We start from the raw sequence: 72,089 nt of genomic DNA on the forward strand, positions 1-72,089 counted from the left end.
ACAAGCCTACCACCTTTCTCATTGGAGACCTTTGAATGCTCTTTATTTGGACTTTACCTTGTACTAAATCTTCCCTTTATCCTGTATCTATACGCTGTGGATAGCTTGACTGTAATCGTATAGTCTTTCCGCTCATTGGATAGCATGCAACAAAAATCGTTTCACTGTGATAAACTCAATTAAACTAAACTCGTTCACGCTGTGGCAACCCAGAACATCCCAGGCTGGAGTACTGGCCTCAGGGAGGTCTCTGATCGCTGCCAGACCCCGGTTTGCCTTCTCCTGTTAGGGGGATGGAGCGGAAAGGCATGAGTTAGGACTGCAGCTGGTGACCCATCCAGTTCAGTGAACTCTGCTGAAATATGCAAGTGCGTTGAAAGTTGAATGATCAAACTAGATCTCTCCCCTCCACCTCCAACCTCACTCGCCATCAGCCCTGGAAGAGCTGCCTGCCTGAAATTATTCCCAAGGGAACACAGAACACGGCACGGTGGCGCAGCGGTAGAGTTGCTGCCTCACAGCGCCAGAGACCCGGGTTCGATCCTGACTGCGGGTGTTGTCTGTATGGAGCTTGTACTGTCTCCCTGTGACTGCATACCTTTTTAGATTTAGATTTAGATTTAGAGATACAGCGCGGAAACAGGCCCACCGGGTCCGTGCCGCCCAGCGATCCCCGCACATTAACACCATCCTACACACACTAGGGACAATTTTTACATTTACCCAGTCAATTAACCTACATACCTGTACGTCTTTGGAAACCGAAGATCTCGGAGAAAACCCACGCAGGTCACGGGGAGAACGTACAAACTCCGTACAGACGGCGCCCGTAGTCAGGATCGAACCTGAGTCTCCGGCGCTGCATTCGCTGTAAGGCAGCAACTCTACCGTTGCGCCACCGTGCCGCCATGGTGTTTTTCTCCGGGTTCTCTGGTTTCCTCCCACGCTCTATAAGGGTACAGGTTTGTAGGTTAATTGGCTTGGTAAAAATTGTCAATTGTCCCTAGTGTGTGTAGGATAGTGTTGGTCTGTGGGGATCGCTGGTCGGCGCGGACTTGGTGGGCCACAGGGCCTGTTTCAGCGCTGTAACTCTGTCTCTAAACCAAAGAACAGTACAGCACAAGAACGGACCCTTTGGCCCACCATGACTGCACCGAACATGATACCATCCATTTTATTCCCCGAACTTGGCAAAATATTGGAGTGTCACGGGCAGCCGTGGGATGCATTTCAGCAGAGTCAATAGACAATAGACAATAGGTGCAGGAGGAGGCCATTCGGCCCCTCGAGCCAGCACCACCATTCAATGTGATCATGGCTGATCATTCTCAATCAGTACCCCGTTCCTGCCTTCTCCCCATACCCCCTGACTCCGCTATCCTTAAGAGCTCTATCTAGCTCTCTCTTGAATGCATTCAGAGACTTGGCCTCCACTGCCTTCTGAGGCAGAGAATTCCACAGATTCACAACTCTCTGACTGAAAAAGGTTTTCCTCATCTCCGTTCTAAATGGCCTACCCCTTATTCTTAAACTGTGGCCCCTGGTTCTGGACTCCCCCAACATTGGGAACAAGTTTCCTGCCTCTAACGTGCTCAACCCCTTAATAATCTTATACTTCTCGATAAGATCCCCTCTCATCCTTCTAAATTCCAGTGTATCCAGTCAGAACTTCGGAATGAATCAGACACAGTCATTTACTACTCATCTGCAAAACACGTTCTTCTGCCATAAAATAACACATTTGATGACTAAGTGTAAATAGAACTTTTTGCTCTTTCCACTCTCTCCTTTCTACAAGACATTGATGTGTAGAGTTGAGCACCGGAACCCGGGCAGTTACATAGAAACATAGAAAATAGGTGCAGGAGGAAGCCATTCGGCCCTTCAAGCCAGCACCGCCATTCATTGTGATCATGGCTGATCATCCACAATCAGTAACCCGTGCCTGCCTTCTCCCCATATCCCTTGATTCCGCCAGCCCCTTGAGCTCTGTCCAACTCAGCTACTGATTACTTTGAGCATGAGCGCCTTGTTTAGAAGGTGGCTCCGTGGTGCAATGGATAGTGCATTGGACTTCTAGCGGGCTGAAGGCATTCTAAGGTTCCGGGTTCGAGTCTCGGGGGAATCGTTAGATTTTGTGGAGGCCAAGTCAGTGGATATTTTTAAGGCAGAGATAGATAGATTCTTGATTAGTACGGGTGTCAGGGGTTATGGGGAGGAGGCAGGAGAATGGGGTTAAGAGGGAAAGATAGATCAGCCATGATTGAATAGAAACATAGAAACATAGAAAATAGGTGCAGGAATAGGCCATTCGGCCCTTCGAGCCTGCACCGCCATTCAATATGATCATGGCTGATCATCCAACTCAGTATCCCGTACCTGCCTTCTCTCCATACCCCCTGATCCCTTTAGCCACAAGGGCCACATCTAACATATAACAAGAGGAGTTGAGTGTAGGAGCAAAGAGGTCCTTCTACAGTTGTACCGGGCCCTGGTGAGACCGCACCTGGAGTACTGTGTGCAGTTTTGGTCTCCAAATTTGAGGAAGGATATTCTTGCTATTGAGGGCGTGCAGCGTAGGTTCACTAGGTTAATTCCCGGAATGGCGGGACTGTCGTATGTTGAAAGGCTGGAGCAATTAGGCTTGTATACACTGGAATTTAGAAGGATGAGGGGGGATCTTATTGAAACATATAAGATAATTAGGGGATTGGACACATTAGAGGCAGGAAACATGTTCCCAATGTTGTGGGAGTCCAGAACAAGGGGCCACAGTTTAAGAATAAGGGGTAGGCCATTTAGAACGGAGATGAGGAAGAACCTTTTCAGTCAGAGAGTGGTGAAGGTGTGGAATTCTCTGCCTCAGAAGGCAGTGGAGGCCAGTTCGTTGGATGCTTTCAAGAGAGAGCTGGATAGAGCTCTTAAGGATAGCGGAGTGAGGGGGTATGGGGAGAAGGCAGGAACGGGGTACTGATTGAGAGTGATCAGCCATGATCGCATTGAATGACGGTGCTGGCTCGAAGGGCTGAATAGCCTACTCCTGCACCTATTGTCTATTGTCTATTGTCTATTGTCTAACTCCCTCTTAAATATAGCCAATGAATTGGCCTCAACTACCTTCTGTGGCAGAGAATTCCACAGATTCACCACTCTCTGTGTGAAAAAAAACTTTCTCATCTCGGTCCTAAAAGACTTCCCCCTTATCCTTAAACTGTGACCCCTTGTTCTGGACTTCCCCAAAATGGTGGAGTAGACTTGTTGGGACGAATGGCCTAATTCTGCTCCTGTCACTGATGAACTTATGAACCTATGACAATGCCTCGTTCACTTTCCGCAAGGCCCGGAAACCGCGGTCAGAAGCCTTCTCCAAACAGTATTAGGTTCGGTGAAATAAGCTCAACTAATACGCCCGTTGAATTACTTGACAGCCTCCTCAGAGCTCGAGGGAGGATCAGATTTAAAAGCTCATTGTTGTGCTTTCGGACGTAGATCACAGCTTACAGTGTAAAGTATTCTTGGTGCCTGAGAATGAACCAGTCCAAAGTAGTGTGAAAATCCATCATTCTACTGTCTATTTGCCGCAGGTGAAGAATGGGGTCCCAGGACACCATCTAGCACTCAAAGGGATTCTATGCACGATAAATGCGGGACTCCAAATAAAATACCACTTCATTTCTTTAAAAATAAAAAAAATCTTATAAAAACTCAGGGAACTGTATCATGCAAATCCCCTTTTATTTCACAAAATGCTGGAGTACCTCAGCAGGTCAGGCAGCATCGAGATCCTTCTTCAGACTGAGGTCTGACAAATGGGTGACATTTCGGGTCGAGACCCTTCTTCAGACCTCAATCTGAAGAAGGGTCTCGACCCGAAACGTCACCCATTCCTTCTCTCCTGAGATGCTGCCTGACCTGCTGAGTTACTCCAGCATTTTGTGAAATAAATACCTTCGATTTGCACCAGCATCTGCAGTTATTTTCTTATACAAATCCCCTTTTAGTCAGCATAAATATTGGTCACCCCAATGATGTCTAGTTTAGTTTAGTTTAAAGATATAGCACGGAAACAGGCCCTTTGGCCCACCGAGTCCGTGCTGACCAGCAATCCCCGCACATTAACACTATCCTACACACACTAAGGACAATTTTTACAGGTACCAAGCCAATTTACATACATACCTGTACTTCTTTGGAGATTGGGAGGAAACCGAAGATCTGGGAGAAAACCCACGCAGGTCGCGGGGAGAACGTACAAACTCCGTACAGACGGCACCCGTAGTCGGGATTGAACCTAGGTCTCCAGCGCTGCAAGTGCTTTAAGGCAGCAACTCTGTTGCTGCGCCACCGTGCCACCCTGTAGTTAAAATGTCGTCTGCAGTTGTGCAACTGTTATACATAATATATGCAACAACTAATTGTTATATTTTTATTGTCCGTAGTGTGTGTAGGATAGTGTTTATGTGCGGGGATCGCTGGTGCGTGCGGACTCGGTGGGCTGAAGGGCCCGTTTCCGCATTGTGTCTCTAAACTAAACTAAACTAAAAGAAGATAGACACAAAAAGCTGGAGTAACTCAGGAGAGAAGGAATGGGTGACGTTTCGGGTCGAGACCTTTCTTCGGACCCTTCTTCAAACTAAAGGAGTTGCCTGGGACAGATCATTGATGTTGGTTTGCTTATCCTGCCAATGGATTTGGAGATAGCTTTGCAGAACGTTGAGGTGCCTGCCATGAGTAGTCCACGTTTATGTGCATGAGGTTGAGGAATCACTGCCTAACTGTTGTGCTGTGGCCGAACTAATGTCACGTAAAGTTGTAGCAGAACCCCCATTCATTTACATTTGACACACCAGCTATTGCAGAAGCCACATACATTACATCACAAACATGGTAGGTTGTCATAAGGTCATAAGGAATAGGAGTAGATTTAGGCCATTCGGCCCATCAAGTCCACTCCGCCATTCAATCATGGCTGATCTATCTCTCTCTCTCCTAACTCCATTCTCCAGCCTTCTCCCCATAACCTCTGACACCTGTACTAATCAAGAATCTATCTTGATTAGAATCTATCTATCTCTGCCTTAAATATATCCACTGACTTGGCCTCCACAGAATTCCACTGATTCACCACCCTCTGACGAAATAAATTTCTCCTCATCTCCTTCCTAAACGAATGTCCTTTAATTCTGATTAAATCCTTTAATTCGGCTTGTCACAGCAGGGAGGCAATTTCTCCATGGCAACTGGACCTTCTCATTGTCATTTTGTTCTGGTTCTTGGAAGAGTGAAGTGTCTGAATCTGTAGAATGTAACGAGGTCCAGTTACATAGCTGGGCCCTTCCAGCAAAAGTCAACTCAAGAGTAAAAAATCAGGAGTGTTTAATTGTTGTTCGTACCGACAATGGAACAATTGAATTCTTACTTGCAGGACCATAACAGGCCTGTTACACAATACCACATAGACAATATGTAATAAACTAAAGATGGACGCAAAATGCTGGAGTAACTCAGCGGGACAGACAGCATCTCTGGAGAGAAGGAATGGGTGACGTTTCGGGTCGAGACCCTTCTTCAGATTCCTATATCTTCTTCCCAATGGGGGTAGCAAGTTGAGAGTGTGGTGGTGCCTGGGTTGTGTGGGTCTTTGATGATACTGTCTGCCTTTTTGAGGCAGCGCCTCCTATAGGTCCCTTTGATATGGGGGAGGTCAGTACTTATGGTGGACCGAACAATGTTTACCACCCTCTATGATCTCTTCATCAGGTCATGTTATTACGTGACTACTACACATCAGTAAGCATTTTACAGGTCAATAAGAGTATACTTCCTCCTACTCCTTTATCGAACAAGTAAGATTTAAATTGTGTTGTTTATAAGAATGTATTCATTGAGTTGTGTATAGGTTTATCGTTCATTTCATTTTATTGTTATTTGTTTATGTTTTTATCTTTTTTTTTGTTTTACATGTTTGAAATAAAATATAAACAAACAAACAATAATCTTGCATGAGGCAGCTGCTTTGAGCTGTCCTGCACAATTTAATTTGAACAAATTCAGAGGGGCAGGTAATTCACATATTTTGCAGCCACTGTACGGGGAAAGAGCTTCTCTGCACAGATGTGAAGAGGGTAAAAAGAAATCCCGTCTGTCTGTCCTAAGGGTGGTGAGGAAAGTAAGGTCAAAAAAGGACAGGACTTGCAAAGCAGGTCAATGCCATTCGGTCATCCAGGCGCAGCACTGGCCCCTGGTGGAGGAGTGTGCAACTGCAATAGCGATAACCAGCCATCACAGTGTGTAAGAAAATAACTGCAGATGCTGGTCCAAATCGAAGGTATTTATTCACAAAATGCTGGAGTAACTCAGCAGGTCAGGCAGCATCTCAGCAGAGAAGGAATGGGTGACGTTTCGGGTCGAGACCCTTCTTCAGACAGTTCTGAAGAAGGGTCTCGACCCGAAACGTCACCCATTCCTTCTCTGCTGAGATGCTGCCTGACCTGCTGAGTTACTCCAGCATTTTGTGAATAAATACCAGCCATCAGAGGGCACTTGACGTTACCGGAGCTGCACCAGCAAACAGTCAGCATTTTGCAGGAGGTCATTTGTAGCTGGGTGTGATCTTTTCTCGCCTCCAGCTCTTCAACCACCCACCCCCCCTCTCCTGCCCCAAACCCCCTACTTTGAGTCTAAGGACCCAAAATGTCACCTATCCTTTTTCTCCGGAGATGCTGCCTGACCTGCTGAGTTACTCCAACACTTTAAGGAATTGGAGATAGACACAAAAAGGTGGTGTAACTCAGCGGGGTCAGGCAGCATCTCTGGAGAGAAGGAATGGGTGACGTTTTGGGTCGAGACCCTTCTTCAGACTCATACTCATGAAGAATAGTAGTAGAATTAGGCCATTCGGCCCATCAAGTCTACTCCGCCATTCAATCTTGGCTGATCTATCTCTCTCTCCTAACCTCATTCTGCTGCCTTCTCCCCATAACATTTGACACCTGTACTAATCAAGAATCTAACTATCTCTGCCTTAAAAATATCAATTGACGGCCTCCACAGCCCCATAGAATCACCACCCTCTCACTAAAGAAATTTCTCCTCATCTCCTTCTTAAAAGAACGTCCTTTAATTCTGAGGCTATGACCTCTAGTCCTAGACTCTCCCACTAGTGGAAACATCCTCTCCACATCCACTCTATCCAAGCCTTTCACATTTCATACTAAAACTGAAAAGCTGGAGTAACTCAGCGGGTCAGGCAGCATCTCCGGAGAAAAGGAATAGGTGATGTTTCGGGTTGAGACCCTTCTTCAGACTGAGTTAGAAGAGAGGGAAATGGGAGATATGCAAAGGTACATAGAACACATGAATGAAATGTATTCAAAAGAACAAATCAAAGCCAGAAACGTTGACCAAGGAAAGGTGGAGCCCACAATGGTCCATTGTTGGCTGTGGAGAGGGTGATAACAAGTGATTGAGCTGGAGACGAGGAGGAATCACAGAGGTAGAGTAGCGAGAAAGGGCATTGCAAAACTCTTGTCGGAAATAGGAGGAGAACTTCTTCAAATAAGCATACCATGAGGAGATTTTGCAGTGGAGCAGATAAAATGTGTAGGTTAGGTTAGTTCCTCCAGTTGGCAACTGGGAAATTAATCAAAGCCCTCGCATGCCATTGTTGAAACACAATTTAGAGTCTGTTGGCAATCTCGGGCCAACTGCAGCTCACTCCCTCTGCTGCAGGGATGGTCACTAAAAGGGATGGTCTTGAATGTCACTAAAACTAAGGAGCTGATTGTGGACTTTAGAAGGGCTAAACATCCAAGGACGTACACGCCACTGGAGATAAATGGGTCTACTGTGGATAGGGTGAGCAGTTTTAAATACTTGGGAGTCCACATCACAGAGGATCTGACATGGGCAACGCACATTGCCGCACTGGTGGGTAAGGCAAAGCAGCGCCTTTACCACCTTAGACAGCTGAGGAAATTCAGTGTCTCTGAGGATCCTTCATTGCTTCTACTCTGGGGCTGTAGAGCATCCTGTCCGGCAACATTACAGTCTGGTTTGGGAACAGCTCTGCCCAGGACAGGATGGCCCTGCAGAGAGTAGTGCGTCAGAACGCACCATGGGAACTACACTCGTCCCCCTGCAGGACCCCCATCAGGAGGTGCAGCTCCAGAGCAAGCAAGATCATGAGGGACCCCTGCCACCCCAGTAACGGACTGTTCCAGATGCTACGGTCAGGCAAACGCCTCCGCTGTCACGCTGTGAAAACGGAGAGGATGAGACGGAGTTTCTTCCCACAGGCCATCAGGACTGTCAACTTTTATAACTCCAGGGACTAAATTTTGTCTTCTCTATATTAACTTTATTTATATGCTGTAACTGTAATTCTTTTTTGTGCACAATCCGCAGGCATTGCCGCTTTCATTTCACCGCACATCGTGTATGTGTATGTGACAAATAAACTTGACTTGACTTGGTGGAGGACATTTTAAGTGAAACGCTGTCTCCTCGAACTCAATATCCCACAATGCTAGAAGTTCGTCCCAAAATGCTGCAGTAAGAAATAAGTGGAAACTTATTTGTAGACTATTGAAACAAAGCATGCAGCGTAGGTTGTTTGCAGAGATCCAGATTCTCCCTAAAATAATAGCACATGGATACAGTGAATTGGTTACATTTTACAGCAATGTAACCAATGATACAGTCATGTATCAGTGAACTGTGCGCCAGCGATGTCGAGCCATGTGGAGCTTGGGGCTAAATTCAACAGGTGGCTCCGTGGCGCAATGGATAGCGCATTGGACTTCTAGTGGGCTGATTGAAGGCATTCAAAGGTTCCGGGTTCGAGTCCCGGCGGAGTCGTTAGTTTTTTTTTACTTTACGGGATATAAAATATTTGTTTCTCTTTGCATTTCTTAAAACATTGCTCAAGCGAAACATTGCACACAACACAGCGAAACCCAAACCCCGTTGGGTGGGGGGGGGGGGGAGAGAAGAAAAGGGAAATAGGAGGAGAGGCTGAGCAGTTAGTTACCCGCTGGCTGCAACCGAGAGCAGTGTGTGAGTGAGTGAATGATTTATTGTGGAGCCGGCGAGGCTGAGCAGAAGGAAGGAAGGAAGGACTGACATTGCAAAACTCTCGTCGGAAATAGGAGGAGAACTTCTTCAAATAAGCATACAATGAGGAGATTTTGCAGTGTTGCAGATAAAATGTGTATATTCACAAAATTCGCAGATAAAATGTGTATATTCACAAAATTCACAGAATTCACAGATAAAATGTGTATATTCACAATAACTCAGCAGGTCAGGTCAGGCAGCATCTCAAGAGAGAAGGAATGGGTAGGTCTGAAGAAGAGTCTCGACCCCGAAACATAAGAAATAGGTGCAGTAGTAGGCCATTCGGCCCTTCGAGCCTGCACCGCCATTCAATATGATCATGGCTGATCATCCAACTCAGTATACTGTACCTGCCTTCTCTCCATACCCCCTGATCCCTTTAGCCACAAGGGCCACATCTAACTCCCTCTTAAATATAGCCAGTGAACTGGCCTCAACTACCTTCTGTGGCAGAGAATTCCACGGATTCACCACTCTCTGTGTGAAAAAAACTTTCTCATCTCGGTCCTAAAAGACTTCCCCCTTATCCTTAAACTGTGACCCTTTGTTCTGGACTTCCCCAACATCGGGAACAATCTTCCTGCATCTAGCCTGTCCAACCCCTTAAGAATTTTGTAAGTTTCTATAAGATCCCCCCTCAATCTTCTAAATTCCAGCAAGTACAAGCCGAGTCTATCCAGTCTTTCTTCATATGAAAGTCCTGCCATCCCAGGAATCAATCTGGTGAACCTTCTCTGTACTCCCTCTATGGCAAGAATGTCTTTCCTCAGATTAGGAGACCAAAACTGTACGCAATACTCCTGGTGTGGTCTCACCAATGCCCTGTACAACTGCAGCAGAACCTCCCTGCTCCTATACTCAAATCCCCTCGCTATGAATGCCAACATACCATTCGCTTTCTTCACTGCCTGCTGAACCTGCATGCCTACTTTCAATGACTGGTGTACCACGACACCCAGGTCACGTTGCATCTCCCCTTCTCCTAATCGGCCACCATTCAGGTAATAGTCTGCTTTCCTGTTCTTGCCACCAAAGTGGGTAACCTCACATTTATTCACATTATACTGCATCTGCCATGCATTTGCCCACTCGCCTAATCTATCCATTCTCTCCTGTGATGCTGCCTGACCTGCTGAGTTACTCCAGCATCTTGTGAGTAAATGGGTAGGTTAGGTTAGTCCCTCCAGTTGGCAACTGGGAAATTAATCAAAGCCCTCGCATGCCACTGTTGAAACACAATCTAGAGTCTGTTGGCAATCTCGGGCCAACTGCAGCTCACTCCCTCGGCTGCAGGGATGGTGAGGACACTTTAAGTGAAACGCTGACAGAGGCTCAGAGTGGAGGATGTGGGAGTGGGAGGCAGGACGGGGGCTGGGGGGAGAGACCGAGGGGACAGGACGGGGCTGGACTGGGGGGAGGAGAGACAGTCAGTGAGACGGGAGACCCGATATGGAAACCGGGGCTGCCTGAGATAGAGGGACGAGGATCAGACCAGGGCAGAGGAGCATTGGACAGGAGGACGGGACTGGGCGAGGGAGGGATGGTGAGGCCGGGGGCACCAGACCAAGGGGGTGGTGGGCGTGGGACGGGAGAGAGTGGGATGGGACAGGGAAGCTCATTGACTGAGGGACTATAGACTGGTTCAGCTAGCGATCGTGTATTTCTTATTCCATGTGCTTTACATTTTCCCCTGAAGATGTGATTTTTTTTTGTCTCTTCAATTTTTTGGAGCCGGGTCCACAAATGATAACGAAAAAAAGTACAGATTCTGGAAATATGAAATAAAAGCAGAAAACGCTGGACGAAATAAATTGTTCCGAGAATGGATTCCTGACCTTGTTAAATCACTTTGCATTATTTATTGCTGAGAAAAATAACGCTTAAAACAGAACATAAAACAGCGAATACTGTCAACAATGTTGTGTTTCATGATATATAGCGTGCCCCCTCGTTACCGAGGAGTTACGTTGCTAAACAAAAGTCCATATTGCAATTTTCCACATGGCGAACCCTCCCCAGTGAATCCCATGTTCTAAGTGAAAATATGCAAACTTGATGCTGCTGAAAAACGTGAACTAACGGTGCCAGAATCAATCCATGTCACACTACATGTGACCAGAGTTTAAATCCTAATTTAATTAATTTTCTGATTTAACCTTTTTGTGCCACTTTCGGGCATTTTTGTGATGGGCTTACCCAGATAAAACTCTACAACAGTCCAATGATCTGTGACAAAAGAATGATAATGATTGAAAATAAAATTACTTGATCTCACAAATATTGTAGGAAAATAACTGCAGATGCTGGTACAAATCGAAGGTATTTATTCACAAAATGCTGGAGTAACTCAGCGGGTCAGGCAGCATCTCAGGAGAGAAGGAATGGGCGACGTTTCGGGTCGAGACCCTTCTTCAGACTGATCTCACAAGTAAGATGTTTAAGCCACAATAATAAATTTATCCTGACTTGACTAATGTGCATGACCAAAGAAAATAACGATTTCTGTATTGCCTAGATATTGGATTATGTTGAAAATGTCATTAAATTAGTTTGCACAGTAAATATAAACATCTTTATTACCCAATATGTTTATTTGGCCTTAAAAAGTTCATCTTGATAAAACAAATTAGATTTTTTTACTCAAAAGTTCAAACCATCCAATATATTTGTGGTATGCAATTGGAATTGGAATTGGACCAGTACAAGAGACTACTGATAACTACCTCATATTTAGAACAGGGCAAATTTGAATGAGAGTCGACTAAAGGCCACATATACTGCTTGATTTCTCAAATAAAACAACCACTTCAAATGAAGGGTTCCGCCAAAAATTTGAGAATATAATGGCTGGCAAAACAATATAACTATCAGCCTGTGAGCAGAACCAAATAGACATATTTATTAATAATTCAAAAAAGCACCCATTCATGACCAGATACATTAAGCCAAAAACCATAGCTATAGTACTTAACAACATTTCCTGTCAAAATGGCTTGCTTCAGTCACTTAAACCATTGATCTTTCACTTGTCATACTGCTGGGAGCTTGGTATCGCCGAACCTTTGCATTGGCAACTGGCTTCTATTCAGCTTTCTAGCCTTTATTTTCCCTTCCCATTCATCTTCACTCAAAAACTTCATTGGATCTTTTACCATTAACTCCACATTACACATTACTCCCTTCACCCCAGTGCAAAATAGATATATTTTTGCAAAGCACCATGTCAGTTTAAGGATAGTAATATTCAGGCTACTGAACACTACAAACATGATTAATTGGAAGCATCTTCTTGGGTTATTGAAAAATAAATACTAACAAATTCTCACTCAGCGAGTTAGCCAGCATCTGCGGAAGGAGAACATAGAACAATATAGTGTAGGAAGGAATTGCAGATGTCAGTTTACGCAGAAGATATACACAAAATACGGAGTAGCTCAGCAGGTCAAGCAGCATCTCTGGAGAAATGGAATAGGTGACGTTTCGGGTCGAGGCACTTCAGACCGAGAGTCAGGGGAGAGGGAAACCAGAGATATGAAAATGTACAAAAAACAAATGAATGAAAGGTATGAAAAGAACAAATCAAAGCCAGCCAGATGATAAAGGAAAGATGGAGGCCACAATGGTCTATAGTTGGCTGTGGAGAAGGTGATAACGAGTGGATATAAACTGAAACTAAGCAGGTCAGTGAAACTAGTAGGACAACTAGCGCGGGGAAGGGAGAGAGGGAATGCAAGGGTTACTTAGTTACAGAAATCAATATTCGTGCTGCTGGGTTGTAAGCTGCCCAAGCGAAATATGAAGTGCTGCTCCTCCAATTTGCACTGGCCTCACTCTGAAGCACAGAAACAGGCCCTTCTCAGTTAAATGGTCAGATGAGCCAGTAACCAAATACCATTTCGATGGCAAACCCACAGCTGGCCACACTTACTGCTAATGCCCATGTATTTTCATGCACTATTTTTGAGTTTTCAACCAGGACTGAGTGCACCTGAGTGAGGCTGATTTTGTCCTGAGAAAATGTTGCTCACCACATTCCGCAACTGAGCCTTCCTTGGTCTTTGTGACAGATCCAAACTGTGAGGAACGTGAAATAATATTATTTGGGGGAGTGGGGAGGGGTGGATGTAATGCTCCTTTAAAACTGATTGAAGGCCAGTCCTATCATCAAGGAGCCTGGCATTATATGGGAGTAAAAAAATATATATTTTTAAAAAGGACAGCATCTCTGGAGAACAAGGATAGGTGATGTTGTGGGTGGGGACTCTTCTTCAGACCGAAATATTGCCTATCCATATTCTCCAGAGATGCTGCCTGACCCATTGTGTTACTCCAGCACTTTGTGTAAACTGCATCTGCAGTTCCATGTTTCTCCTCGGGTAGAATGGTACACTACATTGGGCGTTCATTGAGGATTTGAAAAATGAAACTCTCCGAGGCCAGAAATTCAAGGTACAAAGCTGGCAAATGTGGGGCCAGTCAATCTGGCTCATTATTCCTCCACAGAGATTTTCTTCATTTTAGCTGTACTGGAAAAGATTTTGCATACGAAATAGAAAGCACTTTTCACTCTATCAAGAACAGATTTCATTTTTATGGACGTCAGTAGATGAATATAGTGTTATAAATCATTTCCTAGTCAGGGCAATTACAAAAGGTCATCTTTGGTTCATAAAATTTAATTGCCTGTCACACAGACAAAATGATCAGGACTTTGATCTATAAATGCTGCAAAGCATCCTGTTCTTGACAAAGTGCACTCAACATCTAAGGTATCACAAAATGCTGGAGTAACTCAGCAGGACAGGCAGCATCTAGGAGGGAATGGGTGACGTTTCGGGTCGAGACCCTTCTTCAGTCTGAAGGTCTCGACCCGAAACGTCACCCATTCCCTCTCCTAGATGCTGCTTGACCTGCTGAGTTACTCCAGCATTTTGTGATACCTTCGATTTGTACCAGCATTCGCAGTTATTTTCCTACACTACTTGCACTCAACATCTGTTCAACGAGTTGCATCTACAAGAAACAATATAATGAAATTAAAAATCTACACAAATCCTTGAAATTTCATTATTTATTTTTATGTAACGTCTTCATATCGTGGGGCTGGAAAATCATTTATGAAGCGTATCTTAGCCATCGTTGAACTGTTTTTATTTCCAAAACTGCATGTAGCCAATAACTTGCTTTGTTAATGGAGAGTTGGTAGTTCTGTCACTTATAATTTTTTAAAAATGTACACTGGTATGAAAATACATCAAGAATATGGCGTGTTTTACTTTGGGTTTTATTTTTTAAATTTCTTCTTCTTGCGATTCTTTTTGCCCGCAGAAAGCACTGCTTTTTCTGTCATGATCTGTTGGTATTTTCTCTTGTTGTATCTGGAAAGAAAATGCACGAAGAACAGTGAACAGTTTAGTTTCTTGTCAGTTTAGTTTCTTGTCACATGTAACGAGGTACAGTGAAAAGCTTTCGTTGCGTGCTATCCAGCCAGTGAAAAGATAATACATGATGACAATCGAGCCATTTACAGTACATAGATACATGATAAGGGAATAAAGTCTAGTGCAAGGTAAAGCCAGCAAAGTCCGGCCATGGATAGTCCAAGGGTCACCACTGAGGTAGATAGCAGTTCAGGACTGCTCTCTGGTTGTGGTCAGATGTTTCCATTTCCCCTCCCCGTCATTCTTGATGACAGAGTTGTGAATCTGTGGAATTCTCTGCCACAAAAGGCAGTGGAGGCCAATTCACTGGATGTTTTCAAGAGAGAATTAGATATAGGTCTTAGGGCTAACGGAATCAAGGGATATGGGGAGAAAGCAGGAACGGGGTACTGATTTTGGATGATCAGCCATGATCATATTGGATGGTGGTGCTGGCTCGAAGGGCCGAATGACTTACTCCTGTACCTATTGTCTATGTATCTATTCTGCACTGTACATTATCCACCCCCCCCTCCCTCCCAGAGTTTATTCAAGTATTGCTCATGATTGTCTTGAAACCCAAATTAGCAAGTTAATTCAATGTGTTACTTTAAAAAACACAGGTCAAAGCTAATCTCACATGTGACAAAAGTAAATATAAGTACAGTAAAACAAAAAATCATGCAGGTTCTCACACACGGTGCCTGAAAAGCACAAAGGACCAAGGACCCTAAGGACCCTGGCTCACCGGATATCATGGAGGGAGCAGTGACCGGGAAGTAGAAAGAGATGTGGGCGGCTCCTGTAGGCTCATCATTGACTACTTTGCCATCTCTCACTTTCAAAAGGCGGTACAAACAAAATGGCAGATAGACACAAAGTGCTGGAGTAGCATCTCTGGAGAAAAAGGATGGGCGATGTTTCGGGTCGAAACATCTGAAGAAGGGTCCCGACCCGAAACGTCACCCATCCTTTTTCTTCAGGGATGCTGCCTGACCCACTGGAGTTACTCCAACACTTTGTGTCTATCTTCAGTATAAACCAGCATCTCCAGTTCCTTTCTACACAAAATAAATTGTACCCTTTGTACAAGGTGTCAGAGGGTTATATTTCTTGAAATTATGCCCGAAACATTATTATCTTCAGTAAAGGAGAGAAGGGGGACTATTTAAAAAAATAGCTTCAATCGGCATAATGGCATTCTTAACTCCTGCATTGAAAAATCATTCTTAAAACTAGAGTTTAATTTTTGGAACTCATTAATCTGATGAATTGCCTCTGGATGTTGTGTAGATGATCCAAACCTTGTCAGACAGCTGATAAGGTTCCACTAAAGAGAATGCAGATAAAAAGCACTGAATTATGTAACATGGGTTGGTTATTAGTTAGAAGGAAAGAGACTGAGAGGAGTCAAGGTTCTCAGTGTCAGACAGCACTGAACTCATTAATCATTTAAATGTAATTTAATAGTAAGCTTACATTTAGATATAAGTATTCACTATTAAGAAACCATTTTTCTTGACCTGCAAATTCGTAAAGTGAAACACTTTGTAGTTTTAGCAGAGACTCATGAGAGCAGGTTGAAAAAATGAAGGCAACGAACGCTGTGGGAGCCCGCGCGCGTGCGTTCGTGCGTGCACGACTCATGAAGTTGCATTTTGCCTATTCCGGCCCGTGACCTAAAATGAGTTTGACACCCCTGAGTTAGAGGAACACAGGCAAACTACGGGAGTGGACAACACAATGAAAAATGAAGTTCGATTTAGTCAGGAAAGATAAATTGAAATACTTTCTAAATAGTGAATAATCAGATATAAATGTACACAATTTACTAAAAGTCAGTGCACAGGTACAAATGGACTTCAGAAAGGACAAAACAAAATGTTTACCTCTATCTCAAGGAATTCAGAAGGGAAGTCATAAAGCCTTTACTTCTGAGCATTGCAACCCAGCAAAGTTGCACACTGACTACCGAAGATGTATTTAAAAATTCATGAGCATGACGCAGCCATGAGGAGTTAAATTTAGGAGATTTTTGATAAGCCTGGACTTACATTCATTTGAATTAAAAAAATATGGTATAATCTAATTTTGAAATGTAGTCGAATTAATGGATTTAGTGCTGTCTGATACTGAGAAACACTCTCCACTGAGTACGAGAGTTGAGGTAGAAACAAAATGCTGGTGTAACTCAGTGGAACAGGCAGCATCTCTAGATAGAAGGAATGGGTGACGTTTCGGGTCGAGACCCTTCTTCAGTCAGTCTGAAGAAGGGTCTCGACCCGAAATGTCACCCATTCCTTCTATCCAAAGATGCTGCCTGCTCCGCTGAGCTACTCCAGCATTTTGTGTCTATCTTCGGTTTAAACCAGCATCTGCAGTTCCTTCCTACACGCGAGTTGGGATGTCATGTTATGATTGTACAATTGGTGAGATCACGGTTGGAGTGCTGTGTGTATTTATGGACGTCCTGCTCTCGGAAGGATGCCATTACGCTGGAAAAGGTGCAGAGAAGATCCAGGACGGTTACTGGGGCTGGAAGGATTGAGTTATAAGGAGAGATTGAATAGGTTAGGGCTTTTCTCCCTGAAGAGTAGGAGGCAGAGGGGAGACCTTTATCGGGGTATATAAAATCACCAGGGGCATAGATAAGCTGAATGGTCACCGTTTTCCCAGCATAGGGGAGTCTAAAACTAGAGGACATAGATTTAAGGCAAGAGGGGAAAGATTGAAAGGGAGCAACATGTTCCTCACAAGATGTGGTGGGTGTGTGAACCGAGCTGCCAGAGGAAGTGGTTGAGGCACGTACAACAGCAACATTTAAAAGACATCTGAACAGGTTCATGAATAGGAATGGTTTCGAGTGATACGAGTCAAACGCTGGCAAATGGGACTAGCAGAGGTAGGCCAAATGATCAGCCTGGTCAGGTTGGGCTGAAGAAATTGTTCCTGCGCTGCTGATGGCTCTAATGATGGGAGCAATTCAGATGTGCTGAGCATCATCTTGTCATCGTGAGCCATGTCAATTGTAAAGAATGGATTAAAGGAAGATTAAATGGAGCAGACAGAGAGATCAGATGGGACCTAGCCGAAGGGCAGAAATGGCTGCCGAGACCAGATGGTTTCTCCCCGCTCCCACGTAAACAAAAGGACATACCGTCGGAATTCTGCATCGGCCAGAAGCTCCTCCACCATTGTCTGCTTCCGCTGTTTTTTGGGCACGCGAGAGTGATAGAAATCTGCGGGATTTTCTATAATTTTGCCAACCTATGAGCAAGTGGTTACACAATGCAGGAATCATAAGATATCTTCCAAATAAAGGTCTGGAGCACATATCTTTGGGTGAATTAACAATCTAAAAACATTTTAGCCAGACTGTAAAGTAGTAATAAATGTTAATAGTATACTTCATTTAGGGGCACCAATTGTCCAAAGTTACTCGTTCCTCAACTGTAGAGGGCAGCTTTAGTCCCTGGCATATCATGTGCACCCTGTGCATCCGTGGGTAACTGAAGACTCAGTGCCCATCGTGCTTTCAAATGAACCTGCAGTTCCTGCCTCCAGTTAGATAAGGCAGAGGATTGCAGATAAGTTCTTTAAAACCACCTGCAGTTCCCCCTCTTCTACATCAACAGTAGGCCTTAAATGTGTAGGAAGGAACTACAGATACTGGTTTAAATCAAAGATCGGCGCAAAATGCTAGAGTAACCCAGCGGGACAGGCAGGGTCTCTGGATAGAAGGGGTGACGTTTCGAGTCGAGACCTTTCTTCAGACTGACTGAAGGGTCTCGACCCGAAACGTCACCCATTCCATCAATCTAGAGATGCTGCCTGTTCTCCAGCATTTTGCGTCTATCTTAGAAGCCTTAAATGGTGATCGGCAGATCCGATCAATATTAGTTTTAAAACACTGTATGCAGTTATGGAGTTCCCAGTATGTCTTTAGATTTAGATTTTTTTAGATTTAGAGATCTAAACAGAAACAGGCCCTTCGGCCCACCGAGTCCGCGCCGCCCAGCGATCCCCGCACACTAACACTATCCTACACACACTAGGGACAATTAAAAAAATAATAATTACATTTTACCCAGTCAATTAACCTACATACCTGTACGTCTTTGGAGTCTTCTCGGGGGAGTTCACAGAGAGGTGCTATTACATTGATGTCAGCTCTTGGTAACCTGTTAACTAGCTTGCTCCAATAGGTTATTGCCAGCAGCATACTGAGGCTGCTGCAGAGCCATTAATGGATGCTGTGCACTGTACAATAAACTATGTTACATGGTATGACCCAAACAATAGAACTAAAAATTCTAAATATTATACCGCACTCCTCATTTACCACGACCATACCTGGAAATATTTAGGGAAACCTTCTCTGTCATTCTTCTTGTAGAAGCGTTTGGGGTCAATGGCAGCCCTCATTTTTAAGACCCGCAGATCATTCTTCACCTCGTCTGTTAAATCAGGAGCTTTCATGTTGTACCAGCTGTCTCCCGCAGTCTTTGCGCACTCTCTCTAAACATGTAACAGTAAAAAAAAATCATTAAAGAGCACAATGATCCAACCAAACTAATGTGTTTTAATTGTTATTTAAACTGATTTTGAAATACAATGCATTTCTCTGACCCGACAGATCACAAGCAGTAGCCACATGGAAATCAGAATCTTTGGCCTCGCTACTTACTTTGCGTTTCTTTTTCATTTGGCGTTCAGACACTTTTAGGGTTGGAACACGATACTGTTTTTCAAATTCTGGTGTCAGGATGCTATTTTTTAATAGCTAAAGAACAGAAAGAACAAATTACAAAAATGTTCTTGTAGGAACTGCCATTACTTACACAAATACCACACTGCAACAAGGTGCATCATTTAGCATCTTTAACAAAGCAAATCACGTCAAGTCATTTAACAAATAAAATGCATTACATTTTTTTAGAATGGATGCTAAAGGTTTGGTCAATGGAGAGCCAAAGAAGATTCAGAAAATGTGTCAGAAAGACAGAAAAGGAAAGAAGCCCAGAGGAGGAAATTATAAGGAGCAGTTGAACGTATGACTGCCAAGTGGAGTGTTTAAACTTGGAAAGATCCAGAGGTTGTCGGATGAGATTACAGTGATGGAAAGGCAAGACCACGAGGAGTATTTAATAACAGGAAATCAAGGCTTTGACCAGAAGACAACATGGGTCACCAAGCATAAGGGTTGATCTTGACCTGATGCAAATTCGAGGAGTTCTGGTGACATCAGATCTATGAAGGAAACCTTGCCAGGATTTAAGTGAACAAGTCAAGTCAAGGGAAAACAAATACGTGGGTTAGGATTTCAGCTACAGGAAGCAGACAGAAGGCTGGAGTTAAGGAATTTGACACAGGTACAACTAAACCATTGGCTGCGAGGCAGCTGGAGTAACGCTTGCAGTTCAAGATATCACAACTGTAGGAAAGACATGATTGCACTGGAGAGTGTATAGAGAGGTATCACTAGCACGTTGGAGCTAGTGATGGAGCTGGAATGGAGCGTTTCAGTTAGGATGGGAGACTGGATAGGCTAGGCTCGATTTCCTTGGACAAGAGGAGTTTGAGGGGGACCTGATTGAGGTATACGAACAATAGAGTAGATAATACAAAACATTTCCTCACAGCAGAGGTATCTAAAAGCAGAGCCATAGGGTTGAGTGGGGTTCTGAGGAAAAAGTTTTTTGTGCAGTTGAATCTAGAACACTCTCTCCGAGAGGTTGGCTCCTGTTTAAGGTTTGACACGGCAGAAGTAAATAATCACATGCCCAACATAGAGATAATGTACCGCCAATCATGGGTTGGCAGGAAAACCTGAAAGACGGAAAAATAAAAGAGTGCTGGAAATACCCAACAGGTCAGGCAATATTTGAGAAATATGAAACCCAGGTAACATTTCATATGATTCCAGCTAAGTTAGAAAACAAGTATGTTTTCAGTTGCAGAGAAAGGGGAAAGACAAAGGAAATATCTATGATAAGGTGGAGACCAAGAGAAGAAGTGATCCATTGGTGCTGGTGCACCCAGGAAAGGTTGGCGAAGGCTTGCTCAATGCAGATGATCACAATGGAGGAGATGAGCAAGGGCAGGAGAGACAAAAAACGCATCATGCCGGAACTGTAAAATACACAATATTGCTGTGGCTGGAAATCTGAAATAAAAGAGAATTCTCGAAAAAGCCAGTTGGTCTGGCAGCATCTGTGAAGGCTGAATAATTGAACCAATGTTACACATTGATAATCTTTATCGGATCAGGTGACAACTTGGGTAGACTAGTTATCATTAATTGTTGAATTCCTATCTCTGTAAAATGCCGCCTAACCTGCTGTCAACAAAAAGATTTCCATTTCCTCTGTCAGTTTGCATTCATATCGCTGTCTCTATGGCCTCAACTCTACACAGGCATTCTTTGTTCTCTTCATCCTCCCTCCTCTCTTCAAATTAAAGCATTGGTATTGCAAGATTATCAATCTGAATATTTCCTCTTTCCACAGGTGCCATCCACCTGGTTTAATTTCAGATTTCCAATACCTGCAGTGCTTTTCACTGAACTTGAATGGGGGTCAAAAAATCAAAATGTAGCAAATGCAACTCACCTCATCTTTATTTTGATCCTTAATTTTCTTTACTGCTTTTGAATTGGCACCCTGTTTGCCCGCATTAAACGTTATGTAAAGGCCACCTAGTTCCTTGAGATTTAGCCCTGTATCAATACTGCTTGAGGAGTTTATGCTGCAACATATAAACAAGGTTCCATTAATAAACATTGCCAAAGTGCCCCAACACAACTTTCATGTGAACTTTAAACATTCAAAATGGGAACCAGATTTTAAAGCATTATTACTTGTGTTAATGTTGGAAGGCTATGCTAGTTTGCATGTAAACCTCTATTAGTTTGCATGTAAACTGAAAAGCAGTGAGCCTTAATTTGTCCCTGCTCAGCAATGTTCTGCTTGCATTGAATAAATATCATGAGTCTTTCCAACGGCACTGAATGTGTTAGGCACTTGCTGGTGTGAACAAGAATGGGAAATGTGATCCCTGATCAATACTTGCAAGCTTACTGTGAAACAGTAATGTTAACTGCTGAACATAAATAATGCCAAATGCAGTACGGCTGCTGTGGTTATGTAGTCGATGTCAGCTAGTTTATTTGGCCAGAAATTAAACAGATCGTTATTTTAGTTCGAACCAAATATTATTTTGCTTAGATGAACAGATCTATTCTAGGTTTCGGCTGAATGGATATTTATTGTTTGAATTTTACTTACAATACCCAAGTGCAAAGATTGAAAATTATTTTTAATGATACTCCTTCAAAGTGCGGTAAAGGATATTAATAACATGACACAGGGGGAGGGCAGCGGTAGAGTTGCTGTCTTTCAGCACCAGAGACCCAGGTTCGATCCTGACCACAAGTACTGTCTGTATGGAGTTTGTACGTTCCATTTGCGACCACGTGGGTTTCCTTTGGGTGCTCCTGCTTCCTCTCACACTCCAAAGACATGCAGGTTAATAGGCTTCAGTAAAATTGTAAAGTTCCTATTGTGTAGGATAGTGTAAGTGTGCAGGGTGACCGCTGGTCTGGGCGGGCTTGGTGGGCTGAAGGGCCTGTTTCCATGCAAAATTTCAAGCAGCAGTCCCAAGTCATTCCAACAAAACAGACCAACTAACAAGAAACATTAGCATAAACGGGACACATTTTGTAAGGATTTTGTGTGCTGTAGTGCAATGGGTTAAGTAGGTGTGGATATGGGAGAGCTTTGCTTTAAAGGCAGTGTGGCTCATTTCACATGTAGTTGTCCAAAGTGACCAAATGTTATTTACCTAGATTGGAATTGCTCTGCTTGTTAGCCAAATAACTCCTCCAGGCTGCCAAGGTCAGAACAATAAGCTCCATGATATTCCTGGTCTCTATTGTCTGTGCATCTTAAAAAAATATCTTCTGCTGTGTTTTATTAGCATGTAACGACAAGTGTCCATTGCATTAACTCATTTAGTGGTTTTTGTTGGCCAAAGGTCACTCTCGCCAACAAAAGTCAGTGATTCTGTAGAAAGCAGCCAGCAACTCCCTCTTCACTCTGACTTTCGCAAATACACTTTGCAATGGGGATGTCAGAAATGAGATGGAGATCAGATGCTTGTGTTCTGCTGATGGACTCATCACTGTGTCAGCAGTGATTAGTACATGTGTTGGAGGTTATGGGGAGAAGGCAGGAGAATGGGGTTAGGAGGGAGAGATAGAATGGGGTTAGGAGGGAGAGATGATTGAATGGCGGAGTAGACTTGGGCCGAATGGCCTAATTCTACTCCTATCACTTATGACCTTATGAGCACTGGGGAAGAGCATAGCAAGTGGGGGTATTAGCTAGGATTGAATACAATCTATTCTGCAATCTATTTAACAACTGCCAATATAATTTGCTACTTTGCAAGTGCAATGCACGTTTTCAAACCTTTCCCATACTTACAGTTTAGATTTGGTTTTCAAAATGTCATCTTCATCATTCTCATTTTCATCTTCATCAATAAAATCAACTTCTTCCTCTTTGTCCGATTCTTCGTCTCCGTCCCCAGATTCTGCTCCACTTTCTTCACTTGAGTCCAAGTAAAATTTTCTATCGTGATCTCGTCCAGGTTGTGTGTCAATGACAAACACGTTGGGGTCATTTTCTGCAGGACTGGCCGCTGTTACAGGTGGAGTAGTGGAGGTTCCGGGTATTACACTCTCGCTGGATTCCACCAGTACCACATCACTATTGCCATCACTCGCAGTATCTTTGTTTTCATCACTGATAAGCACTACATTGATAACAGCTAGAGTCTCACTTTGGGTCTTGCGCTCTAAATCGCTTTCTTTATTATAGCAATAACTTGCGTTTTGAGCTTCAGTCAACTTTTCCTTTTCAATGTTTGCATTATTTTCTACGTCAGAGCACTTTGAGTCGGCCAATTCCAATTGATCACTGAGTGCCTCTGACTGGACTGGGCTGGGCTGCGATTCAGTCTGCACAATTTGTTTCTCATCATTTTCACTACAAATTGCATACGTTTCTAATTCAGTTAAATTTTTCTTTTCGGGCTCCGCCTGGGAGAGTTGTATAACAACGTTCTCTGAACACTTTAATGGGGGTGTTGCTCGCTGCACTGTACTGGGATGCGATTCAGCCTGAACAACACGCTTCTCTTTATCGCTCTCCTTATCCTTGGATTGAGATTCAGTCGGGCTTTTAGCGTTAGCTTCAGGCTTGCTACTCCTTGTCTTCCTTTGACTGACGGGTGATCTTGTTCTAGATTCCTCCTCCTTAAAAAAAAAAACATGGATGCATTTTTTATTTTTCACTCAAGATGGAAAATGAATGATTCTGGGTAGGCTTCAAAATATCAACCTTCACTTCTCTTTTTCTTGAATTTATTGTCAACATTAACATTTTTGCATCTCACAAGTAATGCCATTTTTTGTGCTTATTTGTTGCAGGGTGCACAGCGAGCTCTTTCAGACTGAAACTGTTACTTTTACTTTGAGAGAGACAGGAAAAATAATGATCTTTATTTGTTTAGAAACGGTATAAACTAATAATAGGTTGCTCCCTTCAGAACTAACAGAACATTAAACCACTGATCTCAGTAATTATCAAGCTTTTGTCTGGCAATATATCCTACCCAGTTAACAAATAAGGGAGAAAGAAAAATAGAAACTACTGAACTGTTTGTCTATTGTCAGCTACAGTCCACGATGAAGGATATATTAATAGAATACCGTGAAAATAAATAATATGACTGAGCAAAATCAGCAAAGATTTCTGAAAGGAGAATGATATTTGACTAATCTATTGGAGTTCTTCAAGAAGATGACTTCTAGTACTAATGGGGAGGGACCAGTGCTTTTGGTGTATCTGGATAAAGCCCTAAAACAAGAGGTTTGTCAACTGGGTTAGAGCAGAACATTGGATGGGGATGGGAGAAGTGAGGGTGGGAAATATACTGACTGGGAACTGAGGCACAAAATAAAGAATGGGCACAACCAGATCAATCTCAGTATGACAAGCGGACAACAGCATGGATTGATGCTTAGGCCCCAGCTATTAACAATCTACATCAACCATTTGGCTCAAGGTATCAAATGTCAAATTTGATGCGATGAGGACGGACTGGAACCCGCCCGGTAGGCCCGACACTTCCCCACAGGTCTCCCAGGAGACCGTGGCGACAGACGCCTCCCAGGAGGCCATGGAGAAGGTGGGCGGCGAAGCCTGCCGGGGGCCAGTGGAGCCTCAGTGGCGGCAGTGGGGCCTCAGCTGCGGTGGTGGAGCCTCAGTGGCGGCAGTGGGGCCTCAGCTGCGGTGGTGGAGCGGTTTGGGGTCAATGGCAACCCTCATTTTTAAGACCCGCAGATCATTCTTCACCTCGTCTGTTAAATCAGGAGCTTTCATGTTGTACCAGCTGTCTCCCGCAGTCTTTGCGCGCTCTCTCTAAACATGTAACAGTCCAAAAAAATCAATAGGATGCCATTAAACAGCACAATGATCCAACCAAACTAATGTGTTTTAATTGTTATTTAAACTGATTTTGAAATACAATGCATTTCTCTGACCCGACAGATCACAAGCAGTAGCCACATGGAAATCAGAATCTTTGGCCTCGCTACTTACTTTGCGTTTCTTTTTCATTTGGCGTTCAGACACTTTTAGGGCTGGAACACGATACCGTTTTTCAAATTCTGGTGTCAGGATGATATTTTTTAATAGCTAAAGAACAGAAAGAACAAATTACAAAAATGTTCTTGTAGGAACTGCCATTACTTATACAAATACCACACTGCAACAAGGTGCATCATTTAGCATCTTTAACAAAGCAAATCACGTCAAGTCATTTAACAAATAAAACGCATTACATTTTTTTAGAATGGATGCTAAAGGTTTGGTCAATGGAGAGCCGAAGAAGATTCAGAAAGTGTGTCAGAAAGACAGAAAAGGAAAGAAGCCCAGAGGAGGAAATTATAAGGAGCAGTTGAACGTATGACTGCCAAGTGGAGTGTTTAAACTTGGAAAGATCCAGAGGTTGTCGGATGAGATTACAGTGATAGAAAGGCAAGAACACGAGGGGTATTTAATAACAGGAAATCAAGGCTTTGACCAGAAGACAACATGGGTCATCAAGCACAAGGGTTGAGAGGCAATGGAGTTCTGATGACATCAGATCTATGAAGGGAACCTTGCCAGGATTTAAGTGAACAAGTCAAGTCAAGGGAAAACAAATACATGGGTTAGGATTTCAGCTACAGGAAGCAGACAGAAGGCTGGAGTTAAGGAATTTTACACAGGTACAACAAAACCATTGGATACGAGGCAGCGTGCAGTTCAAGATGTCACAACTATAAGAAAGACATGATTGCACTGGAGAGTGTATAGAGAGGTATCACTAGCACGTTGCCTGGAATGGAGCATTTCAGTTAGACAATAGATAATAGGTGTAGGAGAAGGTCATTCGGCCCCTCAAGCCAGCACCGCCATTCAATGTGATCATGGCTGATCATTCTCAATCAGTACCCCATTCCTGCCTTCTCCCCATACCCCCTGACTCTGCAATCCTTAAGAGCTCTATCTAGCTCCCCCTTGAATGCATTCAGAGAATTGGCCTCCACTGCCTTCTGAGGCAGAGAATTCCACAGATTCACAACTCTCTGACTGAAAAAGTTTTTCCTCATCTCCGTTCTAAATGGCCTACCCCTTATTCTTAAACTGTGGCCCTTGGTTCTGGACTCCCCCAACATTGGGAACATGTTTCCTGCCTCTAACGTGTCTAACCCCTTAATAATCTTATACGTTTCGATAAGATGGGATGGGAGACTGAATAGGCTAGGCTTGATTTCCTTAGAAAAGAGGAGTTTGAGGGGGACCTGATTGAGGTATATGAACAATAGAGTAGATAATACAAAACATTTCCTCACAGCAGAGGTATCTAAAAGCAGAGCCATAGGGTTGAGAGGGGTTCTGAGGAAAAAGTTTTTTGTGCAGTTGAATCTAGAACACTCTCTCCGAGAGGTTGGCTCCTGTTTAAGGTTTGACACAGCAGAAGTAAATAATCACATGCCCAACATAGAGATAATGTACCGCCAATCAAGGGTTGGCAGGAAAACCTGAAAGACGGAAAAATAAAAGAGTGCTGGAAATACACAAAAGGTCAGGCAATATTTGAGAAATATGAAACCCAGGTAACGTTTCATATGATTCCAGCTAAGTTAGAAAACAAGTATGTTTTCAGTTGCAGAGAAAGGGGAAAGACAAAGGAAATATCTATGATAAGGTGGAGACCAAAAGAAGTGTTCCATTGGCGCTGGTGCACCCAGGAAAGGTTGGCGAAGGCTTGCTCAATGCAGATGATCATAATGGAGGAGATGGGCAAGGGCAGAAGAGACAAAAAACGCATCATGCCGGAACTGTAAAATACACAATATTGCAGTGGCTGGAAATCTAAAATAAAAGAGAATTCTCGAAAAAGCCAGTTGGTCTGGCAGCATCTGTGAAGGCTGAATAATTGAACCAGTGTTACACATTGATAATCTTTATCGGATCAGGTGACAACTTGGGTAGACTAGTTATCATTAATTGTTGAATTCCTATCTCTGTAAAATGCCGCTTAACCTGCTGTCAACAAAAAGATTTCCATTTCCTCTGTCAGTTTGCATTCATATCGCTGTCTCTATGGCCTCAACTCTACACAGGCATTCTTTGTTCTCTTCATCCTCCCTCCTCTCTTCAAATTAAAGCATTGGTATTGCAAGATTATCAATCTGAATATTTCCTCTTTCCACAGGTGCCATCCACCTGGTTTAATTTCAGATTTCCAATACCTGCAGTGCTTTTCACTGAACTTGAATGGGGGTCAAAAAATCAAAATGTAGCAAATGCAACTCACCTCATCTTTATTTTGATCCTTAATTTTCTTTACTGCTTTTGAATTGGCACCCTGTTTGCCCGCATTAAACGTTATGTAAAGGCCACCTAGTTCCTTGAGATTTAGCCCTGTATCAATACTGCTTGAGGAGTTTATGCTGCAACATATAAACAAGGTTCCATTAATAAACATTGCCAAAGTGCCCCAACACAACTTTCATGTGAACTTTAAACATTCAAAATGGGAACCAGATTTTAAAGCATTATTACTTGTGTTAATGTTGGAAGGCTATGCTAGTTTGCATGTAAACCTCTATTAGTTTGCATGTAAACTGAAAAGCAGTGAGCCTTAATTTGTCCCTGCTCAGCAATGTTCTGCTTGCATTGAATAAATATCATGAGTCTTTCCAACGGCACTGAATGTGTTAGGCACTTGCTGGTGTGAACAAGAATGGGAAATGTGATCCCTGATCAATACTTGCAAGCTTACTGTGAAACAGTAATGTTAACTGCTGAACATAAATAATGCCAAATGCAGTACGGCTGCTGTGGTTATGTAGTCGATGTCAGCTAGTTTATTTGGCCAGAAATTAAACAGATCGTTATTTTAGTTCGAACCAAATATTATTTTGCTTAGATGAACAGATCTATTCTAGGTTTCGGCTGAATGGATATTTATTGTTTGAATTTTACTTACAATACCCAAGTGCAAAGATTGAAAATTATTTTTAATGATACTCCTTCAAAGTGCGGTAAAGGATATTAATAACATGACACAGGGGGAGGGCAGCGGTAGAGTTGCTGTCTTTCAGCACCAGAGACCCAGGTTCGATCCTGACCACAAGTACTGTCTGTATGGAGTTTGTACGTTCCATTTGCGACCACGTGGGTTTCCTTTGGGTGCTCCTGCTTCCTCTCACACTCCAAAGACATGCAGGTTAATAGGCTTCAGTAAAATTGTAAAGTTCCTATTGTGTAGGATAGTGTAAGTGTGCAGGGTGACCGCTGGTCTGTGCGGGCTTGGTGGGCTGAAGGGCCTGTTTCCATGCAAAATTTCAAGCAGCAGTCCCAAGTCATTCCAACAAAACAGACCAACTAACAAGAAACATTAGCATAAACGGGACACATTTTGTAAGGATTTTGTGTGCTGTAGTGCAATGGGTTAAGTAGGTGTGGATATGGGAGAGCTTTGCTTTAAAGGCAGTGTGGCTCATTTCACATGTAGTTGTCCAAAGTGACCAAATGTTATTTACCTAGATTGGAATTGCTCTGCTTGTTAGCCAAATAACTCCTCCAGGCTGCCAAGGTCAGAACAATAAGCTCCATGATATTCCTGGTCTCTATTGTCTGTGCATCTTAAAAAAATATCTTCTGCTGTGTTTTATTAGCATGTAACGACAAGTGTCCATTGCATTAACTCATTTAGTGGTTTTTGTTGGCCAAAGGTCACTCTCGCCAACAAAAGTCAGTGATTCTGTAGAAAGCAGCCAGCAACTCCCTCTTCACTCTGACTTTCGCAAATACACTTTGCAATGGGGATGTCAGAAATGAGATGGAGATCAGATGCTTGTGTTCTGCTGATGGACTCATCACTGTGTCAGCAGTGATTAGTACATGTGTTGGAGGTTATGGGGAGAAGGCAGGAGAATGGGGTTAGGAGGGAGAGATAGAATGGGGTTAGGAGGGAGAGATGATTGAATGGCGGAGTAGACTTGGGCCGAATGGCCTAATTCTACTCCTATCACTTATGACCTTATGAGCACTGGGGAAGAGCATAGCAAGTGGGGGTATTAGCTAGGATTGAATACAATCTATTCTGCAATCTATTTAACAACTGCCAATATAATTTGCTACTTTGCAAGTGCAATGCACGTTTTCAAACCTTTCCCATACTTACAGTTTAGATTTGGTTTTCAAAATGTCATCTTCATCATTCTCATTTTCATCTTCATCAATAAAATCAACTTCTTCCTCTTTGTCCGATTCTTCGTCTCCGTCCCCAGATTCTGCTCCACTTTCTTCACTTGAGTCCAAGTAAAATTTTCTATCGTGATCTCGTCCAGGTTGTGTGTCAATGACAAACACGTTGGGGTCATTTTCTGCAGGACTGGCCGCTGTTACAGGTGGAGTAGTGGAGGTTCCGGGTATTACACTCTCGCTGGATTCCACCAGTACCACATCACTATTGCCATCACTCGCAGTATCTTTGTTTTCATCACTGATAAGCACTACATTGATAACAGCTAGAGTCTCACTTTGGGTCTTGCGCTCTAAATCGCTTTCTTTATTATAGCAATAACTTGCGTTTTGAGCTTCAGTCAACTTTTCCTTTTCAATGTTTGCATTATTTTCTACGTCAGAGCACTTTGAGTCGGCCAATTCCAATTGATCACTGAGTGCCTCTGACTGGACTGGGCTGGGCTGCGATTCAGTCTGCACAATTTGTTTCTCATCATTTTCACTACAAATTGCATACGTTTCTAATTCAGTTAAATTTTTCTTTTCGGGCTCCGCCTGGGAGAGTTGTATAACAACGTTCTCTGAACACTTTAATGGGGGTGTTGCTGGCTGCACTGTACTGGGATGCGATTCAGCCTGAACAACACGCTTCTCTTTATCGCTCTCCTTATCCTTGGATTGAGATTCAGTCGGGCTTTTAGCGTTAGCTTCAGGCTTGCTACTCCTTGTCTTCCTTTGACTGACGGGTGATCTTGTTCTAGATTCCTCCTCCTTAAAAAAAAAAACATGGATGCATTTTTTATTTTTCACTCAAGATGGAAAATGAATGATTCTGGGTAGGCTTCAAAATATCAACCTTCACTTCTCTTTTTCTTGAATTTATTGTCAACATTAACATTTTTGCATCTCACAAGTAATGCCATTTTTTGTGCTTATTTGTTGCAGGGTGCACAGCGAGCTCTTTCAGACTGAAACTGTTACTTTTACTTTGAGAGAGACAGGAAAAATAATGATCTTTATTTGTTTAGAAACGGTATAAACTAATAATAGGTTGCTCCCTTCAGAACTAACAGAACATTAAACCACTGATCTCAGTAATTATCAAGCTTTAAGTCTGGCAATATATCCTACCCAGTTAACAAATAAGGGAGAAAGAAAAATAGAAACTACTGAACTGTTTGTCTATTGTCAGCTACAGTCCACGATGAAGGATATATTAATAGAATACCGTGAAAATAAATAATATGACTGAGCAAAATCAGCAAAGATTTCTGAAAGGAGAATGATATTTGACTAATCTATTGGAGTTCTTCAAGAAGATGACTTCTAGTACTAATGGGGAGGGACCAGTGCTTTTGGTGTATCTGGATAAAGCCCTAAAACAAGAGGTTTGTCAACTGGGTTAGAGCAGAACATTGGATGGGGATGGGAGAAGTGAGGGTGGGAAATATACTGACTGGGAACTGAGGCACAAAATAAAGAATGGGCACAACCAGATCAATCTCAGTATGACAAGCGGACAACAGCATGGATTGATGCTTAGGCCCCAGCTATTAACAATCTACATCAACCATTTGGCTCAAGGTATCAAATGTCAAATTTGATGCGATGAGGACGGACTGGAACCCGCCCGGTAGGCCCGACACTTCCCCACAGGTCTCCCAGGAGACCGTGGCGACAGACGCCTCCCAGGAGGCCATGGAGAAGGTGGGCGGCGAAGCCTGCCGGGGGCCAGTGGAGCCTCAGTGGCGGCAGTGGGGCCTCAGCTGCGGTGGTGGAGCCTCAGTGGCGGCAGTGGGGCCTCAGCTGCGGTGGTGGAGCGGTTTGGGGTCAATGGCAACCCTCATTTTTAAGACCCGCAGATCATTCTTCACCTCGTCTGTTAAATCAGGAGCTTTCATGTTGTACCAGCTGTCTCCCGCAGTCTTTGCGCGCTCTCTCTAAACATGTAACAGTCCAAAAAAATCAATAGGATGCCATTAAACAGCACAATGATCCAACCAAACTAATGTGTTTTAATTGTTATTTAAACTGATTTTGAAATACAATGCATTTCTCTGACCCGACAGATCACAAGCAGTAGCCACATGGAAATCAGAATCTTTGGCCTCGCTACTTACTTTGCGTTTCTTTTTCATTTGGCGTTCAGACACTTTTAGGGCTGGAACACGATACCGTTTTTCAAATTCTGGTGTCAGGATGATATTTTTTAATAGCTAAAGAACAGAAAGAACAAATTACAAAAATGTTCTTGTAGGAACTGCCATTACTTATACAAATACCACACTGCAACAAGGTGCATCATTTAGCATCTTTAACAAAGCAAATCACGTCAAGTCATTTAACAAATAAAACGCATTACATTTTTTTAGAATGGATGCTAAAGGTTTGGTCAATGGAGAGCCGAAGAAGATTCAGAAAGTGTGTCAGAAAGACAGAAAAGGAAAGAAGCCCAGAGGAGGAAATTATAAGGAGCAGTTGAACGTATGACTGCCAAGTGGAGTGTTTAAACTTGGAAAGATCCAGAGGTTGTCGGATGAGATTACAGTGATAGAAAGGCAAGAACACGAGGGGTATTTAATAACAGGAAATCAAGGCTTTGACCAGAAGACAACATGGGTCATCAAGCACAAGGGTTGAGAGGCAATGGAGTTCTGATGACATCAGATCTATGAAGGGAACCTTGCCAGGATTTAAGTGAACAAGTCAAGTCAAGGGAAAACAAATACATGGGTTAGGATTTCAGCTACAGGAAGCAGACAGAAGGCTGGAGTTAAGGAATTTTACACAGGTACAACAAAACCATTGGATACGAGGCAGCGTGCAGTTCAAGATGTCACAACTATAAGAAAGACATGATTGCACTGGAGAGTGTATAGAGAGGTATCACTAGCACGTTGCCTGGAATGGAGCATTTCAGTTAGACAATAGATAATAGGTGTAGGAGAAGGTCATTCGGCCCCTCAAGCCAGCACCGCCATTCAATGTGATCATGGCTGATCATTCTCAATCAGTACCCCATTCCTGCCTTCTCCCCATACCCCCTGACTCTGCAATCCTTAAGAGCTCTATCTAGCTCCCCCTTGAATGCATTCAGAGAATTGGCCTCCACTGCCTTCTGAGGCAGAGAATTCCACAGATTCACAACTCTCTGACTGAAAAAGTTTTTCCTCATCTCCGTTCTAAATGGCCTACCCCTTATTCTTAAACTGTGGCCCTTGGTTCTGGACTCCCCCAACATTGGGAACATGTTTCCTGCCTCTAACGTGTCCAACCCCTTAATAATCTTATACGTTTCGATAAGATGGGATGGGAGACTGAATAGGCTAGGCTTGATTTCCTTAGAAAAGAGGAGTTTGAGGGGGACCTGATTGAGGTATATGAACAATAGAGTAGATAATACAAAACATTTCCTCACAGCAGAGGTATCTAAAAGCAGAGCCATAGGGTTGAGAGGGGTTCTGAGGAAAAAGTTTTTTGTGCAGTTGAATCTAGAACACTCTCTCCGAGAGGTTGGCTCCTGTTTAAGGTTTGACACAGCAGAAGTAAATAATCACATGCCCAACATAGAGATAATGTACCGCCAATCAAGGGTTGGCAGGAAAACCTGAAAGACGGAAAAATAAAAGAGTGCTGGAAATACACAAAAGGTCAGGCAATATTTGAGAAATATGAAACCCAGGTAACGTTTCATATGATTCCAGCTAAGTTAGAAAACAAGTATGTTTTCAGTTGCAGAGAAAGGGGAAAGACAAAGGAAATATCTATGATAAGGTGGAGACCAAAAGAAGTGTTCCATTGGCGCTGGTGCACCCAGGAAAGGTTGGCGAAGGCTTGCTCAATGCAGATGATCATAATGGAGGAGATGGGCAAGGGCAGAAGAGACAAAAAACGCATCATGCCGGAACTGTAAAATACACAATATTGCAGTGGCTGGAAATCTAAAATAAAAGAGAATTCTCGAAAAAGCCAGTTGGTCTGGCAGCATCTGTGAAGGCTGAATAATTGAACCAGTGTTACACATTGATAATCTTTATCGGATCAGGTGACAACTTGGGTAGACTAGTTATCATTAATTGTTGAATTCCTATCTCTGTAAAATGCCGCTTAACCTGCTGTCAACAAAAAGATTTCCATTTCCTCTGTCAGTTTGCATTCATATCGCTGTCTCTATGGCCTCAACTCTACACAGGCATTCTTTGTTCTCTTCATCCTCCCTCCTCTCTTCAAATTAAAGCATTGGTATTGCAAGATTATCAATCTGAATATTTCCTCTTTCCACAGGTGCCATCCACCTGGTTTAATTTCAGATTTCCAATACCTGCAGTGCTTTTCACTGAACTTGAATGGGGGTCAAAAAATCAAAATGTAGCAAATGCAACTCACCTCATCTTTATTTTGATCCTTAATTTTCTTTACTGCTTTTGAATTGGCACCCTGTTTGCCCGCATTAAACGTTATGTAAAGGCCACCTAGTTCCTTGAGATTTAGCCCTGTATCAATACTGCTTGAGGAGTTTATGCTGCAACATATAAACAAGGTTCCATTAATAAACATTGCCAAAGTGCCCCAACACAACTTTCATGTGAACTTTAAACATTCAAAATGGGAACCAGATTTTAAAGCATTATTACTTGTGTTAATGTTGGAAGGCTATGCTAGTTTGCATGTAAACCTCTATTAGTTTGCATGTAAACTGAAAAGCAGTGAGCCTTAATTTGTCCCTGCTCAGCAATGTTCTGCTTGCATTGAATAAATATCATGAGTCTTTCCAACGGCACTGAATGTGTTAGGCACTTGCTGGTGTGAACAAGAATGGGAAATGTGATCCCTGATCAATACTTGCAAGCTTACTGTGAAACAGTAATGTTAACTGCTGAACATAAATAATGCCAAATGCAGTACGGCTGCTGTGGTTATGTAGTCGATGTCAGCTAGTTTATTTGGCCAGAAATTAAACAGATCGTTATTTTAGTTCGAACCAAATATTATTTTGCTTAGATGAACAGATCTATTCTAGGTTTCGGCTGAATGGATATTTATTGTTTGAATTTTACTTACAATACCCAAGTGCAAAGATTGAAAATTATTTTTAATGATACTCCTTCAAAGTGCGGTAAAGGATATTAATAACATGACACAGGGGGAGGGCAGCGGTAGAGTTGCTGTCTTTCAGCACCAGAGACCCAGGTTCGATCCTGACCACAAGTACTGTCTGTATGGAGTTTGTACGTTCCATTTGCGACCACGTGGGTTTCCTTTGGGTGCTCCTGCTTCCTCTCACACTCCAAAGACATGCAGGTTAATAGGCTTCAGTAAAATTGTAAAGTTCCTATTGTGTAGGATAGTGTAAGTGTGCAGGGTGACCGCTGGTCTGTGCGGGCTTGGTGGGCTGAAGGGCCTGTTTCCATGCAAAATTTCAAGCAGCAGTCCCAAGTCATTCCAACAAAACAGACCAACTAACAAGAAACATTAGCATAAACGGGACACATTTTGTAAGGATTTTGTGTGCTGTAGTGCAATGGGTTAAGTAGGTGTGGATATGGGAGAGCTTTGCTTTAAAGGCAGTGTGGCTCATTTCACATGTAGTTGTCCAAAGTGACCAAATGTTATTTACCTAGATTGGAATTGCTCTGCTTGTTAGCCAAATAACTCCTCCAGGCTGCCAAGGTCAGAACAATAAGCTCCATGATATTCCTGGTCTCTATTGTCTGTGCATCTTAAAAAAATATCTTCTGCTGTGTTTTATTAGCATGTAACGACAAGTGTCCATTGCATTAACTCATTTAGTGGTTTTTGTTGGCCAAAGGTCACTCTCGCCAACAAAAGTCAGTGATTCTGTAGAAAGCAGCCAGCAACTCCCTCTTCACTCTGACTTTCGCAAATACACTTTGCAATGGGGATGTCAGAAATGAGATGGAGATCAGATGCTTGTGTTCTGCTGATGGACTCATCACTGTGTCAGCAGTGATTAGTACATGTGTTGGAGGTTATGGGGAGAAGGCAGGAGAATGGGGTCAGGAGGGAGAGATAGAATGGGGTTAGGAGGGAGAGATGATTGAATGGCGGAGTAGACTTGGGCCGAATGGCCTAATTCTACTCCTATCACTTATGACCTTATGAGCACTGGGGAAGAGCATAGCAAGTGGGGGTATTAGCTAGGATTGAATACAATCTATTCTGCAATCTATTTAACAACTGCCAATATAATTTGCTACTTTGCAAGTGCAATGCACGTTTTCAAACCTTACCCATACTTACAGTTTAGATTTGGTTTTCAAAATGTCATCTTCATCATTCTCATTTTCATCTTCATCAATAAAATCAACTTCTTCCTCTTTGTCCGATTCTTCGTCTCCGTCCCCAGATTCTGCTCCACTTTCTTCACTTGAGTCCAAGTAAAATTTTCTATCGTGATCTCGTCCAGGTTGTGTGCCAATGACAAACACGTTGGGGTCATTTTCTGCAGGACTGGCCGCTGTTACAGGTGGAGTAGTGGTGGTTCCGGGTATTACACTCTCGCTGGATTCCACCAGTACCACATCACTATTGCCATCACTCGCAGTATCTTTGTTTTCATCACTGATAAGCACTACATTGATAACAGCTAGAGTCTCACTTTGGGTCTTGCGCTCTAAATCGCTTTCTTTATTATAGCAATAACTTGCGTTTTGAGCTTCAGTCAACTTTTCCTTTTCAATGTTTGCATTATTTTCTACGTCAGAGCACTTTGAGTCGGCCAATTCCAATTGATCACTGAGTGCCTCTGACTGGACTGGGCTGGGCTGCGATTCAGTCTGCACAATTTGTTTCTCATCATTTTCACTACAAATTGCATACGTTTCTAATTCAGTTAAATTTTTCTTTTCGGGCTCCGCCTGGGAGAGTTGTATAACAACGTTCTCTGAACACTTTAATGGGGGTGTTGCTCGCTGCACTGTACTGGGATGCGATTCAGCCTGAACAACACGCTTCTCTTTATCGCTCTCCTTATCCTTGGATTGAGATTCAGTCGGGCTTTTAGCGTTAGCTTCAGGCTTGCTACTCCTTGTCTTCCTTTGACTGACGGGTGATCTTGTTCTAGATTCCTCCTCCTTAAAAAAAAAAACATGGATGCATTTTTTATTTTTCACTCAAGATGGAAAATGAATGATTCTGGGTAGGCTTCAAAATATCAACCTTCACTTCTCTTTTTCTTGAATTTATTGTCAACATTAACATTTTTGCATCTCACAAGTAATGCCATTTTTTGTGCTTATTTGTTGCAGGGTGCACAGCGAGCTCTTTCAGACTGAAACTGTTACTTTTACTTTGAGAGAGACAGGAAAAATAATGATCTTTATTTGTTTAGAAACGGTATAAACTAATAATAGGTTGCTCCCTTCAGAACTAACAGAACATTAAACCACTGATCTCAGTAATTATCAAGCTTTTGTCTGGCAATATATCCTACCCAGTTAACAAATAAGGGAGAAAGAAAAATAGAAACTACTGAACTGTTTGTCTATTGTCAGCTACAGTCCACGATGAAGGATATATTAATAGAATACCGTGAAAATAAATAATATGACTGAGCAAAATCAGCAAAGATTTCTGAAAGGAGAATGATATTTGACTAATCTATTGGAGTTCTTCAAGAAGATGACTTCTAGTACTAATGGGGAGGGACCAGTGCTTTTGGTGTATCTGGATAAAGCCCTAAAACAAGAGGTTTGTCAACTGGGTTAGAGCAGAACATTGGATGGGGATGGGAGAAGTGAGGGTGGGAAATATACTGACTGGGAACTGAGGCACAAAATAAAGAATGGGCACAACCAGATCAATCTCAGTATGACAAGCGGACAACAGCATGGATTGATGCTTAGGCCCCAGCTATTAACAATCTACATCAACCATTTGGCTCAAGGTATCAAATGTCAAATTTGATGCGATGAGGACGGACTGGAACCCGCCCGGTAGGCCCGACACTTCCCCACAGGTCTCCCAGGAGACCGTGGCGACAGACGCCTCCCAGGAGGCCATGGAGAAGGTGGGCGGCGAAGCCTGCCGGGGGCCAGTGGAGCCTCAGTGGCGGCAGTGGGGCCTCAGCTGCGGTGGTGGAGCCTCAGTGGCGGCAGTGGGGCCTCAGCTGCGGTGGTGGAGCGGTTTGGGGTCAATGGCAACCCTCATTTTTAAGACCCGCAGATCATTCTTCACCTCGTCTGTTAAATCAGGAGCTTTCATGTTGTACCAGCTGTCTCCCGCAGTCTTTGCGCGCTCTCTCTAAACATGTAACAGTCCAAAAAAATCAATAGGATGCCATTAAACAGCACAATGATCCAACCAAACTAATGTGTTTTAATTGTTATTTAAACTGATTTTGAAATACAATGCATTTCTCTGACCCGACAGATCACAAGCAGTAGCCACATGGAAATCAGAATCTTTGGCCTCGCTACTTACTTTGCGTTTCTTTTTCATTTGGCGTTCAGACACTTTTAGGGCTGGAACACGATACCGTTTTTCAAATTCTGGTGTCAGGATGATATTTTTTAATAGCTAAAGAACAGAAAGAACAAATTACAAAAATGTTCTTGTAGGAACTGCCATTACTTATACAAATACCACACTGCAACAAGGTGCATCATTTAGCATCTTTAACAAAGCAAATCACGTCAAGTCATTTAACAAATAAAACGCATTACATTTTTTTAGAATGGATGCTAAAGGTTTGGTCAATGGAGAGCCGAAGAAGATTCAGAAAGTGTGTCAGAAAGACAGAAAAGGAAAGAAGCCCAGAGGAGGAAATTATAAGGAGCAGTTGAACGTATGACTGCCAAGTGGAGTGTTTAAACTTGGAAAGATCCAGAGGTTGTCGGATGAGATTACAGTGATAGAAAGGCAAGAGCACGAGGGGTATTTAATAACAGGAAATCAAGGCTTTGACCAGAAGACAACATGGGTCATCAAGCACAAGGGTTGAGAGGCAATGGAGTTCTGATGACATCAGATCTATGAAGGGAACCTTGCCAGGATTTAAGTGAACAAGTCAAGTCAAGGGAAAACAAATACATGGGTTAGGATTTCAGCTACAGGAAGCAGACAGAAGGCTGGAGTTAAGGAATTTTACACAGGTACAACAAAACCATTGGATACGAGGCAGCGTGCAGTTCAAGATGTCACAACTATAAGAAAGACATGATTGCACTGGAGAGTGTATAGAGAGGTATCACTAGCACGTTGCCTGGAATGGAGCATTTCAGTTAGACAATAGATAATAGGTGTAGGAGAAGGTCATTCGGCCCCTCAAGCCAGCACCGCCATTCAATGTGATCATGGCTGATCATTCTCAATCAGTACCCCGTTCCTGCCTTCTCCCCATACCCCCTGACTCTGCAATCCTTAAGAGCTCTATCTAGCTCCCCCTTGAATGCATTCAGAGAATTGGCCTCCACTGCCTTCTGAGGCAGAGAATTCCACAGATTCACAACTCTCTGACTGAAAAAGTTTTTCCTCATCTCCGTTCTAAATGGCCTACCCCTTATTCTTAAACTGTGGCCCTTGGTTCTGGACTCCCCCAACATTGGGAACATGTTTCCTGCCTCTAACGTGTCCAACCCCTTAATAATCTTATACGTTTCGATAAGATGGGATGGGAGACTGAATAGGCTAGGCTTGATTTCCTTAGAAAAGAGGAGTTTGAGGGGGACCTGATTGAGGTATATGAACAATAGAGTAGATAATACAAAACATTTCCTCACAGCAGAGGTATCTAAAAGCAGAGCCATAGGGTTGAGAGGGGTTCTGAGGAAAAAGTTTTTTGTGCAGTTGAATCTAGAACACTCTCTCCGAGAGGTTGGCTCCTGTTTAAGGTTTGACACAGCAGAAGTAAATAATCACATGCCCAACATAGAGATAATGTACCGCCAATCAAGGGTTGGCAGGAAAACCTGAAAGACGGAAAAATAAAAGAGTGCTGGAAATACACAAAAGGTCAGGCAATATTTGAGAAATATGAAACCCAGGTAACGTTTCATATGATTCCAGCTAAGTTAGAAAACAAGTATGTTTTCAGTTGCAGAGAAAGGGGAAAGACAAAGGAAATATCTATGATAAGGTGGAGACCAAAAGAAGTGTTCCATTGGCGTTGGTGCACCCAGGAAAGGTTGGCGAAGGCTTGCTCAATGCAGATGATCATAATGGAGGAGATGGGCAAGGGCAGAAGAGACAAAAAACGCATCATGCCGGAACTGTAAAATACACAATATTGCAGTGGCTGGAAATCTAAAATAAAAGAGAATTCTCGAAAAAGCCAGTTGGTCTGGCAGCATCTGTGAAGGCTGAATAATTGAACCAGTGTTACACATTGATAATCTTTATCGGATCAGGTGACAACTTGGGTAGACTAGTTATCATTAATTGTTGAATTCCTATCTTTGTAAAATGCCGCCTAACCTGCTGTCAACAAAAAGATTTCCATTTCCTCTGTCAGTTTGCATTCATATCGCTGTCTCTATGGCCTCAATTCTACACAGGCATTCTTTGTTCTCCATCCTCCCTCCTCTCTTCAAATTAAAGCATTGGTATTGCAAGATTATCAATCTGAACATTTCCTCTTTCCACAGGTGCCATCCACCTGGTTTTTTCAGATTTCCAATACCTGCAGTGCTTTTCACTGAACTTGAATGGGGGTCAAAAAGTCAAAATGTAGCAAATGCAACTCACCTCATCTTTATTTTGATCCTTAATTTTCTTTACTGCTTTTGAATTGGCACCCTGTTTGTAAAGGCCACCTAGTTCCTTGAGATTTAGCCCTGTATCAATACTGCTTGAGGAGTTTATGCTGCAACATATAAACAAGGTTCCATTAATAAACATTGCCAAAGTGCCCCAACACAACTTTCATGTGAACTTTAAACATTCAAAATGGGAACCAGATTTTAAAGCATTATTACTTGTGTTAATGTTGGAAGGCTATGCTAGTTTGCATGTAAACCTCTATTAGTTTGCATGTAAACTGAAAAGCAGTGAGCCTTAATTTGTCCCTGCTCAGCAATGTTCTGCTTGCATTGAATAAATATCATGAGTCTTTCCAACGGCACTGAATGTGTTAGGCACTTGCTGGTGTGAACAAGAATGGGAAATGTGATCCCTGATCAATACTTGCAAGCTTACTGTGAAACAGTAATGTTAACTGCTGAACATAAATAATGCCAAATGCAGTACGGCTGCTGTGGTTATGTAGTCGATGTCAGCTAGTTTATTTGGCCAGAAGTTAAACAGATCGTTATTTTAGTTCGAACCAAATATTATTTTGCTTAGATGAACAGATCTATTCTAGGTTTCGGCTGAATGGATATTTATTGTTTGAATTTTACTTACAATACCCAAGTGCAAAGATTGAAAATTATTTTTAATGATACTCCTTCAAAGTGCGGTAAAGGATATTAATAACATGACACAGGGGGAGGGCAGCGGTAGAGTTGCTGTCTTTCAGCGCCAGAGACCCAGGTTCGATCCTGACCACAAGTACTGTCTGTATGGAGTTTGTACGTTCCATTTGCGACCGCGTGGGTTTCCTTTGGGTGCTCCTGCTTCCTCTCACACTCCAAAGACATACAGGTTAATAAGCTTCAGTAAAATTATAAAGTTCCTATTGTGTAGGATAGTGTAAGTGTGCAGGGTGACCGCTGGTCGATGCGGGCTTGGTGGGCTGAAGGGCCTGTTTCAATGCAAAATTTCAAACAGCAGTCCCAAGTCATTCCAACAAAACAGACCAACTAACAAGAAACATTAGCGTAAACGGGACACATTTTGTTAGGATTTTGTGTGCTGTAGTGCAACGGGTTTAGTAGGTTGGATATGGGAGAGCTTTGCTTTAAAGGCAGTGTGGCTCATTTCACATGTAGTTGTCTAAAGTGACCAAATGTTATTTACCTAGATTGGAATTGCCCTGCTTGTTAGCCAAATAACTCCTCCAGGCTGCCAAGGTCAGAACAATAAGCTCCATGATATTCCTGGTCTCTATTGTCTGTGCATCTTAAAACAAGATCTTCTGCTGTGTTTTATTAGCATGTAACGACAAGTGTCCATTGCATTAACTCATTTAGTGGTTTTTGTTAGCCAAAGGTCACTCTCGCCAACAAAAGTCAGTGATTCTGTGGAAAGCAGCCAGCAACTCCCTCTTCACTCTGACTTTCGCAAATACACTTTGCAATGGGGATGTCAGAAATAAGATGGAGATCAGATGCTTGTGTTCTGCTGATGGACTCATCACTGTGTCAGCAGTGATTAGTACAGGTGTTGGAGGTTATGGGGAGAAGGCAGGAGAATGGGGTTAGGAGGGAGATATGATTGAATGGCAGAGTAGACTTGGGCCGAATGGCCTGATTCTACTCCTATCACATGACCTTATGAGCACTGGGGAAGAGCATAGCAAGTGGGGGTATTAGCTAGGATTGAATACAATCTAATCTGCAATCTATTTAACTGCCGCCAATATAATTTGCTACTTTGCAAGTGTAATGCATGTTTTCAAACCGTTCCCATACTTACAGTTTAGATTTGGTTTTCAAAATGTCATCTTCATCATTCTCATTTTCATCTTCATCAATAAAATCAGCTTCTTCCTCTTTGTCCGATTCTTCGTCTCCGTCCCCAGATTCTGCTCCACTTTCTTCACTTGAGTCCAAGTAAAATTTTCTATCGTGATCTAGTCCAGGTTGTGTGCCAATGACAAACACGTTGGGGTCATTTTCTGCAGGACTGGCCGCTGTTACAGGTGGAGTAGTGGAGGTTCCGGGTATTACACTCTCGCTGGATTCCACCAGTACCACATCACTACTGCCATCACTCGCAGTATCTTTGTTTTCATCACTGATAAGCACTACATTGATAACAGTTAGAGTCTCACTTTGGGTCTTGCGCTCTAAATCGCCTCCTTTATTATCGCAATAACTTGCGTTTTGAGCTTCAGTCAACTTTTCCTTTTCAATGTTTGCATTATTTTCTACGTCAGAGCACTTTGAGTCGGCCAATTCCAATTGATCACTGAGTGCCTCTGACTGGACTGGGCTGGGCTGCGATTCAGTCTGCACAATTTGTTTCTCATCATTTTCACTACAAATTGCATACGTTTCTAATTCAGTTAAATTTTTCTTTTCGGGCTCCGCCTGGGAGAGTTGTATAACAACGTTCTCTGAACACTTTAATGGGGGTGTTGCTGGCCGCACTGTACTGGGATGCGATTCAGCCTGAACAACACGCTTCTCTTTATCGCTCTCCTTATCCTTGGATTGAGATTCAGTCGGGCTTTTAGCGTTAGCTTCAGGCTTGCTACTCCTAGTCTTCCTTTGACTGACGGGTGATTTTGTTCTAGATTCCTCCTTAAAAAAAAAACATGGATGCATTTTTGATTTTTCACTCAAGATGGAAAATTAATGATTCTGGGTAGGCTTCAAAATATCAACTTTCACTTCTCTTTTTCTTGAATTTATTGTCAACATTAACATTTTTGCATCTCACAAGTAATGCCATTTTTTGTGCTTATTTGTTGCAGCGAGCTCTTTCAGACTGAAACTGTTACTTTTACTTTGAGAGAGACAGGAAAAATAATGATCTTTATTTGTTTAGAAACTGTATAAACTAATAATAGGTTGCTCCCTTCAGAACTAACAGAACATTAAACCACTGATCTCAGTAATTATCAAGCTTTTGTCTGGCAATATATCCTACCCAGTTAACAAATAAGGGAGAAAGAAAAATAGAAACTACTGAACTGTTTGCCTATTGTCAGCTAAAGTCCATGATGAAGGATATATTAATAGAATACTGTGAAAATAAATAATATGACTAAGCAAAATCAGCAAAGATTTCTGAAAGGAGAATGATATTTGACTAATCTATTGGAGTTCTTCAAGAAGATGACTTCTAGTATTAATGGGGAGGGACCAGTGCTTTTGGTGTATCTGGATAAAGCCCTAAAACAAGAGGTTTGTCAACTGGGTTAGAGCAGAACATTGGATGGGGATGGGAGAAGTGAGGGTGGGAAATATACTGACTGGGAACTGAGGCACAAAATAAAGAATGGGCACAACCAGATCATTCTCAGTATGACAAGCGGACAACAGCATGGATTGATGTTTATGCCCCAGCTATTAACAATCTACATCAACCATTTGGCTCAAGGTATCAAATGTCAAATTTGATGCGATGAGGACGGACTGGAACCCGCCCGATAGGCCCGACACTTCCCCACAGGTCTCCCAGGAGACCGTGGCGACAGACGCCTCCCGGGAGGCCATGGAGAAGCTGGGCGGCGAAGCCTGCCGGGGCCAGTGGAGCCTCAGTGGCGGCAGTGGGGCCTCAGCTGCGGTGGTGGAGCCTCGGCTGTGGGGACTTGGCAATGGGGCCTCAGCTGTGGCGGTGGGGCCTTAGCGACAGAGCCTGGGATGTGGCAGTGGGGCCGATGGAGCCTTGCGGTGGCAGTGAGGCTCCGCGGGCCGACCCGTTGTCGATGAGGGTGAACCACCGTGAGGTGGGGAGGGAAGAACAAATGGGAACCTGGTGCAGGAGGACCGTCGTGAGGGAGGGGGAGAACAATGGGGGACCCGGAGTGGGGACACTCGTGAATGCCGTCGTAAATGGCGAATATTTGTATACCTTGGGTATGCAAGCAAATAATTTCACTGTGCCTTGTCACATGTGACAATAAAGTATTCCACTCCATTCCAAATTCCCATATTTGCTAACAATAAAAATCTAGATGGGCTGATGAATGGGGAAGAAGATGCAAAGGGTCTTCAAGGATATTAGTACATTATTCTCACATGTACCGTGATACAGGGGATATCTATAAGCTGAGTGAATAGGTAAGAAGATGCCAAATGCAATATAATGTACGCAAATATGAAGTTATCTCGTTTGGTGCATAAAACAAAAACAGTATTTTTTAAAATGGGAGGATCTGAGAAATTTGAATGTTCAATTAAAGCTCTGTGTCTTTCGATACAAGTCTCTGAAAACCAACATATATGTGAATAATTGATTAGAAAGGTGAACAGCATGTTGGCCTTCCTTCCAATATGATTGGAGTACATGAATAACGATATTTAATATAAATAATATAAATATACAGGGCTTTGGTGCAACTGCTTCCAGACTACTGTGCATAGTTTTGATTTCATAATCGAAGAAAGGATGTGAAAAAGTTACCCCTCAGGTTCCAATTAAATCTTTTCCTCCTCACCTTAAACCTATGTCATCTGGTTCTCAATATCCCTACTCTGGGCAAGAGACTCTGTGCGTCTACCCGATCTATTCCTCTCATAATTTTGTACACCTCCATAAGATTACCTCTCATCCTCCTGCACTCCAAGGAATATAGAGTCCTACCCTGTTCAACCTCTCCCTATAGCTAAGGCCCACGAGTCCTGGCAACATCCTCGTAAATCTTCTCTGCACCCTTTCCAGCTTGACAACATCTTTCCCATTACAAGGTGCGCAAAACCGAACACAATACTAAAAAAGGCCTGACCTACATCTTATATAACTGCAACATGATCTCACAACTTCTATACTCAATGCTCTAACTCACATGTGTCAAACTCAAGGCCCGCGTGCCGAATCCGGCCCGCCACGTCATTTTATGTGGCCCGTGAGAGCTTAATTGTCATTGGTCGAATATCTTTTAAGTTACAGACATTTTAAGGTTTAAAACTTTCATTTCTAAACACATTTTTCCCCAAGTGTCTGACTTTACCACAGAGGGCACGGCCTCTCCTCACTCGCACAAACAAGATGGACGCCGTTAGCGGAGCCGCCCGCCCGCAATCACCCTCTCCCCTCACTCTCCCACACCCGGGGGGACACTCCCGAGCAGGAGGGAGATGGTCGGACTGATGGTCCTCATCCTTCCCTTCAACCCATGCCACGGCGTCCTCGAGTCCCCCCTCCCGCCCGGGCCCAGCGCCCCGTCACCGCACACAGGCCGCAGCGCAGCGGGCAGCTTCTTCTTCTCCTCCTTCAGCGGCCGCTTCCACCGATGGCGGCGTCGACGAGGGCTGTTGCCACCGACGGCACCGTCGTGACTTCACAAAGATGGCGTCCTCCTCACGCTCCGCCATCTTGTGCGCGCCTACCGCCGCGCCTCTCTCCCCTAGCTTCTCTCCTCTCCCCTTCTCCCAGACCGCCGCCGCCCGCCTCGAGTAGTCCGGAGCTCCCTACTCCTCACTGCACGCTCGGTAAGTGTCTTTTGCCGCCAACGGCTCCACGGAGGGGAGTGGACGTGGGGGCCGAGTGGGTGGAGGGAAGGGTGGGGGTAGGAGGGGGGAGGAGAGAGTGGGGGAAAGGGGGTGGTGGGGAAAGGGGGTGGTGGGGAAAGGGGGTGGTGGGGAAAGGGGGGAGTGAGAGTAGGTGAGGAGAGAGTAGGAGGAGAGTGGGACTGGGGAGGGAGACAGCATGGGTGGGGGGCGGTTGTGGGAAGAGGGTGTGGGGGGAAGGGGAACAGTGGGGATCAGAGAAGGGGGGAGAGTGGGAGGAGCAGAGGGTGGGGGTGGGAGGGAGAGTGGGACTGGGGAAGGGGATGGTGGTGGGGCGAAGAGAGAGTGGGGGTGCGGGAAGGGGACAGTGGGGGTCAGGAAAGAGTGGGGGGGAGGAAAGGGGAGAAGGTGGGTGGGGCGAAGGGGACAGTGAGAGTGAAAGGGGGAGGAGGGGGTGGGGAGGAGGGAGGGGGTGTGGTGGTGGGGGGAAGGGGGACAGTGGGGGTGGGGAGGGGCAGTGAGAATGGTGGGGCGTGTGTGGAGGGGAGGGTGGGGGTAGGAGGGGGGAGTGGGAGAAAGAGTGGGGGCTGGGGGAGGAGAGAGTGGTGGAAAGGGGGAGAGAGAGGGGCTGGGGGAGGAGAGAATGAGGGGGTGGGGGAGGAGAGAGTGGGGGAAAGGGGGATGGTGGGGAAAGAGGGGTGGGGGAGAGTGCGAGTGGGAGGGAGAGTGGGACTGGGGAGGAGGGCAGAGTGCGGGTGGGGAGGAGGAGGGGTGGGGGGAAGGGGACAGCAGGGGAGGGGGGGTGGTGGTGGGGGTTGAGAGAGTGGAGGAGGGGGGAAGGGGGACAGGGAAGAGGAGAGTGGGGGGAGGGAGGAAAAGGTGGGTGAGGGGGAAGGGGACAGTGAGAGTGAAAGGAGGGTGAGGGAGGAGAGAGGAAGTGTGGGGGGAAGGGGGGTGGTGGTGGGGGGAAGATAGTGGGGGAGAGTGGGGGGAAGGGGGAGAGTGGGGGGAAGGGGAGAGTGGGACGGTGAGAATGCAGGTGGGGCGGGTGGGTGGAGGAGAGGGTAGGGGTGGGAGGGGAGGAGAGAGTGGGGGAAGCGGGGGTGGGTGAGGAGGGGTGGAGGAGAGTGTGGGGCCGGGGGAGAGTGAGAGTGGGGTTGGGGGAGGAGAGAATGTGGGGGGGGGGGGAGGGAGGAGAGAGTGGGGGAAAAGGGGCGCCAGTTACAACCGGCCCTTTGAGGGCAACCATAATGCTGATGTGGCCCGGGGTGAAAATGAGTTTGACACCCCTGCTCTAACTGATGAAGGCCAATGTGCCAAACCCCTTTAGACCACCCTATCTCCAAGTGATGCCACTTTCAATGAACTATGCACCTGCACTCCGAAATCCCTCTGCTCCACAACACGCCCCAGAGCCCTACCATTCGCTGTGTAGGTTCTGCCCATGTTGGACTTCCCAAACTGCAACACCTCTCATTTCTCTGTGTTAAATTCAATCAACTATTCCTCAGCCCACCTGCCCGACCGAGCAAGATCCTGCTGCAATTTCTTTCAACCATTTTCACCATCTACAATACCACCTATTGAAAATAAACAAAACTAAAGTGCTGGGCACACGGTTGGTGCTGGACCCACAGCACCTCTGGCACTAGGAGGCTGTGGACGCCAATAGGATCAGCAAACTCATCAGGAAGGCTTGCAAAAGTCCTGGGGGGGGAAGTTGGATTCATGGGAAGTGGTCTTGGAGGGGAGGATGCTCCTCAAACTGCGGAGCATCCTGGACAATACAGCTCACCCCCTCCATGACGTAAGTGGTCAATCTGAGGAGCACCTTCAGCAACAGACTGGGTCCACCAAGATGCAGCACAGAACGCCACAGGAGATCCTTCTTCCCTGTGGCTATCAAACTGTACAACTCCTCCCCCTTCTGTCATGGGGTAGAGTGAGACTGACTCCCCTCCCCCTAATCTTTGCACATCCCCAATCCTTTCCACTAGTCACTTTAATTTCATGTTTAATAGAAACATAGAAAATAGGTGCAAGAGGAGGCCATTCGGCCCTTCGAGCCAGCACCGTCATTCATTGTGATCATGGCTGATCATTCACAATTAGTAACCTGTGCCCAACCTCCCCATATCCCTTGATTCCACTAGTCCCAAGAGCTCTATCTAACTCCCTCATAAATCCATCCAGTGATTTGGCCTCCACTGCCCTCTGCGGCAGAGAATTCCACAAATTCACAACTCTTATCGAAACATATAAGATTATTAAGGGGTTGGACACGTTAGAGGCAGGAAACATGTTCCCAATGTTGGGGGATTCCAGAACCAGGGGCCACAGTTTAAGAATAAGGGGTAGGCCATTTAGAACTGAGATAAGGAAAAACGTTTTCAGTCAGAGAGTTGTGAATCTGTGGAATTCTCTGCCTCACAAGGCAGTGGAGGCCAATTCTCTGAATGCATTCAAGAGAGAGCTAGATAGAGCTCTTAAGGATAGCGGAGTCAGGGGGTATGGGGAGAAGGCAGGAACGGGGTACTGATTGAGAATGATCAGGCATGATCACATTGAATGGCGGTGCTGGCTCGAAGGGCTGAATGGCCTCCTCCTGCAACTCTCTGGGTGAAAAAGATTTTTCTGACCTCAGTTTTAAATGTCCTCCCCTTTATTCTTAGACTGTGTCCCCTGGTTCTGGACTCGCCCAACATTCATTGGGAACATTTTTCCTGCATCTACAAGGCTTGTCCAGTCCTTTTATAATTTTATATGTCTCTATAAGAAACATAGAAAATAGGTGCAGGAGTAGGCCATTCGGCCCTTCGAGCCAGCACCACCATTCAATATGATCATGGCTGATAGCCAATGAACTGGCCTCAACTACCTTCTGTGGCAGAGAATTCCACAGATTCACCACTCTCTGTGTGAAAAAAAACTTTCTCATCTCGGTCCTAAAAGACTTCCCCCTTATCCTTAAACTGTGACCCCTGGTTCTGGACTTTCCCAACATCGGGAACAATCTTCCTGCATCTAGCCTGTCCAACCCCTTAAGAATTTTGTAAGTTTCTATAAGATCCCCCCTCAATCTTCTAAATTCCAGCGAGTACAAGCCGAGTCTATCCAGTCTCTCTTCATATGAAAGTCCTGCCATCCCAGGGATCAATCTGGTGATAGGATCCCCCTCGTGTGTGTGTTTTATGACTGTGTTGGCAGATCATCAGTTTCCCTCCTCCTGGGATGAATAAAGTTCTCTCGCATCCATCGCTCTCAGCCAGGGCCACACGTGGCTGCCCGCCCCACCCCTCGCCTCACACCGCGCTCTCCGGGGCCCAGGCCGAGCCCTCCCCGCCCGGGGAAGCAGCGCCAGGCCCCGGGGACAAGGCCGGGCCTCTCCTCCCCTCCCGCCGCTTACCTTGGCCGTCTGGGTCCGCCGGCCGCTCCGCGTCTGCACCATCCCGCCTGCCCCGCGTCACACCGTCACCCTTCCCCCACACAAACACACTTCCGCCCGGTGTCACCGCCAAACGGAGCCGACCGCCTGTGCGACGCCTCGCTATGCCGAACCGGTCCGGCCCCGCCGCACCGAGGGCTCATTGTTGCACTGGTTGTACTTAAAGGAACTGCAGATGCTGGTTGGCACCGAAGATGCAGTCAACAAAATGCTGCAGCATCGCCGGAGAGAAGGAATGGGTCGATACCTTCTCCGCCTCTCCGTGTCACCTTCCTTGCCCTCAGTTAATTTTGTGTCTATATTCTCGCAGTGAGGAGGGTTATCTGGTTAACTGTGGCTTAGTTCATTCAGTATTTATTCTACCTATACAGTTACATATATTAATGCATTTTTACTTAACTTTAGTTCCCCAATGACATTACGTTGTTGCAAAGCATCCCATTTACCATTGCACCCGCGTCCTGAGCCGAGTGTTGTCTTGTTTCATCCTCTGCAGGTCTGACGCAGTCAGCACTCATTTAATACTGCTTCTTTTTTTAGTTGCTTAATTTTCTTGAATTGGTGCAAAATGCGCAGTGTCACATAATGAGCAGGCATTCCTTCTCACCAGAGATGCTGCCTATCCCGCTGAGTTACTCCTGCATTTTGTGTCTATCTCACATAATGAATACATTAGCCATAATCATGTAGGCGATGTTTCCCAAACAAGGATGAACTGGGAGGGGTCAGTGTATGATAGCCAGCCCTTGTTATGTGCGTAGGAAGGAACTGCAGATGCTGGATTTACACCGAAGATTGACACAAAATGCTGGAGTAACTCAGCTGGATTGAAGTCTGAATTGAGCCTGAAGAAGGGTCTCAATCCGAAACGTCACTCATTCATTGTACGACTTCATTAGAGGCACAAGGAACTGCAGACGCTGGAATCTCGAACAAGACAAATCTTTCATGTACACTTTCAATTTGTCCCTTGAAGGTTTTGTGTCCTACAAGGGTAGAAATCATTTGCAAACCTTAAGCACAGGCCCATGAAAATCAATAACATTTAAGTCTTTGGCCAAACACAAAATGCTGGAGGAACTCAGCAGCCAGGCAGCATCTGTGAGGGAATAGACAGTTGAGATTTCAGATCAGGACAATACAATACAATATATCTTTATTGTCATTGTACAGGGGTACAACGAGATTGGGAATGCGCCTCCCTTACGATGCAATAATTTAGTTAATTTAAACAACAGCAACCCAACGAAACAAATTGTAACAGTTTTAAGACAGAATAAAGTGCAAGTAGAGCTGTGCCGGATCACTGTGCGATGTGACCATCCGGCTCAGCAGGACCGGTTCATAGCAGCTATGGCCCTGGGGATGAAGCTGTTCCTGAGTCTGTAGGTTTCATTCGCTGGGAGGGCATTGTCATTTCACATTTCCACTACTTCAATAGGAAAAGCAATGCATCTGACAATTTCTAAATTGGAATACGGCGAATTTTGAAGGCCTTATAGGAGCTTGTAAAAATTGATTGGTTGATTGCAGGCAACGGACATTTGGCAAGTCGGGGGTAGTGGTGCTTGTAGAGGTGAGATATCCGGGTCTAATATGGGACAAGGGCGGTCCCATATGGGACAAACCAATTTTGCCCTGGCCTGGCTAATACGGGACAGTTGGCAACCCTCAGCAAGTCTTAGGGCAAGGCGGGTAGGGGTAAGGAACCCTGGATGACTCAAGATGTTGAGGTTCTGGTCAGAAGAAAGGAGACACGAGTCGGCTACGGGAAGTTGGGATCAAGTGAATCCCTGGAGGAATGTAGGGAATGCAGGATAATACTCGGGGAAATCAGGACGAAAAGAAGGTGTGCGTTAGCTATGGCGGCAGATACCCACATAGGGTAGTGCATATATGGAACAAGCTGCCAAATATTTGCTGCCAATATTTGCTAATTAGCAACCTGTACATATTTGAATATTCTTCGTCAACTTACTTTTGCTTCTTATCAATTTTTTTTGTATGTGTAATCTCTTGGAAGAACTTAACTGTAAAAAGCTCACACGATAACATAAATCCCGGAACCAGTGACTACTTGACAAATCGAAAATAACCCGATTGATTTCATTCTAATCTCTGCCAATATTACTCACCTCCACAAACCCTTTAGAGTCATAGAGTGATACAGCGTGAAAACAGGCTCCTCGGCCCAACTTGCCCACCCCAGCCAACATGTCCCAGCTACATTAGTCCCACCTGCCTGCATTTGGTCCAGACCCCTCCAAACCTGTCCTATTCACGTGTCTAACTGTTTCTTAAACGTTGGGGGGTAGTCCCAGCCTCAGCCACCTCCTCTGGCAGATTGTTCCATACACCCACCACCCTTTGTGTGAAGAAGTTACCCCTAAGATTCCTATTAAATATTTTCCCCTTTACCTTAAACCTATGTCCTCTGGTTCTCGATTCACCTACTCTGGTCAAGAGACTGCGACCCGATCTATTCCTCTCATAAGGTCAGGTGATAGTACAATTAGGCCATTTGGCCCATCAAGTCTACTGCACCATACGATCATGTACTGCACCATCTATCTCTCCCTTCTATCCCCATTCTCCTGCCTTCTCCCCATAACCTGACACCTGCACTAATCAAGAATCTATCTGCCTAAAAATTATCCACTGACTTGGCCTGCACAGCCTTCTGTGGCAAAGGGTTCCAGATTCACCACCCTCTGACGAAAGACATTTCTCATCTCCTTTCTAAAAGAACATCCTTTAATTTTGAGGCTTTGACCACTAGTCCTAGACTCTCACACTAGTGAAAATATCCTCTCCACGTCCACTCTATCCAAGCCTTTCACTATTCTGTATGTTTCAATGAGAAATTCTTCCCCGTCATTCTTCTAAACTCGAGTACAGACCCAGTTCATGATTTTATACACCTCTATAAGATCACCCTCATCCTCCTGCACTCCAAGGAATAGAATCCCAGCCTACTCAACCTCTCCCGATAGCTCAGACCCTCTAGTCCTGGCAACATTCTCGTAAATCTTTTACTGTACTTTATAAAATTCTTTCAAAATCCAATTACGACAACCAGCGGCATTTTTTTTAAATCTAGCTTGCTATTTACATCCTCAAAAGAATAAATAAAGCTATTTCCCTTTCACAAACCCATGTTGACTGCTTAATTGCGTATAATCTAAGTACTCAGTCATTTCCTCAATGACCTTCATTCCCTTCTAAGCTCGAGTGTGCAGGCCTTGACTTTTCTAATAAATATTAGGCTGAACGATCTGTAGTTCCACTTTCATGAATAGTTATAATATCAATAGTAATAGTGCCTAGGGAATTCAAGGTTATAACCAATGCTTGCCAGCATCACAGCAGCCATTTTTTCTAGATCAATTTGCAAGCTCAGGTTCATTAGCCCTGTGTGCTTAGATTTTTTTTCCCCTCATGATAATCCCGTTCTTTTGCTACTTGGTTACTAGTATTTTTACACGCCCAATTGCATGTAAATTGTAAGGATAAAATATTAAACATTTCCAACATATCCTTATCCCAATTAAACGTACCATGTAAACTTGCAAGGAATTAACATTAAATGTTACATAGAAAATAGGTGCAGGAGTGGGCCATTCGGCCCTTCGAGCCTGCACCGCCATTCAATATGATCATGGCTGATCATCCAGCTCAGTAGCCTGTACCTGCCTTCTCTCCATACCCCCTGATCCCTTTAGCAAAAAGGGCCACATCTAACTCCCTCTTAAATATAGCCAATGAACTGGCCTCAACTACCTTCTGTGGCAGAGAATTCCACAGACTCACCACTCTGTGTGAAGAAATGTTTTCTCATCTCGGTCCTAAAAGACGTCCCCCTTATCCTTAAGCTGTGACCCCTGGTTCTGGGCTCCCCCAACATCGGGAACAATCTTCCCACATCTAGCCTCTCCAACCCCTTAAGAATTTTATATGTTTCTATAAGATCCCCCCTCAGTCTTCTAAATTCCAGCGAGTACAAGCCCAGTCTATCCAGTCTTTCCTCATATGAAAGTCCCGCCATCCCAGGGATCAATCTGGTGAACCTTCTCTGTACTCCCTCTAAGGCAAGAACGTCTTTCTTCAGGTTAGGAGACCAAAACTGCACACAATACTCCAGGTGCGGTCTCACCAAGGCCCTGTACAACTGCAGCAGAACCTCCCTGCTCCTAAACTCAAATCCTCTTGCTATGAATGCCAACATACCATTCGCTTTCTTTACTGCCTGCTGCACCTGCATGCTTGCTTTCAATGACTGGTGCACCATGACACCCAGGTCACGTTGCATCTCCCCTTCTCCCAATCGGTGACCATTCAGGTAATACTCTGCTTTCCTGTTCTTGCCGCCAAAGTGGATAACCTCACATTTATCCACATTATATTGCATCTGCCATGCATTTGCCCACTCGCCTATCTATCCAAGTCACTCTGTAGCCTCCTAGCATCCTCCTCACAGCTAACACTGCCACCCAGCTTCATGTCATCCACAAACTTAGAGATGTTGCATTCAATTCCCTCGTCCAAATCATTAATATACACTGTAAATAACTGGGGTCCCAGCACTGAGCCTTGCGGTACCCCACTAGTCACTGCCTGCCATTCCGAAATGGACCCATTTATTCCTACTCTTTGCTTCCTGTCCGCCAACCAATTTTCTATCCACCTCAACACTGAACCCTCAATACCGTGTGCTTTAAGTTTGTACACCAATCTCCTATGTGGGACCTTGTCGAAGGCCTTCTGAAAGTCCAGATATAACACATCGACTGGTTCTCCCTTATCCACTCTACTAGTTACATCCTCGAAAAATTCTATAAGATTCGTCAGACATGATTTGCCTTTGGTAAATCCATGCTGACTTTGTCCGATGATTTCACCACTTTCCAAATGTGATGCTATCACATCTTTAATAACTGACTCTAGCATTTTTCCCACCACGGATGTTAGGCTAACTGGTCTATAATTCCCCGTTTTCTCTCTCCCTCCCTATTTAAAAAGTGGGGTTACATTAGCTACCCTCCAGTCCTCAGGAACTACTACAGAATCTAAAGAGTTTTGAAAAATTATCACTAATGCATCCACTATTTCTGAGGCTACTTCCTTAAGCACTCTGGGATGCAGCCTATCTGGCCCTGGGGATTTATCTGCCTTTAATTTACCTAACACCACTTCCCGACGTTCTTACAATCTGTTTTTATATTTCCTACTTCTGTACATTGCATTTTATCAGTATTTGTTATCCTTTGCTGTCTTCTAAAATTCTCCCTATGTCCACACGTATTGTTAAACATAAAAAATCCGTGCAGGAGGCCATTTGGCCCTTCAAGCCAGCACCGCAAATGTGTCTTCTCTTTCAATTTTGCACCATTCTTAAACTTTAAGTAGCCTCGCATACATCACTCTCCATACTAATCATTACTGCTGAATAGAATCCATGTTCTTGAGATTTACTGAATATTTCTTTCATTCTACCACATCTCATTATTTTCATGTCGCATCAGTCTTAGCCCACTTTCCCCCAAATCCATGTTGACTTAAAGGCTGGAAGATTGTGACTTTGTTTTTACTTCCAAAATTAATATGAAATACTATACTATGATCATTCTTCTCAGGGGATTATATCCCAATTAATCCTACCATAATTCAGTAAAACTCACCAGCTCTACTGCGTGAAGCTTCTATGTGGAAGAGTTTTATTCAAAATTATCTGAACTTCAACTTGGCCTCATTACATGTAATCCAACTTCGTATGGGCATCTTAACACATCACTTCCCACCCAACCACCCCCTCCCCAGGTACCTTCCCCAGCAACCGCAGAAGATGCAACACCTGTCCCTATACCTCCTCCCTCGACTCTGTCCAGGGACCCAGACAGTCCTTTCGGGTTAGGCAGAGGTTCACTTGCAGCTCCTCCAACCTCATCTACTGTATCCGTTGTTCAAGATGTGGACTCATAAATCGGTGAGACCAAACGCAGACTGGGCGACCGTTTCGCTGAACACCTTCGCTCAGCCCGCCTGAACCTACCTGATCTTCCAGTAGCTACACACTTTAATTCCCCTTCCCTTTCCCACAAAGACCTTTCCGTCCTAAGTCTCCTCCATTATCAGAGTGAGGCTAAACACAAATTGGAGGAACAGCATCTAATTTTTCACATGGGCAGCTTACAGCCCAGTGGTATGAATAGTGATTTCTCTCACTTCAGGTAGCCCCGGCATTCCCTCCCCCACCCAAGTCGCACTAGCTTCTCATTTTTTCACCCAACAAACAGCTAACAATTTCCTTTATCATTACTTTTTTGCATATCTTTTATTAATTGTTCTTTATCTCTACATCATTGTCTATATCACTTGTTTTCCCTTATCCCTAACCAGTCTGAAGAAGGGTCTCGACACAAAATGTCACCCATTCCTTCTCTCCAGAGATGCTGCCTGTCCCGCTGAGTTACTCCAGCTTTTTGTGTCTATCTTTAATTGATGAATTACTGGGCAAAGGCATTTTGTCCTTCATATTCTCATATCCATAAAGCCACAAGACCATAAGATACAGGAGCATAATTAAGCCATTCACTCCATCACATTTGCTCCACCATTCAGTAATGGCTGAGCTATTTTCCCCTCTCAACTACATTCTCCTGCTTTATCCCCATAATCTGTGATGCCTTTACTATTCAAGCCTTGGAACTGTATGTCAGAAAGCTCTAATGCCTGCTTGGTTTATTCTCAGGCAACAGATTTACAAGAGAGTAATGGCCAAGACACTCAAGGAAGTCAAACATTATCATTGCAGAGAAGCAGCCAACAGAATGAGACAATGTGTAGAATAAAGAAAAAATCTGAGGCGTTTAGATCACTCTTTTAATGTGCAAATCACAAAATGCATACATGGCCAAGTAAACAAAATATAACATTTTCATAGATTCACTATTTCCAAATATTTACTATTTCATTGGAACTACTGTACATTCAATCTTGTAAAGTACTTCAGCCTAAAAATGTCAAGCACAAAATTGATTGCCCATTTTAACACTACAAGTTATAGCCAAAGTAGCCCCAGGTTACAATTTCAATCAACTTTTAAGGATAATGCTGCAGTGTACATCCCCATGATTTATGGTCGATTTTCAAGAGTAATAAGTGGATGAATGTGTAGGTTGAAACCACTACCTGTGGTTGTTATATTTGAACTTAGCCTTTTCTTCAAAGGTTTCCGCCCCACAAAAACCAGTGGCTTACATCATGCATGCAGAATGATGACAGCATTTTGAACTGTTACCCATTTCACCAAAGAATTGGTGGACAACACCACTGCATTTGACACAATGAAAAAAGCCCGTAGCAAATCCACTGCCATTTTACTCAGTCCCACTCAATATAACTTACAATATGATGACAAACCTGCCTCTAGTTCACTGCATCACAGCTAACAGACACTGAACTCACCAACTAAATGATAACACCACAGAACAGTAATGCTGCATGCCAGGAAATACAAGTGTGTTGGCCTTGTTCTTGCACGAGAAATTCTGTCTTAATTTTAAAGCTAAACTAAAAATTAGCAATGCGGCATCAACAAAATAAAGTCAGTTATTTGCAAAAACAAAAATTAACCAAAGACGAGTCTGGCCTGTTGTTATTCTGTGCGCCTTTTCTGGGCGAGCACCAGAGTCCAGTTGTCTAACCTCTGCTTACCAATGGAATTCACACGTTGAAACATATCCTCGTGTTAACTAATCTGAAGTTAGTGGAGAATTTAAGATGGGCATGTGGGAGAGAGTTTTAAATATTTCACTCCATTACAATTAACTCCACGTCAAGGCTTTCTGGTTATAAAATAGCAGTAAACCATAAAAAGATTTTCTGAAACATTACTGCCTTGTATGCCATAACCCTAAACTTCACAATATTTCATTGAGTAGCACAGGTTCAGTTACGGGGAAATTAATTCAATAAGAAATCACTTGGAAAATGTTTAATTGCATAAGTCGCAATAAGTTAGCCATTTGCCAATTTATTTTGAACACAAGGGTTTGGACTGATGCCAGTTCAGGTAAACTGTGTACCATAAAACAGCACCTACCTGAAGATTTTCTTGCATTGTATTATTGTGTTTTTGAATGCGCTCATGACTTGTTCCCAAAAAAAATACATGAACTACAAAAAAAGTCTTCACATATCTTTAAACCAAAAGTATTTTAAAAAGGAAAAATTTAACATAACAGCCAATTAAATCAATAGATAAAATCCAAGTAAAATATGCAAAACAATCTGGTTTTGCACACCATTCCTTTCAGTTCATTCCCCCCCCCCCCATTGTTAAAATTTATCTTGGATCCAGTAATAGATCAAGAAGGATCAAAGGCATTTGGTCAGTAGTGCAGATACTAGAAATTCCTCCTTTGCATACCATGCATAAATTGGTTCATAAAAGTGCTATTCCAACTAACTGGCTTGAGAAAGATGTTAATAATGAATTCTTTTAGCATATACAAAGTAACCCTTTGATTTAATAATTCCTCTGCTTTTAACAATGACTGAATACCGTAGTACCCACTTAGTTATCCATTCATATGCCAGATTATCTTGCATGCTGGCAACCACCGCCTCTTGAAAACTTAACATGGATATCAATTCTTGAAGGAAAAGAAATGAAGTAAAATAATCAGCATTGAATTATGTGAAACGTCCAACTCAGAAATTATGCTTCAGAGAATAAATTATTAAATAAAAGCACTTAACATTAGTTAAAAAAATCCAAACTGCTTTACTTGCAAATTATCAAGAAATGCTGGAATGTAGGAAAATATAATGGTTACTGGTTTATTTTCAAAAATTAAGCTTGGGTAGCAGTGCCATTAGCAAGGCCTAGATTTATTGGGCTTCACTTACCACCCTTGAGATGGCAAAGCTATTTTTATGCACAGTAAATGAGATACAGTAATGGATCAAGTACCGTAGGATTATTTCAGTGGTTTGGCTCTGGTTTCAATGTTGACCAGATGTGTTACTAGCTTAGTTTTGCATTGTACTACTGGACCTTGAAGTCCATCTGAATTACACCCAGCAGCGAGTTGCGGATGTAGTCCAGTCCATCACACAGACCAGGCCCCATCTGGTGCTGCTTCAGGAAAGCAGCCCATACAATCAAATACCTTTCCCACCCTGGTCATTCCTTCTCCCCGGTCCCATCGGGCAGAAGATACAGAAGCTTGAAAGCAAGCATAATCAGGTAGTCAGGAATAGCTTCTTGACTACCTGATTCTGGGAAGCGAGTCAGAACAAGGGTCTCGACCCGAAACGTCACCCATTCTTTCCCTTCAGAAATGCTGCCTGACCTGCTGAGTTACTCCAGCATTTTGTGCCTACCTTTGATTTAAACCAGCATCTGCAGTTTTCTTTCCCACATAGCTTCTTCCCCTCTTATCAGGCTTCTGAATGTCCTTCCATAAGCTAGAATACAGTCAGATTCTCCTCTACCATTGCAGACATTGGACTTTGTCACTGGAACAGTTACACTCCAAGTCCGTGACCAGTTGTGTTATAATGCTGAAACTATATTCTGCTCTATATCTTTCTCTTCGCTCTGCCTATTGTACTTGAATTTACCTTGACAGTATTTATGTATAGTATTTATCCCATCTGATTGGATAGCAGGCAAAACAAAGCTTTTAACAGTACCTGAGTACACGTGTTAAACACAAAAAAAATGTGGACAGGACTTGCACTACATCCATGTGAGTTTGCCAAGGAAAATGTCTGCGCTTGGTTCTTGATTTTCCTGATGTTCAAATGGTATTCAATGATACTTGATTGTCACACATACCTAGGTACAGTGAGATTCTTTGTTTTTGCATACCATACACAAAGCAGGCAAAGGGTAACTGGCGCCGACAAAGTTACAAAGTACTCATTAGAGTCCCAATGATCCTTCTTTGTTCTTGCACTGCAGCATCGGGACAGGACAAGAGAGATGACAGTAGAGGTGGGAGGAAGAAAGAAAGTGGAACCCCTGCTCATCTCCCAGAGCAACCTACAAACGTACGTTCTACGACCAACCACATACTACAGAGAGCCTAACAGTTCAGATAAGTAGACCAATATACATGTAGTCTCACCTTTAGGGTCACTGTGGGTCAATAACTGTATGTCATATTCTTTAGCAAAGGCAGTGAGCTCTGGTGGCATCACACAGCAGGAAGCTAAATTCACCTGGTTGCTGCTAGGTTTCACCTGGGACATTGGGTGAGGGGAAGGGAGGAAAGAAAGCGATAGGTTACAGGTATCAGGAGATAAAGACACGTGCAATTTTGAAATGTTAGTGTAGCAAACTATTACCAGACAATTAACTTTTCATTTCAATTTAAACTGCGTAAACCTGACCTAAACATTCTCCCATTTTTTTTGTTTTTTTAACACTATTAAATACGTTTTTAATAATCAAAATCACTGATTGAGATCCTCCTTTGAAAGAAGCATTTCTGAATCAGTTTTGTTAGGAACAGCCTCGATGTCCATGGCTTCGAATAGATCGTTCCGGCAGGGCAATGCATAACTATCATTGAACACGACAGCACAGGAACAGGCCTTACCACCCACAATGTCCATGCCCATCATGATGCCCTTAAATTAATCTCCTCTGCCTACACGTGATCATATCTCTCCATTCCCTGCATATCAATCTAAAGCCCATCATTTACAAGAATCGTGGGCAGCTCTTCCTTCTGCTGTATAAGCTCAGCAATAATGAGGTCAATCGCAATTTATCCATCAGCACTACAGTTGAGATCAGTTTGGGAAGTCATCATTGTTCAATGATCACACACTTTGAGGACAGGGTAATATGGTACAGAAATATATCCTTCAGCCTTCCGAGTTTGTGCTGACCATCAAATGCCAATTAACACTAATCCTACAATAATCCCGCTTTTAATATTCTCACCATCAACTCCTCCCATATTCTTCCGCCCTCCCCTCGACCTGAAACGTCACTCATTCCTTCTCTCCTCAGATGCTGCCTGTTTCGCTGAGTTACTCCAGCATTTTGTGCCAATCTTCTGGCAGCAGAAGCCATGGAATCATGTGCAGCACTATTTATTTTAATGGTAAACGTAGGCTGCAGAGTGCAGCTATTTCTGATATACACAAAAGATAAAACATTTTTAAAATCTAATAGTCTTCCCAAATCTACAAACAGAATCACACAACCCAGAGTTACCTGAGCCCACTGATAGAGTTGCTCTAGAAGAACTTTATCCAAATCCGAGGTACCAATTGCTACAATGCTTTGACTTCGAACCAGAGTTTCCAGCTCTTCCCAATATGTTTGCAGGTGTGCAAGAGAAAGGCTAGCTCCATCTGCAATCGGAGGAGGAGCAAGTATCACAGAATCCAGCTGTGATACTTCAAGTGCTGAACACGCTGCAGTAAATACAAAATTCCATTATTTCTTCGACACTCGCATTTTAAACCTCTTTTTTGTTATAAATGCAGATGGTAAGCATAAGAACCTCATTTGGATAAGATGACAGTAAGAAACATTTTAGAGGAAAACTGCTGGCCATCAAGAGGTAGCTTACCATGTAAATAACTTTTAAGATGGCAGTGTAGGAGCAAAATAGAAAGGCCGCGCAGAGTTGGTGTTTGAAGTAACGGGCGATTTATTAAGACTGGTGCGCACCAGGTCAGCTTTCGCTGGAAAGGTCACACGGAGTTGGTGTTAGTAACGGGTGATTTATTAAACTGGCGCACACCAGGAGATCAGCCAAAGTTGATCACCTGGTGCACACCAGTTTAATAAATCACCCGTTACTTCCAACACCAGCTCCACGTGGCCTTTCAATAGACAATAGGTGCAGGAGGAGGCCATTCGGCCCTTCGAGCCAGCACCGCCATTCAATGTGATCATGGCTGATCATTCTCAATCAGTACCCCGTTCCTGCCTTCTCCCCATACCCCCTGACTCCGCTATCCTTAAGAGCTCTATCTAGCTCTCTCTTGAATGCATTCAGAGGATTGGCCTCCACTGCCTTCTGAGGCAGAGAATTCCACAGATTCACAACTCTCTGACTGAAAAGGTTTTTCCTCATCTCAGTTCTAAATGGCCTACCCCTTATTCTTAAACTGTGGCCATTATGCCCCTACAGCAATAATCTCTGGGACTCGGAGCATGTGCGGGGAAGGAGTATGAGGAGATGACTGCATTAAATGTTGGAAACTTTGACATTGTCGAGATGCGAGTTATCATGGCATCTAGCAAGCAGCCCAGCATCTCACAGACTGCAGGGTGGCTGATGGGGGTGCCTCTATTAATGAAGAGATGCAGAGAAAAACCTGAAATCAATAGAAGGAGTTACCAGAGAAGAATCTGAGCAATAAGATATACTTACATTTGGTAAGACAAGGGTTTGTTAGGTATTGTCTGCATCGTTTTATACGTGGGAGATAGTGTCTCACAAATTTAATTTTTCTGGAAGTAACCCAGGTTGATGAGAACTAGCTTAGAGGGGGGAATCGTTGTAGTCATGGATGAGTTTCCATGCTTATGACTATATAATTGAATGGAATATAGTAACGACAAGCATCTTTAAATAATGGGTCCATTTACGAATGCCGAAGCTGATCAAATGTAAATCTCACACCAGTTGATTTATATTTGACATTTTAAAAACAAAATATTTTTCCAGGTGCCATTACATTAAATGGCTGATGTCGTTGTCAGTGAGCAAAGATTACTCACTTATGAAACAAATCATGTGAGAAATTGGTAAGATGGTTTTCAAAGGGAAAAAAAATCCTTGGATACTGATTATCTTAATACTGCCACAATTCATACACAATCTCTGTAACAAATGTGGTCACATTCACCGTGTGAATTTTCCCCGGGTGCTCCGGTTTCCTCCCACACTCCAAAGACGAGTAGGTTTGTAGGTTAATTAGCTTCAGTAAAACTTGTAAATTGTCCCAAGTATGTAAGGACAGTGCTTGTGTATGGGGATCGCTGGTCAGTGCGGACTCAGTCAGCCGAAGGGCCTGTTTCCTCGCTGTATCTGTAAACTAAATAGTACCACGTTATATCCGGATCACCACCCTTGCCTATCAGCTATATATTTGAGGGTAGCGCATTGCATAATGATCAAGACCATGGATCCTTCACTGCACTATTTCACGACTGATGAAATCTCGTTACGAACTGTAAACTTAGTCACTAAACTCTTCCATTAGATTGCGTTTGTAGCTGATCTTGAGTATTTTTCATATTTTGGATGTGTTCTCAAATTGCATTACCCTTATTAATATGTGGCAGAAACCACACCATTTGGCACAAAAATATCTAGGACTCAATTGCACTGGAACTAGGTCCAGTGGCAGCTCCAATTTGCACTTGCAACAGATAACAGTACTGATCTGGCACAGGAATTGGGTTGCAGTCAAAACAGCAGGACCATGAATATTTAAAGCATGCAGTTCCCCGATCCTGTATATGTAAATACACTGTGACGTAGTGGTCAAATTACTGTACCAGAAAAAGACCCGAGCAGAGGCCAGGAGAGATCAGCCATGAATACATGAACAGTGGGGAGCCTCCACCTACTTCTACTTTGTTTTCTTGTGAACCAGAAGGATATGCCCCCAAGGTTATCCCCATCCTCCACAATGGTAGGGATCGATAGGCAAATAACATGGGCAAGGTTGGAGCATCCCCGAACATATGCAGCTTCAATTGCTGAGCGGATATCTCATTTCAGTTGTATGAGATCTCCACATCACAAAAAAACAGGTTTGGTTTCAACCAAATTGTAAACCAGAAAGCACGGAATAAGCAAAGACTATGGGTAAAGACAACACAGCTGTAGTAAAAAAAAACACTTGCACTGCAGAACTAGCCACATCTCTAGATAAGATGATCCAGAAAAGAGCATCTGACAAGTGTGAAACATTCCTCGGGTAAATCTGCAAAAAGCAGTCTAACTCAGCTAACTGCCCAAAATCTACTCTCAGCCATCAGCCAAGCGACAGACGAGCAAAACTATCTAGCAGCACTTACTCACCAGTCACCTGCTCACTGATGCCCAGTTATATTTTACTAGGAGCATATCTCTCCAAACCTGATGGAATGTTCTGACCCAAAATGTCACCTATTCCTTCCCTCCAGAGATGCTGCCTGACCCACTGAGTTACTCCAGCATTTTGTGTATACCTCCAAACCTGAGCCATAGTTCGGTCATGGATCAACGAATGGCACGGTGGCGCAGCGGTAGAGTTGCTGCCTTACAGCGAATGCACCGCTGGAGAGCCGGGTTCGATCCAGTCTACGGGTGCTGTCTGTACGGAGTTTGTACGTTCTCCCCATGACCTGCGTGGGTTTTATCTGAGATCTTCAGTTTCCTCCCACACTCCAAAGATGTACAGGTTTGTAGGTTAATTGGCTTGGTAAATGTAAAAATTGTCCCAAGTGGGTGTAGGATAGTGTTAAAATGCAGGGATCGCTGGTCGGCGCGGACCCGGTGGGCCGAAGGGCCTGTTTCCACACTGTATCTCTAAACTAAACAATGAGTCGATTTCTAGAGGTAAGAGTGACTGCCCCAATATCATATTGGCAATGATCTATATGGTATCTATATTTTTATCAGGGCTCCATGAAGTCAATGGGTACAAAGAGGAAAACATTCCAATAGTTGCACCCTACCCAAAGAAAGATGGTTGTCATTGTCTTTTAAAGGGCATTCTGATCTAGAGGTCAGCAATAGTGCAATAGAGCAGTCATAATTATGAGTTCACAACTAGTGTATAAAAACAATTAACCAGCAACACCCAGCATGAAGTTTCCACCTCACTGCATTCAGCACTAGCAAGTCCTGAATAAATGCCAAGTGACCAATGCTGCAGTTGGCTTCATCCTGTGTAATCTAAATGTGTTGAACACGCATTTTAAAAAAGCATGCAGATGTGCCAAAAAACAGCAGAGAAACAAAAAACCTTTTAGTAAATACCTTTCTCCACTGCATCCTTAATGCCCGAAGAGTCAGGATCATTGAGAAAAAGTTTTGCTGCAATAAGAAAAATAACTGATTTGATCACAGAAACAGTCAACAGATTGCTGTAGAATAGCCATTTGTAATTAACACATCGTTTTAAATGTATAAATGCAAGGACAAAACTGTAATGAATTCTGCCTTGGAATAATTTAATTCTGAAATATAATATTCACACCAAAAAACTAGTGCTCCTGTGAGCCATAGCACTTTATCAATTACCTACTCAATACACTGCATAAACATTCAAGTTGCATCTTTGTAATTCATACGTCTGCCCATGTTTGGTTCCATTTATGAATCAGAAGCAGCATGGGACTCTCCTGCTTGGAAAAATAAGAGTTGAACAGAATGGTATGTTTTGGAGAATCAGGAAAGATGGCAATTTTTCACCCCAGAGTAAGTCAATTAGGGACCAAGTTTTATGGCACTGAAAATAAGAGCCATGAAATAATAATTAGCTTGAACAATGCATTTGTTCAAACTTCGTGTAGCACGGGGTGCAATGGACATGGAGAATGGGCAAAATAAATTCACCTAACAAACAGTAAAATAACGTAGAAAAAAACCAGATTAGCCAGAACAAAAGATGGAATGCCTATTAAAGGTTCTAAATCAGACTGGAGGGGAAAGACTGCCAGGTTTCCAAGTCAGTGAACTGGTAACAAGCAGCATAGGTTTATCATTATACTGTAGGAGTAACGAGGGAGGCAAGATGAATTCTGAACAAAAATGTGAATTTAGAGCACAGAAATAGACTTTGAACTTCTTGCCCTATCGTTTCCCCTTTCTTTTCAAATGTATCTAGCTTCATTGAGAATGTAACATGGTTATTGGAATCATCACAACTGCAGAAGGAGAGGAAAATTAACAGACCAGTTCCTTCCTCCATGATTTTCTGAATGTTTACAATTTAAGGTTAACAGGATGGGTACAAGTACTCTTATAACTGGGAATGTAGCATTCCAGTAAAATGCACGATACATTGAGGAAAGGGGAGAAAGAACATAAGAGAAAAAGACTTTACCTTCAAACATGATAGGAAACGTTAAGCCCTCTACCAAGCACTACTGGGTAAAACCACGACCTCCAAAATTGCTTTGATTAGTATGGGTGTCAGGGGTTATGGGGAGATGGCAGTTAAGGGGGAAAGATAGATCAGCCATCATTGAATGGCGTAGATTTGATGGGCCGAATGGCCTAATTCTGCTCCTACCACTTATGAACCCAATGCAAATTCATTTGCATTCTCTTGGCTCCAGAGAGGTAGAAGAATGATATTCATTTTAAAGAGGCTAGTTACCTCAGATTTTGGTAGCCATTTACATTTAAGAGTTGTTTCGTACAGCCTTTCTCACACGCGCTGTACTATACAACTCTTAAATGTAAATGGCTACCAAATGACACCCTTATTTCCATTGGCTTGATAAATCTGGCAGCACTCCAGTAAATAACCAAATCCAGCTACAATGTTTTCCCAGCAGTCGCAAGTGGAGAGCAGCTTACCCTGGGCTATAAGCAAAACCACCATTTCCCAATCTCCTATCCTACCCTCACCACCGTTTTCTTGCCCCGAGTCATCTCCTCATCATTGTTCAGTTAATGACCAATTGCTACCCCTAGGCAGCTTTAGTGTAGGAAATGGATTGAAAAATATTCCAATATTCCTGCGTTAAATCCAGCAGACTCTTACATACCCAGCCACTCACAAGCAACACAGGTCTTGTATAAGGATGGTCTTGACCCGAAACGTCACCCATTCCTTCTCTCCTGAGATGCTGCCTGTCCTGCTGAGTTACTCCTGCTTTTTGTGTCTATCTCAGGTCTTGTATTCCTACATTACCTGATACTTTGACCTCCTCCCTCTCCTCGGGGCTTATTGAATCTACGTCCTGCGTTATGGTACATTCCAATGTAGCAGGTGGATCCTGCAAAGAACCAAAAGGAGGCATTGAATTTGGGAGATTAGAAATGCCCTGGAGATTAAAAATTTCAGTGACGTTAGGTTAAAAAAGGAGAGGGTTACAAATGGTACATTATTAAAAACATCATGATCATTTGTTATGATGCAGATTGGTGATGTATTGAATCTGTGAAAACAGATTGAGCTAAAATAGTAGAAACAAAGAACTGCAAATGCTGGTTAATACACAAAGTGGTGGAGTAACTCAGCAGGTCAGCAGCATCTCTGGAGAACATGGTTAGGCCCTTCTTCAGACAGATAGGTGCCGTTTTGGGTCGAGGCCATGCTTTTAAAGGGTCTCAATCCGAAACGTCACCTATCCATGTTCTTCCGAGATGCTGCCTGACCTGCTGAGTTACTCCAGCACTGTGTCCTTTTGAGCCAAGATAATGGTGCTCAACACAAGTCCTTATTCACACTGAATTAACTTTCCCTTTTCAGATACTGCCCCTCCTGCTGAGTTTATTTTTTGCTCAAGAATCCAGCATTTGCATCCTTTTTTTGTCTCCATTGTATTAAGTGGGTGTACCCTCCTAATTTGTATACTCAAAGCTAAAATGTAAATGACAAAAGAGGAAAAGGATTTGTGGAAGATAGCAGCAAAAGGTGTTGTAGTATTTACAAACAAAATCAGCAGAGTAGGGATCCATGCACCCATGGCAGAATCAAGTAAATCTGCATTGGATTGGTGACTACTGGCAGATTGATATCAGGAGCGCAAAAGTAGGCTTTTTATATTTATTGTGATCTGGGCATTGCTGGCAAATCCACAGACTATTGACTCCATGGTGGTAGGGAACTGTTTCCTTCATCTGCTGGGGACTTCTGGTGAAGGTACTCTATGTTATTGGGGAGCTATTGCCTCAACGCCAGAGTTCCTGGTTCAATCCTGACCTTAGGTGCTGTCTGTGTGGACTTGCACATTCTCTAATTTCCTCACATCAAAAAGAAGTACCGGTTTGTAAGTTAGTGTAAGAAAATAACTCCAGATGCTGGTACAAATCGAAGGTATTTATTCACAAAATGCTGGAGTAACTCAGCAGGTCAGGCAGCATCTCAGGAGAGAAGGAATGGGCGACGTTTCGGGTCGAGACCCTGGAAGATCTCTGCCTCTCCCAGAAACCCCGTAGCTTAAGGCCATCCCCCCTGACCTGTCCATCTAGTGCTGAGAGGTTCGACCCAGGGAGTGGCCCAATCCCCCAGGGACCGCCACACAAAATATACTTTCAAAGTCAATATAGTGTACGATTTGGAAAGTACATGCAGATGGATAATGATTTCATGCCCCGGTTCCTTCTGTTGGAAAAGGTATGAGATTGGAAGGTGCTGCCAGCATAGTCTAGACAATGTATTTCTCAGATTTTGTTTAGTTTAAAGATACAACGTGCAAATCGCCCTTTCGGCCCACCGAGTCCTCATCAACCAACGATCACCTGTTCACTAGTTCTATGCTATCCCAGTTTCACATCCTACATTCTAGAGGCAATTTTATAGAAACCAATTAGGTGGAATCAGAGCACCCAGAGAATACCAACGCGGTCAAGAGTGTTTTATTGTCATACGTCCCAGATAGAACAATGAAATTTTTACTTGCAGCAGTGCAACAGAATATGTAAACATAGTACACTGTAAACAATATAATAAATGAGGAAAAAAAAAGTTCAGTCATAAGGATAGGGATAAGGTCATAAGGAGAACGTACAAACTGTACAAACACGTGGTCACAGGGAGAACACACACATAGTCACGATCATATCCAGGGCTCTGCTGCTGCAAGGCAGCAACTCTGCTGCTGCGACACCCAATGTTACACATTGCAGCCACAATGTGTTGGTCGTGGAGAAAACTAATGTTTAAGGTACAGATGGGCTGCAGGTTGGAGCTGCACACACACACACAGAATGTATTCCATCATACACTGGAAAAGGTAGATACAAGGAACTGTGGTTGCTGGTTTAAAAGAAAGATAAAGTGTAGGAGTAACTAACGGCCCAGCCAACACCTCAGGAGAAGGGCAGCACAGTGGCGCAGCACCAGAGACCCGGGTTCGATCCCGACTACGGGTGCTTGCCTGTACGGAGTTTGAATGTTCTTCCTGTGACCTGCATGTGACCTTCGATTCATTGACTCTGTATATATCACTTGTCCTCAAGATCTGCCACATCTGCGCAAGTCATTTAGGGTTAGTTAACCAGAAAAATTAATAAAATACAAATCAAGTAATTCATTGATAGCCAGGAGAGAGAAGAGAAACTTAAAATTACATTGTTTAATTTGTCTGGGGCTGACAAAGCAATCAATATTATATCATAAGATCATTAGACCATAAGTGATAGGAGCAAAATGCGGCCATTCGGCCCATCAAGTCTACTCAGCCATTCAATTATGACTGATATATCTCTCCCTCCTAACCCCATTCTCCAGCTTTCTCCCCATGACCTCTGACACCCGAATGAATTGTTTCAAAAGTTGGAAAAAATGAAAATACAGACAAAATAAGGTAATAATCGGTATAAAGTATTCATCTAGGAAGACATCTTAATGGGGATACTTGGACATTGCCACTTCCCATGTGGTTATTTTATGTCCACACGGAATATGAGACCTGTACATACCATCCCTGACAACTGTATTCTTGCAGTGACAAACTGGAATGTGAATCTAAATTATCCCTTCAAAATATGGGAGTTCTGAATCCATTTCCACCCAGCTAAGCATATATAAAAATAGTAAAGCAATAAAATATTAAGGAAAAAAAACTATAAATGTAAAAACATTAACCACGAACAAGTCATGCGTTTCAGTGGTTTTATGTCTTGCAAACCACTTTGGTAAAACTATTACCAAGTTTGGAAAGGACATAACATTTATAGACACACAAGAGACTGCAGATGCAGGAATCTTGAACAATAATCAACTAGATTTATTCAGGGGGTCAGTTGTGGAGCGAAATGGACAATGTATCGGGTCGGGATGGTCTGAAGAAAGGTCCCAACTCAAAACATAGTCCATCATTTCACTCCACAGATATTGCCCAACCTGTTAACATCAGAAGTCTGCTTTTTGCAAAAAAATATTATGAACAGAAGGTATCACAAAATGCTGGAGTAACTCAGCAGGTCAGGCAGCATCTCGGAGAGAGGGAATGGGTGACGTTTCGGATCGACTCTTCAGAAGGGTCTCGACCCGAAATGTCATCCATTCCCTCTCTCCTAGATGCTGCCTGACCTGCTGAGTTACTCCAGCATTTTGTGATACCTTCGATTTGTACCAGCATCTGCAGTTATTTTCCTACAAATATAATGAATAGGTAACCAGAAAAGCAAAGTGGAAAGTAAAATCACATGAAAGGGCACAAAAAGTTGGAGTAACTCAGCGGGACAGGCAGCATCTCTGGAGAGAAGGGATTGGTGACGTTTCGGGTCGAGACTCTTCTTCAGACAAGTCGCCCGAAACGTCACCCATTCCTTCTCGCCAGGATTGCTGTCTGTCCTGCTGAGTCACTCCAGCTTTTTGTGTCTATCTTTGGTTTAAACCAGCATCTGCAATTCCTTCCTTCACATAAAAGGGCAATTCCCCTGAAAGATATGTGGAAAGGAAAGCAGATGTGCAGAAGGGAGTTTGGTCAATGCAGCAAAAAGGAAGAAAAAAATAGCATTCACATGGTATACTTCATAATGTGGTTGTACTTTAGATTCTTCAAGCCAATGGAGTACTTTAAAATGGAGTACAAAAAGCAAGATGCCTTGTAAGATAATAAATTAAATTAAAGGATAAGTATTGACCTAGACATACAGCAATAATTCTCTTCTTTGCAAAGGTTCCACTACCAGGTGCCCACGCCAAATAACATGCACTTGTCCCACCTGCCTGCATTTGGCACAAATCCTTCCAAACCTATTCTATCCATGTACTTATCCAAATTTATTTTAAACGTTGTGATATTACCTGGACCAACTACCTCCTCTGGTAACTCATTCCACACACCCACCACCCTTTGTGTAAAAAAAAAGTTGCCTTCAAGTTCCTATGAAAACTTTCCCCCCTCATCTTAAACCCATGTCCTTTGGTTCTTGATTTCCCTACTCTCAGTAAAAGACTTAAACTGTGCATCTACTCCCCTCATGATTTTATACACCACAAGATTATCCCTCACCCTCCTGTGCTCCAAGGAATAAAGTGCTAGCCTGCTCAACCACTCCTGATAGTTCAGGCCCTCGAGTCCCGGCAATATAATCATAACTCTTCTCTATAGCCGTTCCAGCTTTTATAGCGTTTAATGTTTTATAAGTATCCACAGGGACAGATGGGGGACGTCTGACAGCTACATTTAGAACCAAAATGGTGTCAGCCTAGATTTCACATTTTTCTTGAGTGAGACTCGAAAAGAGGAAAGTGTTCCATCGACTGTGGAAACAAATGATAATGGTGGAATTTTTTAATGTGAAAGTAAATTTCTGTTGCCACAAATGGAGATGTATACAGCCTCAAATATCAGAAAAGCTCAGAAAGTGTAAAAGGTATAACATCAATTAACATTGACAATTCATAAAAGGAACGCACACATCAGTTGGATTAAATAAGCATTAAAAAATCCCATAGACTAACTGGGCCCATGGTTGCATAATAGCTGTTTATATAAAGCACCCTCAAGGCATATGTGCAATGAGCATTCTCTGAAGTACCTTCCAGCACAGAAAAAGGCATAGATAAGGTGAATAATCAAATTTTCTCCCCCATTGTAGGGGATGTAAAACACAATAAGGTGGGAGGGAAAAGATTTTAAAGGGTTATTTATGAGGGGCAATCTTTTTTCACAGAATGGTGCATACATGGTACAATCTTCCATAAATGGTAGAAGCCAGTAAAATCACAATATTTAAAAGAGACTTGGGCAGGTACAAGGATAAATTTGGAGGGATATGGGTCCAGCAAAGGCAAGTAAGACTCCATTGGGCATCTTGGGTGGCAAGAACAAGGAAGGCAAAAGGGCTTATTTCCATGCTGTACAGTTCTATGAAACGTTGTACAATGAAGGGTCTGAAGGGTATCGACCCAAAACGTCACCCATTCCTTCTCCTAGATGTTGCCTGACCTGCTGAGTTACTCCAGCATTTTGTGATACCTTCGATTTGTACCAGTAGAAGAACAGGTCCTTCAGCCCTCAATGTAGCCTTAGGCCATAAACTAATCTCATCTGCCTACACATGATCCATATTTGCCCATCCAAAAGCCCCTGAAACGCCACTATGGTACCTGCCTCCACCACCACCCCTGCCAGCACGCTGCGGGCACATACCATCCTGTGTGTGTAAAACAAAACCTGCCTCTACTCCTTTGATCTTAGCCCCCTCACACCACAAAGCGGTGCCCTCTAGTCTGTGATGTTTCCACCCCTGCCTGGGATAGCAGAGGGGGGATGTAAAAGGAGAGATTTATTCACAAAATGCTGGAGTAACTCAGCAGGTCAGGCAGCATCTCGGGAGAGAAGGAATGGGTGACGTTTCGGGTCGAGACCCTTCTTCATTACTCCAGCATTTTGTGAATAAATACCTTCGATTTGTACCAGCATCTGCAGTTATTTTCTTATATGTAAAGGGAGAGAGAGAGACGCTCACCTTCAGCAGCTCTGGGTTGACCTGGGTGCTCCATTTCTCCAGAGTCTCACGGATACAGTCCTGCAACTGGATGAGAGGAGAGAGTGAGAGGGGGGGGGGGTAGAGAGGGGGGGTGGGAGGGGTAGAGAGGGGGGTGGGGGGGGGGTAGAGAGGGGGGTGGGGGGTAGAGAGGGGGGGTGGGGGGTAGAGAGGGGGTAGTGGGGTGGGTAGAGAGGGGGTAGTGGGGTGGGTAGAGAGGGGGGGTGGGGGGTAGAGAGGGGGGGTGGGGGGGGGGGGTAGAGAGGGGGGTGGGGGTAGGGGTAGAGCGGGCACCAGGTCGCTGCCCCCTGGCCCGCTTGCGGCCTGACCACCGGCGGCGGCGGCGG

The 72,089-nt window shown here is 43.6% G+C and overlaps 2 protein-coding genes and 1 non-coding gene across 4 annotated transcripts in view; 1 reads left to right on the plus strand and 2 right to left on the minus strand.

Annotated features, from left to right (window-relative positions):
• The first annotated feature begins 8,769 nt into the window (after nucleotides 1-8,769).
• Nucleotides 8,770-8,859, plus strand: trnar-ucu (transfer RNA arginine (anticodon UCU)). Its single transcript is given in 2 exon segments — nucleotides 8,770-8,806; nucleotides 8,824-8,859. It is a non-coding gene; the product is annotated as a tRNA-Arg (tRNA).
• Nucleotides 8,860-14,170: 5,311 nt separating this feature from the next.
• Nucleotides 14,171-49,734, minus strand: dnttip2 (deoxynucleotidyltransferase, terminal, interacting protein 2). Of its 2 annotated transcripts, none has more exons than XM_078408260.1 (16): nucleotides 49,537-49,734; nucleotides 41,942-42,771; nucleotides 40,112-40,229; nucleotides 37,850-37,945; nucleotides 35,669-36,501; nucleotides 33,794-33,929; nucleotides 31,528-31,623; nucleotides 29,346-30,178; nucleotides 27,471-27,606; nucleotides 25,205-25,300; nucleotides 23,024-23,856; nucleotides 21,149-21,284; nucleotides 19,225-19,320; nucleotides 18,891-19,055; nucleotides 17,695-17,804; nucleotides 14,171-14,495 (listed from the first exon to the last, which is right to left on the minus strand). In XM_078408260.1, exons 1-16 carry the CDS (start codon nucleotides 49,606-49,608, stop codon nucleotides 14,402-14,404), a joined length of 4,680 nt encoding a protein of 1,559 aa, XP_078264386.1. In that variant the 5' UTR covers nucleotides 49,609-49,734; the 3' UTR covers nucleotides 14,171-14,401. The 2 variants fall into 2 exon arrangements, with proteins under 2 accessions (XP_078264386.1, XP_078264388.1); XM_078408262.1 differs by lacking the exon at nucleotides 49,537-49,734 and adding an exon at nucleotides 49,052-49,194.
• Nucleotides 49,735-55,957: 6,223 nt separating this feature from the next.
• Nucleotides 55,958-72,089, minus strand: part of gclm (glutamate-cysteine ligase, modifier subunit) — a 16,389-nt gene continuing 257 nt past the window's right edge. Inside the window, exons 2-7 of the mRNA XM_078408263.1 lie at nucleotides 71,725-71,790; nucleotides 65,987-66,071; nucleotides 64,102-64,158; nucleotides 60,327-60,529; nucleotides 59,227-59,341; nucleotides 55,958-57,744 (exon numbers count right to left, since the gene is read on the minus strand). Of these exons, the coding sequence (XP_078264389.1) occupies nucleotides 57,575-57,744; nucleotides 59,227-59,341; nucleotides 60,327-60,529; nucleotides 64,102-64,158; nucleotides 65,987-66,071; nucleotides 71,725-71,790 (696 nt within the window). The 3' untranslated portion in view covers nucleotides 55,958-57,574. The remainder of the gene's footprint in view (nucleotides 57,745-59,226; nucleotides 59,342-60,326; nucleotides 60,530-64,101; nucleotides 64,159-65,986; nucleotides 66,072-71,724; nucleotides 71,791-72,089) is intronic.

Source organism: Rhinoraja longicauda, chromosome 11, assembly GCF_053455715.1.
Source record: "Rhinoraja longicauda isolate Sanriku21f chromosome 11, sRhiLon1.1, whole genome shotgun sequence".
Classification (NCBI taxonomy): domain Eukaryota; kingdom Metazoa; phylum Chordata; class Chondrichthyes; order Rajiformes; family Arhynchobatidae; genus Rhinoraja; species Rhinoraja longicauda.

What these genes read in the sequence shown, in the direction of transcription:
- dnttip2 (XM_078408260.1), bottom strand. Translation starts at nt 49,608, where the DNA reads ATGAGTGCTGACTGCGTCAGACCTGCAGAGGATGAAACAAGACAACAC. An exon ending in CTCAGGACGCGGGTGCAATG is followed by an intron (nt 42,772 to 49,536) that starts GTAAATGGGATG and finishes TTTTTTTTTAAG; the next exon opens with GAGGAATCTAGAACAAAATC. An exon ending in GTTTCCCTAAATATTTCCAG is followed by an intron (nt 17,805 to 18,890) that starts GTATGGTCGTGG and finishes ACTTGCTCATAG; the next exon opens with GTTGGCAAAATTATAGAAAA.